The sequence below is a fragment of the Polyodon spathula genome, chromosome 17, assembly GCF_017654505.1.
Source record: "Polyodon spathula isolate WHYD16114869_AA chromosome 17, ASM1765450v1, whole genome shotgun sequence".
Lineage (NCBI taxonomy): Eukaryota > Metazoa > Chordata > Actinopteri > Acipenseriformes > Polyodontidae > Polyodon > Polyodon spathula.
In genome coordinates, this window is record NC_054550.1 from 35,495,791 (window position 1) to 35,547,695 (window position 51,905).

The following is a 51,905-nucleotide window of genomic DNA, read 5'->3' on the forward strand; positions in this document are numbered from 1 at the left end:
CCTGCACCAATAATGAATCCAATCCTCATCCAGCACCAATAATGAATCCAATCCTCATCCAGCACCAATAATGAATCCAATCCTCATCCAGCACCAATAATGAATCCAATCCTCATCCAGCACCAATAATGAATCCAATCCTCATCCAGCACCAATAATGAATCCAATCCTCATCCAGCACCAATAATGAATCCAATCCTCATCCAGCACCAATAATGAATCCAATCCTCATCCAGCACCAATAATGAATCCAATCCTCATCCAGCACCAATAATGAATCCAATCCTCATCCTGCACCAATAATGAATCCAATCCTCATCCAGCACCAATAATGAATCCAATTGCATTCATAAAGCATTCATTTTGCAGTCTTGGTATTCATTTATTGTTTGGGTGTTATGACTGTAACTATTAAAGTAGACCACCTTTATATTATTGTTATATCATTTTTAATTTTCTGACTTGACGAGGAAGAAAGTCTGTTCGATTTTGACACAATCAGGATTCCAGGAATATGCGGGAATGCCTGGATCGGATATCAGGACAGACACAGACCATCCAGGCCAATCCACGAATTCAAATTAAAAACACACACATGTATAAAGAAATAAAAACATTTATTTATATAGCATTATGTTTTTTTTTTTCCTCTCTCTAAAACGAGTACAGTACCATTCAGCTGTGAGAAATTCAGTGAGAAGGCTCTATTAGCACCGGCACTAGTTACTGAGAAATACAGAAACATGCTCTTCATATCTTTACAAATCAATAGCCTGAAAAGTAAGATGATTTTAGTCTTCTGCACACAAAAGCACTGGAATTACAGCCAACACCTCGGACACTGTGAATTTAGGCATTCGTAAACATTTAAAATATATGGAACAAAAATATTTATATACTGTGTGTGTGTGTGTGTGTGTGTGTGTGTGTGTGTGTGTGTGTGTGTATATATATATATATATATATATATATTTTATTTCCTGTATTCGTTTGTCTTAAATGAAAATAAAAATAAAAGGTAAGCACGTTATTACAGCAACTCTCAATACATCGCAAAAAACTAGATTGTTATATTTTAAAGCCAAGATTATAGATAGATAGATAGATAGATAATTCAATGTAACAGCAGCACGATTGAGCTAATACTGTGCAAATACACAACTGGAGCATTCAAAAACACAAAACAACAAAATGTGAAATATATCAGGGGTTCTGGAAGAGGGTCGCTGGGGATGAGGGGGCTGAACAAACGCATTATAGCTCCAACAGGTCTACTATAGAATAGACAAGGGGGGCTGCTTCAATGATCGAAAATACCGCTAGCCATCCTCTAACTATATAAAAATCCCAACAGGTGGAGATTAATTGTTCATCTTATTAAAAAAAAAATTATAATAAAAAAAATCACTAAATACTGTACGAGAAACCCAGTGGAATGAGTTCTGTGATAGAAGAGGTCTGGGTTTGGCTGTGCATGTGGAGTCCAGTGGAATGAGTTCTGTGATAGAAGAGGTCTGGGTTTGGCTGTGCAAGTGGAGCCCAGTGGAATGAGTTCTGTGATAGAAGAGGTCTGGGTTTGGCTGTGCATGTGGAGTCCAGTGGAATGAGTTCTGTGATAGAAGAGGTCTGGGTTTGGCTGTGCGAGTGGAGCTCAGTGGAATGAGTTCTGTGATAGAAGAGGTCTGGGTTTGGCTGTGCGAGTGGAGCTCAGTGGAATGAGTTCTGTGATAGAAGAGGTCTGGGTTTGGCTGTGCACGTGGAGTCCAGTGGAATGAGTTCTGTGATAGAAGAGGTCTGGGTTTGGCTGTGTGTGTGGAGCCCAGTGGAATCAGTTCTGTGATAGAAGAGGTCTGGGTTTGGCTGTGCGCGTGGAGCCCAGTAGTATCAGTTCTGTGATAGAAGAGGTCTGGGTTTGGCTGTGTGTGTGGAGCCCAGTGGAATCAGTTCTGTGATAGAAGAGGTCTGGGTTTGGCTGTGCGCGTGGAGCCCAGTGGAATCAGTTCTGTGATAGAAGAGGTCTGGGTTTGGCTGTGTGTGTGGAACCCAGTGGAATCAGCTCTGTGATAGAAAAGGTCTGGGTTTAGTTGTGCTCGTGCTATCAGTATCTAGCACATCGTTTAAAAAGTGCCTATTCTGACAGATATGTAAGACATACAGCTGTTAGACAACTGTGCAGTTAGATCTAAAAAAAAAAAAAAAAAAAAAAAACATTCTTTAAGAAACACCTGAGCTAAAGCTTTGTGAACAGGGTCCACTGTATCATAATATATTGCAGTGCTGGAACAAGTAATATTGGAGCAAACACTGCTCGAGATGTATTCGGTGGAACAAATCACCAAGCTTGCATTTGCTAAACAAGACAGAATTCAAATATGGCTGTAGCAACCATATAATGAATGCAAAGGAAGCCAGTGCATACATGACATCTGCAATAAATAACACACATTCTGCTGTTCAGAACAGCGCTTCTCTGCTTTCTTTCATAGAGAATTTCATGGGGTACCGTTTGTTTTTGTTGGTCTTTTTTTTTTTTTTTTTTTTTACTGTGATTTGGTACTTCTGTTTTTTGACCAAATTCAAAAATTGTATCTGTCAATATTATGAAATAATATTGGAATGTCCCAGCACTTAATATATTGAGATGCATGTCAATAATACACAGAGGATCCCTTTAAAATATTGAGATGCATGTCAATAACACACAGAGGATCCCTTTAATATATTGAGATGCATGTCAATAATACACAGAGGATCGCTTTAAAATATTGAGATGCATGTCAATAACACACAGAGGATTCCTTTAATATATTGAGATGCATGTCAATAACACACAGAGGATTCCTTTAATATATTGAGATGCATGTCAATAACACACAGAGGATCCCTTTAATATATTGAGATGCATGTCAATAACACACAGAGGATCCCTTTAATATATTGAGATGCATGTCAATAACACACAGAGGATCCCTTTAATATATTGAGATGCATGTCAATAATACACAGAGGATTCCTTTAATATATTGAGATGCATGTCAATAACACACAAAGGATCCATTTAAGAGGAGTCCCACTTTTAGAAAGTTTGAGAACCACTGAAATAGATTTTTTTTTTAGTTTTTGTCACAGTCAAGACTAATATAAAACACTAAACCCCAGTCACTTTTTTTTTTTTTTAAAGACATCCCAGTGAATCACAAAGATCTTGGCAACATGTTAACAAAAAGAAAAACTCACATACATGTTCAATTTCGAACAGGAACTGTATTTTGTGCATTATAGGAGCATACATTCTGCAGCGACTTTTCAGAAGTTCGTGTTCATTTTATATTCGTAACTGATCCACACAGCTTCAATGTGTGCCGGCTCTGTGGTGTGCAAAAATAGCAACTTTTTTTTATTTTTTGGGGGGGGGGGGACCTGCTTTAAAAAGGCATTCAACCTGATCTGGTGCTCATAATATATATTTGTGTTCTTCACACTGCGCAGGAAGTCTTTCATTGAATAATCTCAGTCTAGTTCTCTTCTTTTGATTCGGATCTAGCGCTTATGTAGAGTTGATTCCAAGATGATTGCTTCCCTCTTGTGCTATTTGGAAATTCTCCCCATTAAAAAAGTGCAGGCACTGTGATCATCACTGTAAAATAATGCCATTTGTTCTCAAGCAAACATCTTGATGTAGATTGTTGTTTTTGTATTTTTTTTAGGTTTTGTGTTTTTTTTTTAAATAGTTTTTTCATTGTAGTTTTTTAAATCCATGTGTGTGTCTGTGTGTGTGTGTGTGTCAGTGTGTGTTTCGATTGTGGATTCAGGTAGTAATCTCCAGCAGTTCTAGTACGTTCTTGCTGGTTTGTGGAGACTTGTTGGCGGCGAGGCTCAGCAGGTTGCTGTCGCCCATGTGTGCGGAGAGAGCTTGGCAGAGCTTGGCGGTGGAGCCCCGCATGCTGCTCCCCTTCCCTGGCAGAGTGCTGCCGCTGCTCACATTGCTCACGAGGTGCCACAGGAGGGGCAGCACCCGCTGTTCCACCAGCTGAGGCTTTCGTGGATACAGCTCCGTCACGAGATCTGAAACACACAGAATTTGTAGCAATCAGAGCAGAGGTGGTGTAACCTAATCAAATATGGGCAATAATCATCCATGCATTGAGAACACTTCGATAATCAAAAATCAGAAGCAAAAAAAAAAAAAAAAAAAAAAAAAAATGCAGTTATCTTTTTCATTAAAACCTTCAAATGAAACTAAAGGTGCTGGTAATATAATATATACGTCAGGGTTCAAATAGGTGGCTTATACAGGTGCTCCCCTTAAATATCGCCCCCCCTCTGTACAATCTATAAAGCTGCTTTGTCAGTCAACCTGGTTGTCAGTTCAGTTTGTTTACATTCACAAGTAGCAGTTTCAACAGAAGGAAAGCAAACGTTACGTCCCTTTTGAATCGAGCTAACAAAATAAACCCCAATATCACTGCAGCAGCAGAAGGCAAAAACAAACATGTTTTTTTTTTAAGCTCAGAAAGGCACACGGGGATCCCCTTGCCCCCTTTTTTTTATACCAATAACATTTTAAAGAAACACACCTAGGATAGCTCATATTTCAAAATAGGAAAATGGTGTGAGCCACTTCATTGCAGTACCACTAATAGCCACCTAGAGGTGCTCTCTTCTCATTTACTTTCTCTGTTCACACTCAGGAATGCAGACAACCCTTCATGACACCTGGGCTTACGGTACAGGGTGAGAAAAGGCACTGCCCTGGGTTATTCCTGGGTTGCCATGGCAGTTTCCACCAGTGCAGCGGCTTGGTGTTTATTTACCTGCCACCTTTTCAGTCATGTCCTGTTTGGCCCTCCCAGTCAGGTACTGAGCCTTGGTGCAGAAAGGCTGGAGCAGCATGCTGTTATCTACAAGACAAGAGGCACACAATTATTTCATCGCGGCTCATTTTCAATCAAAGGTGTTGGACTGGCTGATGACGTGCCTCTCTGTCAGCAGAGCAGGGGCAGCACTGATAAAGGGTAGCTTTGAGCTTGCACACCATCTCAAGGGGCTACAGTTCAGGCTCCGTGGCTTTCCCATCTTTGGCATGCAAATCTCATTGCTGCTGAACTGTGTGGCGGCTGCAGAAGGCCACCAAACCACACTGAAACTGGGACCCAAGGTGGTGAAAGGCAAGGCCATTACCCTACTGTACCAACCTGGCCTCTGGAGTGACTCCGGGGCAACTGCACTATTACGGTGGGCTAGCAAACTTGAAGAGGCGAGAACAGCTTGAATGCTCACCTAGCTGCTCAGACAGACAGTGCAGGGCGTTGATGGCCGCAGTGTAGATCGCGCTGTTCTTGGAGTTTAGGTTGGTGTCCACAATGGCAGGGACCAGGATGTAGACTACCTGGGACAGGTGGTTCCCCAGCAAGAGGATGATCTTCTGCAGGGACTCCAGGGCCATCAGGCTCACTTTGCTGTTGGAGTCGTGCAGGCGGGTCTTAAAGGCATCGAAAATCTGCAAGAGCACAGCAGGAATGCATCAGCTTGAGAGGCAGGGGGAGGGGGCTAGCCTGAAAGGGATGCTTTTCACTTTCAGCGTTTCCCTAGTATTCAATTTCTTGCCTGTTTAATATCCTAATATGTGCAGGCATGAAAATAAGACTCCTATTGCACAGCAGCTTCACCCAGACCAGGTTTTATTACGAACTTGCTCAGGTTGCACAGTGTGTAGGTAACAAGCTCAGGTGTGTCTTATTAAATCTCATCGTAAAATAAGGAACGGATCAAAACAGTTCTGCAACGGGAGTCAAATTTCCATCCTTGATGTGTGTTGTCCATTGTTCTCTATTGAACAGCCCTGCCCACTTCATAAATTCAGCTTTCAGAAGTGATTGGGAAAAAAGTACATTCTCGCACGCCCTTTTCATCGATCTTTAAAAGTCTCATTCATGTTAAAAACAATAAAGAAGACAGCACTGCACTTACCGGAAACATGTTAGAAACAACAAGGTCCTGGTTTGTTTCACATTCCGACACCAGCTGGTGGATCCCTTTGACACGCTCCCTGAAGTCCTTGGAGTTGAGCGTGCCGGTGAGCTGCTTGATGAACTCGTGGTTATCCACAAGGTTCCGCACAGCTGGCTTCCAGGTCGACTCGCCGGGCTCTCTGTTCAAATGACGGGGAAGAGCAACGTTTCATACAAATGACAAGTACAGCAGCCTCTTCAAGACACAGAGACAAGGCCAACGTGTACCGCGTGGAGAGTCAGCACACTAAACACATTCCTCTAAACGGGACAACTAAGAGATGCTTCACATTTTATCCATCGTCCAGTGATACAAGCAAAGCTCATTTCAACATCGAACAATCACGGTCCTGCAGGGCCATTCCGCTCCAGATCAGGCACAATGAGATAATCAACTATGCCAGGGTCTGGACAGAGGTTTAATTGGTTCAGTTAAACAACTTAGACCAGGGCTGGAATCAAGAGCAGGAGTGCAAGGGTCAGCCCTGCACAGCTTCTGGTCGAAGTGACTGTCACTGAGTGCATTCCGTTCTGGTCTTTACCTCTGAATACAGAGACGCACTGACCTGGCGATGGAGCTGTGGGGCTCCCGGGTGTTGGAAGACGCCCGGATCGTGCCGCTGCCAGGGAGTGATCGTCTCCCCCTTGCCGATGGGGCGTCCTGGGGGATTTCTCCCAGGCCCTGCAAGAGGAAAAGAAGAAAAAAAAAAAAAAAAAGCACAAAGCGTCAGACTTCATCCATTGCAGTGTCTGATTTAAGCTGACTGTTTGAGGATAGAATCCCAAGTCCACTCTCTATATTGTGTATGTAAACCAGTTTGGAACTGGAATCAGGCTGGGGGATTTTAATCAGATTCAAGTGGATAATCGGAAGCTTTGATGTTTGGCATGTACGCAGATTCAAAAGGAAAATCACAAAAAGTATAAAAGGTTTTTAAAGAGTTTTATCACTTTCATTCTTAGAAATGTATCATTATTAGCAATGCATCATTATTAGCAATGTATCATTAATAGCAATGTATCTTTTTATAAGCAAAAGGATACATTGCAAATAATGCATTTATATAAATACATAAACGATTGCTATTTTTAAAATTTCCATTTATATATCATAAAATAAACAATCTAAAATAATAGAAATGTGCATACATGTTTATTTCTTTGATAATTGTTTTCTTTCTCTTTCAAAGCCAGCCTGAATAAGAAATTCTAAAGTACCTTCAGCCGTAGAGTATGCACAGTATCCTTGATGTACGGTAGGTCTTTTGGCAATAAATATTTTTCAAGCACTTTGTCGAAGTCTTGATGTGACATCATGAGGTAAATCATCTGACGGCCGTAGTATCTGAAATGATCAGGATCAGGTCAAAGAGGGCTGGACACACGAGTCACAAACAATAAACTCATCAGGCTGGATCACTTCCGGTTTTCACAAGCGTAAACACTGCACTACTCCGATATCAGGACGGGGTTACCAGGTGAGATTTCACAAGTTCAAGCAGACAAAAGTCTGGGGCAATGTTTCCAGTGCCAGCTGAGCAGTACCTGGTTTCCGGAGAGCTATCCTGGGTGAACTTTGCCACGGCTGGTAAGAGTCGATCAGTAACGTCTCTGATTCCGGAGAGCAGACGGCCTGGCCCCATCCTCTCCACCAGCCCAGAGAGATGCAGCGCGGTGCATTTCCTCACCACGGAGTTCAGGTGACTAAGGGAAAGAGAATCGTGTGAGTCAGCAGAACAGCACGGAGCCTGCACCTTACCAAGCAAGCCATGCAGCAGGAGGAGAGCGATGTTAACATGCCTCAGCTATGCTAGTAACACGCATCCCTGAGAATTGCTCTAAATACAAAACCATAGTTATAGACAAAAGTTTTACATTGCTGTGAATTTCACCTGGAACCACCCCCCCCCCCCCCCCGGCCCCCGCCCCCCAGGCTGCCTCTCACCTGGAGCCCCCGCCTCCAGGCTGCCTCTCACCTGGAGCCCCCAGCGATGAGTGCGCACAGCGCTCTGGCCGGAGTCACATTGCTGACCATGGCGCCCAGGGCTTTGTCCACGTCCTCCCTGATGAAGGTGTTGGATTCTCCTGCTTTGTGCAGCAGCACTCTGACGGTGCCGTCCAGCTCTTGCTCCATGGTCTTCAGGTGGGTGAACATGTCCCCCAGACACAACACCGCCACACGGGACACGCCCGAACGCAGGTTCTTCACCTGGAGACGGAGGAGGAGGAGGAGGAGGCAGGTGAACAGGCCATTCTTTCATGGCCTGTAAAAGCTTACCACAGGATAAGAGTTTTTCAAAACAGCAGGTAAACACGCTGGGTCTCAGTGTTTTGCTCTACACTTCCCTGATCCAATCGTACACTGACAAGACTCACCTCACGAATCATAGCGAGCGCTATGTCGTGAAGCCTCGTTGCCAGCACATCCGGATGGTAGATGGATAAACTTCTTACAAAGCCAATGCCTTCTATCTTCTTTTCCCTATGAGAAAACCAAAAAAAAAATTACATATATATATATATATATATATATATATATATATAATATATATATAATATATATATATATAATAAACTAAAAAAGTTAAAAGGTGAACCATTGCTGAGTCAGTTATAGATGAACATTAAAGCGAAGATGCCAACACTGAACAGGTTCCATACAATGCATTTTCCATTTCTGACCAAATAAGATAATCTATAAACTGATAAAAACATTCAATGGTGCTCAATTTAGAAATACTAAATGAAAGACAATAAATTGAATTGACAAAGGATTTGACTAGAATTCTCCATGTTTTCCAGTCAAAAATGGTTCTGATTGAGTGAAATGTGTTTGAAAGGTCTGATCTGTGATAATGATAATGATGCACAGGGTTAGCTGATGTGTTTGAAAGGTCTGATCTGTGCTCATGTTAACTATGCACAGGGTTAGCTGATGTGTTTGAAAGGTCTGATCTGTGCTCATGTTAACTATGCACAGGGTTAGCTGATGTGTTTGAAAGGTCTGATCTGTGCTCATGTTAATGATGCACAGGGTTAGCTGATGTGTTTGAAAGGTCTGATCTGTGCTCATGTTAACTATGCACAGGGTTAGCTGATGTGTTTGAAAGGTCTGATCTGTGCTCATGTTAACTATGCACAGGGTTAGCTGATGTGTTTGAAAGGTCTGATCTGTGCTCATGTTAACGATGCACAGGGTTAGCTGATGTGTTTGAAAGGTCTGATCTGTGCTCATGTTAATGATGCACAGGGTTAGCTGATGTGTTTGAAAGGTCTGATCTGTGCTCATGTTAACGATGCACAGTTAGCTGATGTGTTTGAAAGGTCTGATCTGTGATAATGATAATGATGCACAGTTAGCTGTGTTTACCAGTCGTCGTCAGCCATGAGCCGGAGGGCCTCAGGGAGCGCTTGCTCGGGTTTGGAGAAGGGCCGCACGTCTGAGGGCTCCACGGTCTCACTGGTGCGGGGGACGGAGCTGGCCCCCTGCTTGCGCTGGGGCTGGGGGCCAGCAGACACCTCGTCTGGGGGACACATCATAGGGCATAGGGTAAAGCACAGGGTTACAAACACTCAGAGACCCACAGTCATAAGGTATACAGGGGCATGCGCTTCATGTTATAAAAATGAACAAGATTTCTGATATTTTTAATAGTAGACTTTCTTCAATTACCACTGATTTGTTTAGGTTGTGCCTCCCGCCCCGTCCTGCATGCCTTTCAGGGATGCTGGCTTAAAAGCAGAGTGATAAACAGTTCCTACCTGAGCTGGGGGAGCGCGCCTTCCTCAAGCTAGGAGTCAATTTCAAGGGAGGGGGGCTGAGGGGGGTGATTTCTGCTGACACAGACTCAGCCTTGGATTTCAGAAGCACACCTCCGTTCACACTCAGATCTGCAGTGGGGAAAAACAACACAAGCATTTAACCCTCTGCTTACCACCATATAGGAATTCTCTGGGTTTTTTCACACATACCACAATGATTAAGCATTAGTAATTAACACTGCAGGGGGTAGTAATGCTATTATATTATAAACCATTTAGTTTTGTATATGGAGACAGGTTTCTGTTTAAAGTGGGTTTCAAGAGTCTACAGACCTGCAGGTTAATGATGGCTCAACTCGGAAGCAGTTTATAATGACCAGCGGTGCAATGATGTCAATACACCATCATTTCCATTGCTAAAAAACCCCAGTGTGTACCGTCCGGGCTGCTGTCGATTTCGATTGCTCTCAGGCGCTCCCTCAGGCTCTCCTCGAGTCTCTCCTTCCTCTCCTGTTCCCTCAGGAGCTGCTCCCTCTCTGCCCTGTTCTTCCTCCGTCTCATCTTATCACGGGCTGACTTGGAGATGGCCACTGTCACCTGCGCACCAAAACAAAGCCCGGGCATGCTTGACATCCAAGAAGAAGATTCACCCAGAACAAAAAATCCCAGGTTTAAAGAAAGTCAAGTGAACATCACTCCATCAGAGCATGAAACACGCTTACAAGAGACTGTGCACAGTCCTTTCCAAACAGGCTAGGATAGGAAGAGGATAGGAAAGCCATCCCTTCTTCATATAAACAATCGAGTGATAATCATGAATGCTGTGCTCATTTATCAGGAGATGACTGAAGAACGGCTAGCGTGGTATTATTACACAATCACTACTCCGGATCACTATGTTAAAAACACAAAAACAACTCCAGCAATAAGCAGCCGGCCTCTAGAGGAAGAAACTGAAAGTTACAGGTTTATTTTATGGTCGGCTGCCAACAACAAGTGCAAAGAAAATAAAAAGCAATGGCGCCGTCTCCCTCTTAGCTGTGCTCTGCAGCACTCACTTCTCTCTCAGCCTGGTCGCTGCTCTCAAAGGTGCCGTGGCTATTCTGATGGACAGATTTCCCATAGATGGCAGGGGGGGTCTCCGTGCCGTGCTTCCCAGCACTGTCCCCGTTCTCTGCAGAGCACAGCATGGCCTGGCTGTAGGTCAAAGAAGCCGTCGGGCTTCCAAACACACCTTTAAAACAAAACCGAGTAAAAAATATATATGAACAGCAGAGAAACAGCTCTTTATGCGCTAGAAACTGGGGACCGTTTCACCAGTTCAGCACATTGCAATCCCCTACAGCACCTGTCCTCGTCACAGCCGCTGAGGAAGGGGGCGACACCTTGGTTACAATAAATCATTTCATTTCAGACGATCAGCAGCCCGAGATCCAAATACACACACACAAAAAAATCATTAAAAGTCTATCAAAACAGATTTCCAAAAGGAAGGACTTACGAGTCATTCAAACCTAGGAGCAGATACGTCAGAATGCAGGTTAGATAACTTGATGTTGCTTTTACAACTGTACTTATTCAGCTGTGTTCCACGTTCAAATTCCTTTTCAAAATTAAACACTTTCACTTTTTGGTCTTGTTTATTGTCCAACTAAAAGTATCAACATTGTTTCTTCTTTTTTTTAATCTTCCACAGCACTTCAGAGATCGACAAAATAAAAGTATTGCAAAATCAAAAGTATTGAAAAAAAACTGCTCTGTGTACCTCATCTTCACTTAACAAAGCCTCTTCATTGTACCTCCTGCAAATATCCAGTATGACCATTTGGAAACGTACATTACAAAAGACCGCAAAGTTTTAATTTTAAAGTAACAATAAAGCAAATTAAGAAAATTCTCAAACAAGCCATAGGAAAGCCCAATCCCTCTCTCCCTGAGTTTTCTGTGTGTTTCTGGGAGTGTCGCCACAGCATTCACTGCGTCCGGCATGCTTCCTTGTCTACTGATACATGCAGTTTACATGGCAACAGAGAAGCATGGGAGCCAGGCAGCGCGAGGGCTGAAGCCAGAACAATAAGAGAGAGCACTGAACCTGTAATGGGTTGCTATGTTCAAACAGCAACAGCATAAGAAGCCATAAAACAATATACTGCACACGTAGCATGCAGGCAACGTGTAAGCAATGAGGAAATGAGTTACCTATTGAACAAGGACAGCAGAAGAGTCTGTGGAACTACGGCCTCTCTGTCCAATACCTGTTGCTTTTGTATGTTTGTTTTAGTGATTTTAAAATGAAAATGGAACAAGACCACCCTCGTCTGACATAGAAAAACCGCTGCGTTTAAGAAAGAAATGGCCAGAACTTTTTGTACAACTGCAATCACTGCAACCCAACAGACTGAAGATTACCCATTGCTGATGTTAGGGCTGTTCTTGTTTTTTCTACTTTCCGAGATGGAACACTGACCTTTGCCAACTATGACAACAGAATCTTCATGCATTCCGCTGGCAGAGGTCACTTCATGGTTATTCTGTTGCTGCGTGTTCCCCAAGGATGCTGGGGAACCTGTAACAAAAAACACTGACTCAGTCCTGTCCACCCTGAACCATCCAGGAACTGCAAGACCGAAACCCATGACAAGCTATCATGAAGTCTTGCAATACAGCAAATCTCCATCACGGTCTACAAGTGAGACACTAAACTGACCAGCTAGCCACTCTCAGGTCCAACCATGTCTAATATTTATTTTTATAGTACAGTCTTGGTACAGTATAAAACAATCTTTCTGTACAGTTATGTGGTGTTAAAATAAAGAACCAATCAAATTGATCAATAAAACTCAATACGAAAGAAAACGCTACAGCCAATTTCATAACTCCCAAACACTGTAGATCAGTCCTTATGGACAGAGATCACTGTACGGTACTCGCCTTTAGTGGGCTTTGCGCCTCTGTGTATTTTAGCAGTGGTCAGAGACGGTTCTCCCAGCCTCCCCTCCTCAAGCTCCATGGCTCCATTCGCGTATCCCATTCTCTTCCCGACGACACTCACATCCGATGTTGCTCTGTCGCGGAAGGACACTCCTACAAAACATGCCTCTGCTCATCAGAGCCACTGGGACCAAGCATGCATTTAAGAGGAGGCATCACACAGTGGAAGCCCTGGCTCTAAAAGACGTGGTTCCCCAAGGGGCTCGAGAAGCCCTTTAAAAGATCCCTTTAAAGGACTGCTCACTCACTGTACACTAACAATAAGACTGCATTGAGGGGAACTGCTGATCCCCGGAAAATAACCCAACTGTGTTTGAATGATAAATAGGAATAGCAAGAGCCCATTCAGATGGGGCTGAGGCGGTCAATGTGAAACAGTAGTCTTGAGATACCTTGGTTAGGGCTGTACTCCACAGGGCGAGTGCTCTTCATGATGTCTGGTGTGGCTGCCAGGCGTGGTCTTGCGGCAAACGGATTGAAGCTCTCAGACCTGCAGGAAAAGAAATGTCAATACAGTAGAAAACACACCCTGGATTTGTAATCCACACAGAAAATGAATGAACAGACTTTTTAAAAGCATTTTTGAAGAGAAACTGAATTTAGCCTTAAAATGTAAGAACCCTGTGTTATAACCCACAGGCGCCCAACAGTCAAACAGTGCATGTGACCATCAATACATCTAGTTTAAGCACCAGCGTTCTCTAGGTTAGCCAAACGTTTCCTACAACTATATCTTATTATTATTATTGGTTGTAGTAATAGTTGGTATTAAACTAAAGTCATGTGTGGGCATGTTTGTGTGTGCATGTGTGTGAAATTTATATATATATATATATATATATATATATATATATATATATATATATATATATATATATATATATATATATATATATATATACACACATATGTATGTATGTGTGTATATGTGTGCGTGTAGTGCTCAGCGCTGGTGTGACTCACATGGTCCTGTGGTTCCGCAGTGTGTTGGTGTTGGTGGGGGGTGTGGGGGCGAGCGGGGAGCTCAGGGGCTCCGGAGGGCTGTAGATGCCACTCTCACTGATGGGGCTGGTGAAAGTCGACGAGGCGAGGGAGGAGAAGTCCAGGGTCAGCTCCAGCTTCAGCGCAGAGTCCGGGCTCTTGGCCACCGGGGGGCTGCCGCTCAGCTTCGCTCGTTTCTTCGCTGCGCTGTACCGCAATGAGCGGAGGGAGCTCATCATCTGGAGGAGAGGAAAGGGAGGAGAGAGAGAGAGAGAGAGAGCGAGAGAGAGAGAGAGAGAGAGAGAGAGAGAGAGAGAATGAGACCAATGGCCATTTTCAGAAGCAGCATTTAAACACTCGCTTAAGTGTGCTCTCTCAGCAGGGGGTGCAGGGGAACACTAACACACACTTGTTTACTGAAGAATAAGAAAGTACGCTGGAGAGCTAATGCCCATGCAAGTGTGCATTCTTCATGTAAAAAAATATTACCTGTTAAAAGGCTCACTTAAAAGTGAGACCCTTTAAACTCTGTATAAATGCAGGACAGCACACAGTGAGCACAGTGGCTGGAACTTTGCTTAGCCCTCGTCTATCCTCACACTTGCTTGCTAGTACAGTAAAGACTTGATCTGATATTAATGACCTATGCCAAGTATTTAAAGGAATGTCCCAAGTGCAAAAACATGAAACGACTTTTCAGCGATTTCTTTTAGTGTGTGTCTTGCAAGTTACGCACATACACAAACACACACACAGATACAGTACATACCTCTTCATAATCAGGCTGCCTAATCTTGATTATTCTGGCTATGGGTCTATCCTAACACAAAAAAGATCAAAAAGGCTTGTTGGGCTTGCCAGTAGTTTGGTATTTATGACTTAAGCATCCTAACAAAACCTCAATCCTTTAAAATCAGCTCAGACTTGCACACACTCACACTGACCTCTTCGTGGTCAGGTTCATCATCCTTCACGTCCAGCTCAGACAGGTCCAGCGCGAGGCTCATCTCTCCTCCAGACTCCTGGGTCCCCCCCGCCTTCTTGGGATCCCTCCCTCCTCCGTCAGCGAGGCTGGGTAAGCAGGGCCCCCTTGGGATGGGGGGCACCGGCTTGGTCCCATTAATGCCGCGACGGGAGGAAGGTGTTCGAACCAGAGCAGGTTTCAGGGGGACTGGAGAGTGCTTCTCCTGGGTCAGGTCTACTGTGGGGCACAGAACAAGGTGTTGGTTGGACAAGGATGATTAATAATGATGAGTCTACAGTAGTACAGTATACAAAGACTTCAGACAGCGCCTCCATCAGCAAGTTCCTTTTGACTCTGCAAGTCCGTAGGAGTAGCACTGTGTTACTTGGCTTCATGTAAAGATACTGCGAGTTTTGTGGCAGGGGTAATAAACGTCAGGACGCTGCCAGTGTTTGATGATTAAATTGGGGAGCTCTGTGGTGAGTGGATTGTTGGTGAAGCCGTTATCACCTTGTAAGATTCAGCTGGCCAAAGCTGAAGGGATTTTTAATGTTTTGTACATAACTCGGCTTATCCACTTAGGGAATGAGAAAAATAAACAGTTAAAAGCTCTAACCCTAACCCCACACACCTTGTGACTCCTTGTAGTCCCGGGCTCCTCCGTCAGCGAGGCCAGACAGGCTGGGCCCCCGTGGAATGGGGGGCACTGTCTTGCGCTTACTGAAGCCGCGACGGGAGGCTTGGGTTCTAACTAGAGTGGGAATCAGGGAGACTTGAGAGCGTGTCTTCTGGACCATTTCTACTGTGGGGCACAGCACAATGCATCGATTGGACCATGTCAAGCAGCCAAACGCTTAGACTTACTTAAGTTTCTTATAAGTTTTGCCTTAACACTTCAATAGAGTAATAGCGCACAAAACAAAGACAACAATGACGATGACAACGACAACATCAATGACAACAAAGCATCCTCGTCCTTTGATGAAAGACCCTGGCCACAACTGGCTGCTACTCTGAACTGAACAGCACTACCCACCTACACTACCCATAATTAACTGGCACAACCAACCAAAAGCCCCAGGACACAATCTCTAAACTCAAGGAAAGTTCGGTTTAGTGGTCAAATCATTACACAAGAGCTAGGAGACCTCTAGTAAATATCCCAGCTAATCCACAAAGTCATTTCATACCCCTGTGCCACCCAGCTGTGAACCTGAAGATGCAGGATCCTCGCTAAAGTTATATTTCTATAAAGAAAGAGATAAGGAAAGAAAAAGCTCTCTCCCACACACCTGGTGACTCCTTGTGATCACGGGGTCCTCCGTCAGCGAGGCCAGACAGGCTGGGCTCCCGTGGAATGGGGGGCACTGTCTTGCGCTTACTGAAGCCGCGACGGGAGGCTTGGGTTCTAACTAGAGTGGGAATCAGGGAGACTTGAGAGCGTGTCTTCTGGACCATTTCTACTGTGGGGCACAGCACAATGCATCGATTGGACCATGTCAAGCAGCCAAACGCTTAGACTTACTTAAGTTTCTTATAAGTTTTGCCTTAACACTTCAATAGAGTAATAGCGCACAAAACAAAGACAACAATGACGATGACAACGACAACATCAATGACAACAAAGCATCCTCGTCCTTTGATGAAAGACCCTGGCCACAACTGGCTGCTACTCTGAACTGAACAGCACTACCCACCTACACTACCCATAATTAACTGGCACAACCAACCAAAAGCCCCAGGACACAATCTCTAAACTCAAGGAAAGTTCGGTTTAGTGGTCAAATCATTACACAAGAGCTAGGAGACCTCTAGTAAATATCCCAGCTAATCCACAAAGTCATTTCATACCCCTGTGCCACCCAGCTGTGAACCTGAAGATGCAGGATCCTCGCTAAAGTTATATTTCTATAAAGAAAGAGATAAGGAAAGAAAAAGCTCTCTCCCACACACCTGGTGACTCCTTGTGATCACGGGGTCCTCCGTCAGCGAGGCCAGACAGGCTGGGCTCCCGTGGAATGGGGGGCACTGTCTTGCGCTTACTGAAGCCGCGACGGGAGGCTTGGGTTCTAACTAGAGTGGGAATCAGGGAGACTTGAGAGCGTGTCTTCTGGACCATTTCTACTGTGGGGCACAGCACAATGCATCGATTGGACCATGTCAAGCAGCCAAACGCTTAGACTTACTTAAGTTTCTTATAAGTTTTGCCTTAACACTTCAATAGAGTAATAGCACACAAAACAAAGACAACAATGACGATGACAACGACAACATCAGTGACAACAAAGCATCCTCGTCCTTTGATGAAAGACCTTGGCCACAACTGGCTGCTACTCTGAACTGAACAGCACTACCCACCTACACTACCCATAACTAACTGGCACAACCAACCAAAAGCCCTAGGACACAATCTCTAAACTCAAGGAAAGTTGGGTTTAGTGGTAAAATCATTACACAAGAGCTAGGAGACCTCTAGTAAATATCCCCGTTAATCCACAAAGTCATTTCATACCCCTGTGCCACCCAGCTGTGAACCTGAAGATGCAGGATCCTCGCTAAAGTTATATTTCTATAAAGAAAGAGATAAGGAAAGAAAAAGCTCTCTCCCACACACCTGGTGACTCCTTGTGATCACGGGCTCCTCCGTCAGCGAGGCCAGACAGGCTGGGCTCCCGTGGAATGGGGGGCACTGTCTTGCGCTTACTGAAGCCGCGACGGGAGGCTTGGGTTCTAACTAGAGTGGGAATCAGGGAGACTTGAGAGCGTGTCTTCTGGACCATTTCTACTGTGGGGCACAGCACAATGCATCGATTGGACCATGTCAAGCAGCCAAACGCTTAGACTTACTTAAGTTTCTTATAAGTTTTGCCTTAACACTTCAATAGAGTAATAGCACACAAAACAAAGACAACAATGACGATGACAACGACAACATCAGTGACAACAAAGCATCCTCGTCCTTTGATGAAAGACCCTGGCCACAACTGGCTGCTACTCTGAACTGAACAGCACTACCCACCTACACTACCCATAATTAACTGGCACAACCAACCAAAAGCCCTAGGACACAATCTCTAAACTCAAGGAAAGTTGGGTTTAGTGGTAAAATCATTACACAAGAGCTAGGAGACCTCTAGTAAATATCCCCGTTAATCCACAAAGTCATTTCATACCCCTGTGCCACCCAGCTGTGAACCTGAAGATGCAGGATCCTCGCTAAAGTTACATTTCTATAAAGAAAGAAAGATAAGGAAAGAAAAAGCTCTCTCCCACACACCTTGTGACTCCTTGTGATCACGGGCTCCTCCGTCAGCGAGGCCAGACAGGCTGGGCTCCCGTGGAATGGGGGGCACTGTCTTGCGCTTACTGAAGCCGCGACGGGAGGCTTGGGTTCTAACTAGAGTGGGAATCAGGGAGACTTGAGAGCGTGTCTTCTGGGCCATTTCTACTGTGGGGCACAGCACAATGCATCGACTGGTGAGGAATGAGTCTAACTTTGATAGATAATCTGTGGGTGCGTTAAGAAACTAAGTCTCTCTATGAGCAGCTAAGTGAAAGAACCAACTGAAGCAGATTTCACCTGTGATTTGAGAGAGTGGAAAAATTCTCTCTCCGAGCCCTCCCAGTAACTTAACGCACACCATTAACTTCAGAATCACTCGATCTTACATTATACAGTGAAGTTTATGCAGCTCGTGCCTTTTTACAACACAAGCCCATTGGAAGAACATTGTGTTCCATGGAACTGGTCACCAGTTGACAATGCTGCAAGTTAAAGGTACTCCTGTATTGGTTTCTTCTCATAATGAGCAAACCGCACAAAGGAACTAAATACATTAAACAAACTAGCAGCTAGTGAATTCATACTTTTTAACTTACTTAAGTCTCTTTTAGGTTTTTAATAGAACAGCAGCACACAAAACAACAATGACAAAAGCATCCTTGCCCTTTGATGAAACCCTGGCCACTATAGCCCACAGTCTCTTTTCAACTATTGTTAGTAGCCTAAGTCTGCTACTCTGAACTGTACAGCACGGTCCATTGACACTGCCCTGTACAGCACGGTCCATTGACACTGCCCTGTACAGCACGGTCCATTGACACTGCCCTGTACAGCACGGTCCATTGACACTGCCCTGTACAGAACGGTCCATTGACACTGCCCTGTACAGCACGGTCCATTGACACTGCCCTGTACAGCACGGTCCATTGACACTGTCCTGTACAGCACTGCCCAGTGACACTGTCCTGTACAGCACTGCCCAGTGACACTGTCCTGTACAGCACTGCCCAGTGACACTGTCCTGTACAGCACGGTCCATTGACACTGTCCTGTACAGCACTGCCCAGTGACACTGTCCTGTACAGCACTGCCCAGTGACACTGTCCTGTACAGCACTGCCCACTGACACTGCCCCTTTGACACTGCCCCTTTGACACTGCCCTGTACAGCACTACCCATTGACACTGGCATAACCAGGACTTCAATTCTATGTATAACACAGCTTTTCCACTTAGGGGGCAAGTCACTTCCTATCCCTGTGCCACCCAGATGAGAACTTGAAGAAGCAGGATCCTCGCTGAAACTCTATTTCTATAGACAAACAAACACAACGCACCTCCAGACTGCTGCTTGTGATCCCTGGCTGCTGCGTCAGAGTGGCTAGACGGCCGGGGCCCCCGTGGAATGGGAGGCACCGGCTTGCTCTTACTGAAGCCACAACGGTAGGCGGGGGGTCTAACTATAGTTGGGGCGGAGACCTGAGAGGAGTTCTTCTGGGTCATTTCTACTGTGGGGGTACAGCATAATGCATTTTGATTGGACAGGGATGATATAACTTTATTTAAATAATCTAACTTAAACCTGTAACACTGCAACTTCAGAAATCACTTGATCGTAGGAGTAACGTTGTGGCTTCATTGCAAAGGCATTGAGAGTGCCTGTTTCTTCTTGAGATGAGCAGATCTCGTGAAGACACATGTTTAGGCTTCATGCTTTTTGTTTGCTTACAAGGATTTTAATTGAGCAGATAACAAACAACAACAACAGCAACAAAGTATCCTTGCCCTTTTGATGGCTACCACAGGCTGCTGCCCTGAACTGTATAGCACTACCACTCATTTACACTCTGCAAAACAAACTGCTACAACTAACCAATATCCCCAGGACATAATTAACTCTAAATTGGGTTAATGGTCACGTCATTACAACAGAGCTAGGGGACGCGAATAACCAGGAGCCTCACTAAAATTATATATGTTATGTCTAAGAAAGACTTATTAAGCACTCACGGCTTTAGCTGTTTGCACTTGACGGCCTCATATAGTCAAGACCGACTGTATTATCCGTGACCGAGGGTGTTCCTGCCTTATTATTATGCTTCCTGATATTCAGACATTACATGCAGCAGCACGCTCGCCAGGCTTTGAATGCATCACTGTGAATGGCCTTTTGGTTAACGAAGGAAACATTTAATGGTTTGGATTGAAATGCATTTTGAATGGAGACTGAAGGGAGTGCCGCTTAGCATTACAAAATGGAATTGGGTGGAATGGAGCCTTTTATAAAATTGCAAATCACATGCATCTAAAATCACATGCATCTAAAATCACATGCATCTACCAACGCACCTAGCAGCTCGTAATTTCTCACACACCAATGCCGACTGGTCTGTTGTGCCGTTGCCAAGTCAGCGAGCTTATAATATAACCTGCTTGCACATTCAGAGGGCAATTGCAAAACAATGGAACATTTTATCCAAATGCAATATGAAAAGGTCTATCAGTCTAAGGAGTGTATGATAAAATATTGGTCAAGACTGGTGCAAAATTAAGACAGTTGTTGTGTTCAGAGTGCGGCAGACAGACAGGTGGACGCGATCTGCACATAACAGTCTCCTTTTTTCTTCTTTCTTAGTGGACACTAAGAAAGACAGAAATTGTGGAGTTAAGAATATTTAATTACATGAAGTGCCTTTGGGAGTGTGTATTTTCTACCAGCACTGAGAGCTGGGAATGGTAATAAAACATTGGTAATGCATTGGAAAGTCCAGAGTGTCAATAGTTTGGACTGTTGCTCAATCCACAAAAAAACATTTTCAAAGAAAGGAGGCAACAACGAACGAAATGAACGAAACGTCCATGAACGGGAAAAAAAAGAATGAAAAACAGAAGCTAGAAAGACACTTGCCTTGAGTGTTGTCAGTCCTGGAGCTGGGCAGCCTCTTGCGAGGGCTGGAGTTGGAGGTGCCATCAAGCGGCTTGCTGGGCCAGGTGTTGGAGAATCCTACGCCGTCCTCCGTGCCCTTCCTGGGAGGGGTGGTGTGGAGCTGCCCGCTCCCGAGGGAGGACAGTGGGTACGATGGCAGGATAAAGACACCCTGTGAGGCGATGCTGCTGCTGCTGCCACCGCCAGCACTGTTGGGGCCGGACAGGGTGTGCTCAGTGCTGGGGTGGCTGTAGAGGCCCCTCTGGGGCTTGGCGGAGAGGTTCAGACTGGCGTGGAGGGGTGCTGTGAAACAGGAATCCTTTGGTTTAAAACTACATAACTGACCAGTTTTTATTGATATAATTTCAAATGAAATCTAACTAATGAAAGAGCTATTGTTAAAACGTCATCCTGATTCTGATCCTAGGCTGATCTAGGATCTTCATTTAGTTCCTCCCTATATCAGGGATGGGAATAAGCCTCCTATTGCAGAACAGTTTCACACACTGCAGGTTCTACTACAAGCGTGGTTAGCCACAGTGTATAGGTAACAAGCACGTGTGTGTCTTATTAAACTAGTAAAACCAGGAATGGATCAAACTGCTATGCAATGGGAGTCTTATTTCCATCCCTGTTATATGGCAGGGTTTATTGTCTAGTAGACTGTGCTCCCCCTTTACAATGCGACCCTGTCACTAAAGCAGAATTGAAACATCTGCATTAAGAAAGATTGATAGCCACCTCAATCTCAAATCTTTCTTAATGAAAGATTTTCATTATTAAACCACAGTCACAGTTTGTCTCCACAACCATTCAGATTTATGCAGGGTCCAGTGCAGATCAATAAATCAAGTTTGCACGTCAAAAAGGCAATGCGCTAGCAAATATTGAGCAGTTTGAAAGAAAGAACAGTCAAACCACAAGAAATGACACTTTGTAGAAATCAGTGCAGATCCTCCGAGAGGAGCTGTAACAATGCCTCCCTCATGCTCGCTGCACGCTTCGCTCAGAGCAGTTCAACACTTCACCTTTCTCCAACTGGCTGCTGGTCCCCAAAAACTGCAGATCTGAATCCACACTGCCGCTGCTCCTGGAATACCCGAGGAGCCCCTGCTTTCTTGAGATGCGGGGCTGGTGCCACTCTGCTGCACCTAGAACAACACATGTAACAGCAGCCTGTAAAGCTACACAGAACACAGTCAACATTTCAGCCTATTGTGTAAATCTTCAAGTTTCTTGGTCACAGGACAAAGGAACAACACCCCCCACCCCCCGTCTTCATTTTCATTGTGACTGCTTGTTCCACAGTGTAAAATAAAATGCCATAATGAAATGGACTAAGAGAATTACAATACGTACTTGTCACATGGCACAAAAATAGAGACTATGAGCACATGGTACTTTCTCCTGCAGTCTTTGCATGACAGGACCCCCTAACACAACAAAGCCACAAACACTGGTGCTGGTCTATATCAGTAGAATAAACTTCTAGATCAGAATCATGAACATTAGGATTTGGAAACAGCAAACCAACATTCCGCCTTTACAATTTACGTAAACAATTTTTGAAGGGCTGATTAAACTGTGCTGGAATTCTCTTAAAAAGCCACAAGCAAACAATGCAGCTCACCGTCCGTACTGCCAGGACTGACTGGGAAGGCTTCACGCTAAGCTTCACCTTGATTTTATGGTGGGGCACTATAAAAAATACATTTATGCCTTTCAGAATTATATTTTACAAAGTGTTTATTTTTGGACACATCTGCAGTTAATACCACAAAGTGAAAACCAACAAAAACGGAACCGCTATTGACAGCAAGCATCAAATCGTGCTACAGGGAACCGCTATTGACAGCAAGCATCAAAAGGTTCTTTCTGCGAATGGTGTCTTGCCAGCTATCATGAATACACTCGAAGAGCAGTCACTGGGAATAATTCCTGTCTGTCCTGTGTCCGTGTCAATCCAGGCACACGACTCCACTGTAATTAAGCATGCCGCGGTTTCCACACACCCTGTGTTGTCTGGGTGACCACAACAGAGTGCCACTAGCTTTTCAGATCAGTGTCTCTTACTGCAGGCCACACACATCATTTGCATAACAGCAAGGTTATGAGTTATGATTTAAGAGTAAATATAGCATATAGGGTAGAACATTTATTTGCACATGGTCTCATAAAAATGTCCACAGCACCTATAGAAGTTCTTATAATAAAAGGAAAAACACACAAGGGTTTAAAACACTGCAGCTTTAACTCAAACCCCAGCTGACTCTGTTGTCAGTACATTATGCACCTGCTGTAAGAACCTGAAGCAGCGGGGCATGATCACGAGCCCGTCACAGGAAATTACAAACGCCACCGTGAGCCGGAGTCATCGCTGAACAGACTCGCACACCTTCTTCTAGAAGGTGCTCTGAAAAGAACCGATTATGCTAATGCAGTCAGGCTACACACACATACACTATAACAACTTATTGGAATGTCTCTACAATCAAACCTGCATTTCCCTCCCAACTCTCATCAGAAAGAGAGTTATCACTGATGTTTTTCTGGGGTGGGGTTGGGTGGGGGGCTTTGTATTTGACAGCTGCTCAGCTCAGCTCTGTCCCAAATCAATCCGTTAGCCTTGTCTGACTGTATTCCTGCCTGTCTCTGTATATCCGTTAGCCTTGTCTGACTGTATTCCTGCCTGTCCCTCTATATCCGTTAGCCTTGTCTGACTGTATTCCTGCCTGTCCCTCTATATCCGTTAGCCTTGCTTATCTGTATTCCTGCCTGTCCCTGTATATCCGTTAGCCTTGCTTGTCTGTATTCCTGCCTGTCCCTCTATATCCGTTAGCCTTGTCTGTCTGTATTCCTGCCTGTTCCTCTATATCCATTAGCCTTGTCTGTCTGTATTCCTGCCTGTCCCTCTATATCCATTAGCCTTGCTTGTCTGTATTCCTGCCTGCCCATCTTGCTTGCCTGTGAATGCTCATTAACACGTCTCTGCAAAGCTAGTGACTCCCAGGAAGAAACTGCAATGTGGGTGTGCTCTGCCAAAGAATTAAACTAAAATGAGTAATTCTTGGGAAACGTCTATAGCTTCGAGATCCTACTGTCAAGAAAGAGAGCAATAACGAAAGAGTGCCTGGGCGGGTGTGTGCAGCGCTAAAAATAAACATACAATATGTGTGTGTGTGTGCGTACAGCTCTACCTGTCTGAGTGCAGACTGCAAGTAGACAGTGTCAAATATAGCCCTACTGTACTGTAGATTAAATTATGCGCTATTTGTTTGCTCTAGCTACTGTTAAACAAGCACCACGCACTTACATTGCTTACACTGATCAAATTAGTTTGAGAAACGGCATGAGACCCACTTAGATCGACTGCAACCTTCAAAAGGGTGAGACGACAATAAAAAAAATTACAAAAATAAATACATACAATAGCAGAGCTCTGCACACTTGGGTGTGAATGGATATGCTGCTTGCGGTACAGTAATTGGAAGCGTGGGGATACTTCGACTCGCAGCCCAGAGGACTGCAGCACACTACCAGAGCTACAAATACAGCCTTATGACCGCGGTTCTAATGTGTTGCTTGTGCAAACAAGCTGCCATACTCTTACTTCTTGTAAGCGGGAGTATGGCACAGTGCAAGTATGCCATGGCCCGAGGACCCTCCTCAACGCTGGGCATCAGACTTCATTTCAAGCTGATAACACTCTGTCTTGACACGCTCTGCAGCGAAGCCTGTTTCTATAGAAACGCTGTTTCACTTCAATTGCTTTTCTATTTCTGTTCGGTTGAAATATTGAAGGCTGCACAGGGGGGGGATCAAGAAGAAAAAGCACCAGGGATATGAAGCTAGTGACAAACCCAGCAACTCACAAAATCCTTTTAAGCTCTCGTGACATAAGAGTTCAGGTTGGCTATGGATTCAGTTTGATCAGCCTCTACCCACCAGGATAAACCACAGCCGGGTTCTTTAGAGCATTTTACAGCACTAAGAAATCACCTGTCCGCAGTTATCCTGGGATTAACAGTAAATGGAATCCAGGTGGACCACCTGGTGCTGTAAAATGGTCTAATAATAACGAGCTGTGGTTTAGCCTGGCAGCGTACAGGTTAATGAAATCAACCCCAAGTCCAGTTCCTATTAGTGGACAGGTTTCATCATCAAAGACTCAGCTGGTTCTAATGGCTGGTTCGCACGTGCCTGCCCTGTAAACAGCTTTCAGGCTTGAAGTGAAACGGGATCCAAACAGCATGATATAATACGGACCTAGAACCAAAACACATGGTTTAAACAACCAAGCCACACTGCTGCTGCAGGGTCATGGGGATCCTGGGACAGCCGAGCGCTACCGGATGAGCACTGCTGTCCTTTCCTTTGTTCTCTTTAATAACGTGCCACGTCCTCCAGGTTCAGTGAAAAGTAAATAAACGTCAGTGCATCATTGATACCTGGTTATTTTGATCAAGCAGGTTAATCTAATCAAAGCTTGCTAATTGCGTCCTCATACGAATTTACCCTAATCTCTTCTCAGCGTTACTAACATTAGCTGACTCCATCTAGCACGGAAGCAGCTAAACGTGCCAGGGACCTGTCAAAGAGTGTGTCTCCAGGCAACACTCAGCAATGACCTCACAATGTCCTGAGAACAGAGCCCAACATACCCACTGAACTGTGATTACAGTTTGTAAATTATTAATGCCCGACATGGATAGGGGGCTATTTGTTTTCTTCACTGTGAGGCACCGGTCGGTCGGTCGGTCGGTCACTGGCTCAGTTTGCGGGGCTGTATCATAACTATTGCTAACCCTCGTTCACCGGAAACACAACACATGCTCTGCATCGGTCTCCAAGCACTTCTTTTTTAAGGGATCTGGCCTCGGCGAGTGTCAGGAGCATTCGTGTCTATTCAGCCATGAAAGCTACGAAATGCATCAGGGCATCTCGTGACACCACCAGCAGACCTCCTCCCACTGGACTGCTTTGCAACGCCGTGTCAGGGCCAGCAGAATTAGCTCTGAATAGGGGACTGGTGGCAGTGAATCATTTATGGGACACTTTAAGCTGAGGGAACACAAAGCCACTTTGTAGCTTGGAACTTGGTTTCAGGAAACTAGGTTTCACTCCACTGCATGGCACACCAGAGGGGACGAGGTTTGATACAGCCCAAACTAGGTCTCCTGGAACCAGGTTTCAAGCCACTCTTCCTGAAAAAGTGGCTTTGTGTTACCTCAGCTTTAGAGCTATTTAATTGCTCCCTTTACTTAAGATGCTGTTCAAATTAAGAAAGCAGACAACAAGCCACAGCGGAAAATGATGAACCGAGTGTGGTGTGCAGTAAGAATCAGAGGAGGACTTACCAGTGCCTGTCAAAGAGCTTGAATTCTCCAGATTCATGGCCTGCACGTTGCCCTGCTTGGCAGGTTTCACGGCTGACTTTCTGGTGATGAACAGCTCATCGTTTGCTGGTGGTGTTGCTGAACGCCTCAGCTTAGGAGATTGTGGAACTTGTGAAACCTGTCCAAGGACAATAATAATAATAAAAAAGGATTACTAAATACTGTAGATACTGCAAGTAAACTGGCACTGCCACTGAACACACAGTGCCCTACCAACCTCCTTGGGATGGTTTGGTGAGAAAAGGACCCCCACCCCCCCGAAACAAACAATGTTATTTTTAATAAAAAATGCGCTTGTTAAATTCATCTTAGAAGTACTGCTATGATTCTAATTGGTCCGTTGGAATAAATTCCTGAACACCAGCCCGATCTCAGAAAAGGACGAGAATGAACTTAGCAATAAGAAACGCAGTGGAAATATATATTCAACAGTTCTGAGTAAATACTTTCGTTAAATGTCCTTATTTTCATTCAATCACACATAAGGCCTGAAGATTGCCGAGTGGTGCTTAAAAGGACTATTTTCTCATCCTGTTGCTTGGAAACCAGTGTTAGCGCTGCTGCAAACAATGAACAATCTACAGGAACAGCTTGATAGGCTGCAATTATATTCATCCACAATCACTGGCACTGGAGCAGTTTTTAAAGTGGGGGTGCTGAAAGCCATTTAACAAAACTGTAACTCCTATAAATAAATAAATAAATAAATAAATAATGTTATTTTATTTTTATCCTGATTTCAATGATTTGTTGTACTCTTGCGGTCTCCAGTAGCATGTGAAATGTGTCTCTTGTGCTCGTGCGATGTGCTTTACAACACTCAACACACCATGACAGCTTCCCTAGCTCTGTGAAGGGCTGGGGGCACAGGGACACTTACAAGGGCACCAGACCTGGGTTCAATTACAGGGACAATTATAGCACAACAGTTTGCTGAAATTGCAATTCCAATTCCAGTGCTATTTTACTCAATTACAATTCCAGCTACAATTACACTGCAGTAATTACAATTATAATTGCACTAAAACAGTAATAAACAACTACCCACATTAACATGCTTACTCCACTTGTCTAAATAATCAAGCACCAATCACAGGTAGAAATGGGGGCACCAAAAGTGGTTGAAAATACAAGAATAATGATGGAATGGCAAATAAATGCATAATTGAACTGGAATCAATGATATGGTTCAATTACAATAACAATGACACTGTACTTGCAATTATTGGTAATTAGGATTTGCACAATTACGACTGGAACTGCCCCAGGTCTGAAATCACCCATGTAGCTGTCTGTCCTCAGAGCTGGGTGGGGGGGAATATTTAGAAAACTGCTCTTTTAAAAAAAACACTTGAAACAGCAGAAATATCAAACAGCTAGCTGTGAGGGGGTGGAGGGGTGAGAAAGCTTCTGTACTTTCTGAATTTTGAAGCTCATTACGATTACCAAGTCTGAAAAGACTCCTAGAACCGGAATCTCTGAGGTTTCAAAAATAAGGATGCGGGGAATGTGTGCGCCTGCAATTTCTGTCCTGTTCTGAAACTGATTTTTGAGACCCCTTCTCCCAGTTTACTAAACAGGAATAGTTGCACATTTCTAGCTGTCACTTCTGAAACGACCTCACTCCAGGAATTCAGCGTTTAGGAGTCTTTTCAGAAGCACCGCTACCATGGCCGAAACGGGCATTAGAGATTAAATCCTGTCAAATAGTGGTCTTCAACCTGAAGAGTTAGAAAGCACACAGTTGCAAAAGGCAACTGGGCTTTTGAAGACAGACCGGCAGCTACAAAAGCCAGCCTATTACACAGACTGTGCCTGTTAGACATCCTTACTGCTGTTGTGTTACAATGTGCAAAATCTTTTTTTTATTATTATTATTCATTCATTCATTAACCTGTTACTACAAAGATCAGAGCTGAAGCAGAGAACAATGCTTAATTTCACTAAGAAAAAGCTAAATAACTGAATACAACTTCCCTTTACACAAACAAGAAAGTGAAGTCACTGCACCATGTTGCAGGAGTGGAAAGAAATTGGATCATCACAATGCTGTGACATCGGTGCTCAGTGTGACACGTTTGTGACAGCGCGAACACCTGATTGGTTGAGCTGTTGGGCTAACAGTACAAGAGCTGTTAGGTTATAATATTCATTTTAAATTATTTAATATTACAGAACTTCACTGACTTTACTTCCACCATAGGTGCTGTATATTCCAGCACATGCTTTGGCTGTCAGCTGGACACAGTCCTTCAGTCATTCTGTCAATTCAGTTTAATACAGGAATATGCAGAACACTAAAACAAAGTTAAATAAAACATACCTGTTCCTTAGTAATAGCATCAGTATCATTGGGTGCTTTGGCTGGTTGGAAGGGTGTCTTGGTTGGGGTGTTGGTGTTTTCCCAAGGCAGTTTATTCTTCCCTTTGCTGGCGCTCAGCACCCTTCTGTGCGTCGTGGTCTCCTCGCCCTGTGGGCTGGTAGACCTGTGGCTCTGGTGGGGCTCCCTCTCGGTATCCACCCGGTTGCTGGTCGCGCTGGAGGTCCTTCCGCCCCCGAGCAGCCACTCCGTATCGGCTCCCTGAGGCACCTGCTGAGATGCTCTGCCATGAGCGGAGGATGCAATGGGGACAGCATACTCCACCAAGCCGTGCGCGGTCAGCTTCGGGAGAGTCCGTCTAGCCAGGCGGGCTTGAACTGCAGCCATCAGGCCATCCACGTCTTCATGCAGCTCGACCTGGTCAACGGCCTTGACCAGGGGTTGCATTTTGCCGGATCCCATGGAAGAAGCCAAAACTGCGAAGACTTCCAGAGCGGCGTGCCGGACCTTCCTCTTGCCGTCAGCCAGGGCTGGAGCCACGGCGAAGCAGAGTTTCGGCAGGTCAAAGTCCTCGCTAGGGTGGGTCAGGAGGGAGGCGATGATGATATTGATGACCTCCTCTCGGACTTTGGAGTTCCTGTGCTTGACGTTCTCCAGCAGCAGGTCCAGCAGCTTTTGGGGGCCGGCGTTCTTCATCAGCCCCATGTAGACCTTCATGTACTCCTGCTTGGTGACTGCCTTGTTGTCTCCCAGGACCTTGACCGCGGTGGTCACCATCGCCCGGAGGAAGCGCTCCACGTGGCGCCCCAGCTTGACCACCAGCAAGTTGAGGATCTCCAAAGTGCTGTGCGTGACTTTGAAGTTGCTGTCATCGAGCAGGCTGCACAGGAACCCGATCAGCCCGAGCACATTGGCAGAAGGCACAGAAGACAAATCGGTGTGGGAGACGACGCTCTTCAGCTCTTCCACGGCGTGGGTCCTGGCCTTGTAGTCCTTGAGGTCCAGCAGCCGGCTGTGCAGGTCCAGGGGTACAATGCCATACTTCATGCCACTGTGCTCCTTCAAAGGTGACAAAATCAAAGGGGCATCATTTAGAGAGGGGCTGCCTCTGGAGCCTGTCACTGTGGGTCTTGGGCTGGGATACCTACCTCTTTCTTTTGCCGATCTGGGGCTATTATTATTATTAGACTCTGGGTCAAGGGAGAACTGCTCGAAGTTATCATCTATAAAACGGTTATAACCTCGCCTCATGCCCGGGGGCAGGCGTTTCAGGTAAGCATTAAATTCCTCTTGCCCGACAACAACGTGTTGCCGTATGTAATCCAAAGTGGAGAATGCCACTACAGGGTCGTTAGGGCCGCTGCTGCCACTAACGTTGGTAAATTTCTTGGTTAAAGCCTCGATTATGTCGTACAAGTCGACACGGTTAAAGTCTTTGTTAAGCAGAATTGGTAAAATCACGGTTGTGGCGGTCCTGACACTGGCCTCTGGGCTTTCCAAGCCGTGCTCGACCAGCGTTGATAACATCTTTTCCGGGCTGTGGCTGTACTTCAGACACTTGTGCAAAGTTTGAACCAGCTCCTTGCGCACTGCCGGGCTCTCGTCTTTCAGATCGCTCAGCAGCCCAGGCAGCACTGCCTGCCTGAAGCGGTCCAGCTCCGGGTCCGGTATCTGGACTATGTCACAGACCAGCTGCACGCATTGGACTTTGACGTCTCGTCTGGCATCTTTTTCCAGCACCTCTACCACCGCAGTCAGCAATTCATTTCTCTTTTTAAACAGAAGCTTCCCGGGGTTAGAGTGGATGTGACCACGGGTTGCCTTGATGGCTTCTACCCGTCTGCCCGCAGTCTGCTCTCCTGAAGAAAGTTGCTGAAGTATCACATCCTCTTCCATGCTAGTTAGCCTGGGGGGGCGGTTGCTGTGGAGCCCGTGTCGCTCTTGCGGAGAAGACGGGGGCAAGCTGGCAGGCGCGGGCGGAGTTGGTGGTACTGCAGCTGGGCTTACGCTCCTTGCCCTGCACGCTCCCAACAAGATATCGCAGCCGCAGTCCCTTTTTCTTGGGCTGCCCCGCTGCTTTTCAGCATTCTCCGTGCACTTGAGATTGGCGCTTTTCCGGGTCTTGCCCCGGAAAGCCACCGGGACAGACTTTACTGCAACTAGTGGCCCCCCCGCTGCTGCCATGAATGGGGCTCGAGCAGCAGTGAGGAACACAGCCTTCTCCAGGGGTGCATACTTTCTTCTCTGACGTCACTCCTAAAACATTTCACCCCCCCTCCCTTTTTAAAATCTCCAAAAAAAGTATCCCTCTCGACTCGTGTCCAACTTCAAAAGCAATTCACTGTGCTATTTTTTATTTTGTATTCCCCACACACACCCTCCCTCCACTTGCCCGCTGAAGCGAATGCGCTGGTGTCTCGGTTGCTACCTCACATCACTAAGGAATAAAGCGCACTCCGAAATGGCCGTGGCGACGTCGCTACACACGTCACGTGAACAAACGGACCGCTTCCATGGTGACGCTGAGGTCACAAAGCCCCATCAACACCGCTCTGTGACGCAGAGCCTCCTGGGAGATGTCGTTTATTTGTTTTTTACACGTACAGGAATAGTACAGTGTTCAGTTTTGTTGTTGTTTACTGTGTTTTTTATAATAGTTTGTGGTGATTTTATTTAATTGTGCACATTTCGTTATACAGAGTTTAGTATACTGAACAAAGAATATCACCCATAACGGAATTATTTCATTTACAACAACTATTAAAAAAAAAAAAAACACACATATGCATTGCAGTGTTTAATATGTTATTGCATTAAATTACCACAGACTTTAACTAAATTAAACTTCCTAGTAAATCAATCTATATAGACCATACATTCAACACCCTACTGCAACACCTACTGTAGAGTACATCACCATGCACATATATAAACTAAATTAAAAAAAAAAAGAAAATATCTTACAACAACATTGGCAGCGGGATCAGTAATACTTTTAATGTTTTTTTTTTTTTTAAATTACAGTAATAATATTTAGGCTTTACGGGTTTAATTTAAATATAAATTATTAATAATAACAGAATAATAATAATAATAATGTTTGGAGGTGTTGTAGCAGTTTTATTGCACTTGTTTCATAGCAGCACCGCTGCATCTTGTGCTCACATCCAGGCACTTTGCTCATAGAGAAAGGCAGGGAGACCTCCAGCGGCTTGTCCTTTCATTACATACCCGGGCACGTGCTGGTTCCTCGATGACGTCTTTGTCAGAGGGCTTGTGGGAGTTGTAGTGTTTTGGGTTTTTTTTTTTTTCAAGAGGCTGTTGGCTTGGCAACAACAGCAGGTAGAAGGAGCGAAGAAGACGAAGAGGACTCCGCTCGCTTTGAATACTGTATTACAGAGTGCTTGGTGTTGTCGTGGTGTGATGCTGGCGCGGCAAGCTCCCGCGGACCTGCCTGTGTACGAAACGTTTTGAAAATAACATCCAACGCCATTTATTTCCCCCACAAGCCGGAAGCCAGGCAGGCCCAGGCTGCGTTTGTTTCCTTGTGTTGCTGTTGGTTCCGTCTCCCCACAGTCTGCAGTAACGACAGGACGGATCGGCACATCGGCAGCAGAATTACAGGTACGCTTGCAGTTCATCTTTCTGGGGGTTTTGTGTATTTAAAAGCGTATGTCGTTCCTCCTGGTGCACGCTGACGTTCATGTGCACTTTTTTGTTGCAGTCTGCAAAGCAAAGGCAGAAGGTTTAAAAAAAACAAAACACCAAAAATAATAATAATAATAATAATAATAATAATAATAATGCATTTATCTAACCCGAGAGGCCCAAAGAGTCCAATGTAAAGTGAACTGATGCAGTGAGGCTTGTAATTTTGAGAATAGAGAAAAGCAAATCTTTACTGAATACAGTACTGTCGATTCACTTAATAGATAGGTATCTGAATGCACTGCTGGATGGTAAACCTCGGTTTGTTATGGAGAGCTTTATTTAATTAACGACGTGCCGCACTCACAATGAAACGTATTGACTGTTCTGTACATTTATAATGGGATGTTTCAGCAGCGTGAGCTCTTGTATTTTACTGCTGCACTGGTTTGATGATTTAGTCAAGAAAGCGAATGCGAATACTTTGTTATGACCGCGGTCTCTTAAATACAGCAGGTAGACCCGATGCTTGTAACCTGACGCTTTTGCAATGCACACGGTGAAAATAATACACGCTAATGCGTGGGCTTGCGATGTGCTTTTGCTTCTATTATTAGCGTGTCAGAGTGTGAATCTGACTCGTGTGATTTGGCAGTGTGTGAAATGTCTTCTAAAGAGTTTTAGCAGTTCAGTGATTATTAAAAACGCTGCGTCGCTGGCTCGTGTCGAATCAAACCGTTTGGCTGTTTTGTAACCTTTGTGCGATTTGCAAGTCCAGCCCAAATTTTCTTAAAACTATCGATGCTGCGTATTTGAATGTCTGTTAACCTTGGCACGCAACACACACGTCAATTGCATTATCTGTTCCGATTCATTCAATCTGTATTAAAGCTGGACAGTCCAATAGAGAATTCACCAACATTTAAGATTCTCTGAAAGAGCAACTTGATTGGGGTATATGCAGTACCAGAGTTTTCTTACCAATGCTTGCTGTTCATCCATTATTACATCGTGGTGACTTTCATGTACTCCCCCTCAGAGATAATGCCAATAGCAAAATATGTTTAGCAAACACATATAATATTGTAATGGGATTAATGAATCAGGAGACACGTGTACACAAAGTTTAAATGATTAAAAAAACATTTATTTTGGGCAAAAGCCCTTCTTCGGCTGTGTGGAAAGTAAACACAGTGCAGTAAACCTGTTGATTTTCAGATATTCTGAGGATGATGTCCAAAGTTCCAAGTCTGAAGATAAGCTCGCCTTCTCTGCTTCCCAGTGGAATTTGTACCAAAACATTGATTCCACAGACAGGGATGTCTTCAGCAGTATAATCATTGCTGTTGCACTGTCGGGCTTTATATATATATGTGTGTGTGTGTGTGTGTGTATATATTTATATATGTATATATAATTATGTATATGTCTTAGTGTGTTTGGAATCGCTTTCTTTTTTAAAGTAATGCTGCTAAATAAATGGAGTGGGTGGTGGTGTTCTTAATTGGCCTCTGTCCAATCTGTGGGGAGTACCGTACCTACGCTTACATTATACATTTTTTTAATTGGCTCTGTGACTTTCTTAATGCGCCCCGGAGGATACCTGCGATTGGATGTTTACCTGAGGATTTATAGCATTCAAAACTGAATCTAAATAAATGAAGCGGTCTTCATAGGGTAACTGCGTTGAAGAAATTGATTTATCTGGAGAAGGGAAAGGGCGATCCTGCTTGATGCTTGGTAAGAAGCCTGCACAGCTCTGACTATGTGCAGTATTTTTAAGCAGCATTTTATTTCCTCTTCAGATCGTTAGACACATGACGACGAGGCTCGCGTGAATGAGACACGGATTCAGTTTTTAGTGCTTTCTTGTTCCCTTGTTGTAAATGCACAGCTTTTGCTGATTGCGTAGCCCATGCATCAGATATTTAGCATGCATCTCACACCAAAACCTGCTCAAAAAGTAGTTAAAAAAGATGTGTTGTGTACATGCAACAGTGCCATGTTCTTTGCCCTGCTAATGCTTTACCCCCCTGTCTCCCAGATGGAACAGCCTGCCCAGTCCTACATGCTTGCCAGCCTGACGCGACCGCACTCCGAACAGCTCCTGCAGGGCCTGCAGCTCCTCCGGCAGCACGGCGAGCTCTGCGACATCGTGCTGCGCGTCGGCGATGCCAAGATCCACGCGCACAAGGTGGTGCTCGCCAGCATCAGCCCCTACTTCAAAGCCATGTTCACGGGCAACCTCTCGGAGAAGGAGAACTCGGAGGTGGAGTTCCAGTGCATCGACGAGGCAGCCCTGCAGGTAGAGGCCCGCACCTCGGCCAGACGCGTTTGTGTCACGCAAAAACTGTTTCATGCTTTTTTGTCAATAAATATCACAAACTTTGACTTTATCTTATTGTCAGAACTTCAAAACGCCCAGAATTCTGAAATTAAAAAATTATAAGAAACTATTTCAAATATTTTGGCTAGTGTGTTCTCCAGTGCAGTACAAACTTGTCGACTTATAGACAAAACTTTTGTTTACTTCACTGTATTTTGTCCTGCTGAGGGGGGTGGGGGCTAGGGTTGTCCCCGGCGATAAGGATACAGTTGGGGCTTCTGATTTTCAGTTTTAACAGGTAAAACACCGCCGATACAAAAATAAAGAGAAATTGGTGAGTAGCCAATAAACACCAGAAAAACACTGGAAATGGTGACTCGATTCACGTCGACTTCACCCCTCTCCCATTTAAAAAAACAAACAACCTTTCCCAGTGCTGCTGGGCAATGTCCCTCCTCCCTGACTTCTATCTATCATTGATTTGTTCTGAGCACTCTAAACCTTGCAGGATTTAAAGCTGTAGTACAGTTAGATAGGGAGAATTTCAAACTGAATTGCAAATTGTGGCAAAATGTAAAAAAAAAATGCCTAGAAAGGTACAGAAAACAATAACTTCATACAGTATATAAAAAGCAAACGCTCCAAAAAAAAAATTTTTACATCGCTAAACATACAAAATCGCTAAAAAGAAGCACTGAAAAATGATATGAATGAAAACTGAAAAACACAAATCTTCTAGGTAGTCAAAGCTTCCCTCTGTGTCCGTATGACACACTTTAGAGGAAATTCTCTAGCACCAGTTGTGGGGTATGAAACATTTAATTTGATAATTTAGAAACAGAAAAAAAATGTGCCTCCTCTTTACAGGCCATCGTGGAGTATGCCTACACAGGGACTGTCTTCATCTCCCAAGAGACTGTGGAGTCTCTGCTACCAGCCGCCAACCTGCTGCAGATCAAGCTGGTCCTCAAGGAGTGCTGTGCCTTCCTGGAGAGCCAGCTGGACGCCAGCAACTGCATCGGCATCTCGCGCTTCGCCGAGACCTACGGCTGCAACGACCTGTACCTGGCTGCCTCCAAGTTCATCTGCCAGCACTTCGAGGAGGTGTGCCGGACCGAGGAGTTCTTCGAGCTGACCCGGGCCGAGCTGGACGAGATCCTGTCCAACGATTGCCTCAACGTGGTGTCGGAGGAGACCGTCTTCTACGCCCTGGAGTCCTGGCTCAAGTACGACGTGCAGGAGCGGCAGCAGTACCTGGCCCAGCTGCTGCACTGCGTCAGGCTGCCCCTGCTCAGCGTCAAGTTCCTCACGCGGCTCTACGAGGCTAACCACCTGATCCGGGACGACCACACCTGCAAGCACCTGCTCAACGAGGCGCTCAAGTACCATTTCATGCCTGAGCACAGGCTCTCCTACCAGACCGTCCTCTCCACCCGCCCCCGCTGCGCCCCCAAAGTGCTGTGCGCCGTCGGGGGCAAGGCTGGACTGTTCGCAACACTGGAGAGGTAAAATAAAGCAGGGTTTTTATTCCCCCTCACATATTGAAAGTGTTCACTCCAGTCTTTTAATTATGTAGATTTTTACAATTTTGTCCTAATGCAGCAATGCAGATTGCTCAGTTTTAACCATTTCCCCTAGAATGCATTTAAGGTTGCAGGGATGGTTTTAAGACTCCTATTTCATAGCAGTTTCACCCATTCCAAGCTTTCACCCATTATGTGCTTTATTAGCCCCAGTCTATAGGTGACAAGCTCAGGTGTGTCTTCTTAAATTCATAACAGAATCAGGAATGGATAAAATTGCTATGCAGTGGGAGTCTTATTGCCATCTCTGGGTACATGGGTACATGTTGTCCATACATTTTCCAGTTTCAATTATATTTAGATACAAAAAAAAAAACAGTAAGGGTCCAGTGAGAATGTTGTTACTTATTATTTGGTTGTGGTTATTGTACCTCTAGGCTCTGTATCTTACTGCCAATGCACCCAGCAACCCCAAACCTTTCCCCACTCCCCCTTTCTGATCCCCTCCCTTACCCTTTCCATTCTAGCTCATTCCCCTCTTTTTCTCCTCCCCCCCCCTGTAGCATGGAGATGTATTTCCCCCAAACTGACTCGTGGATCGGGCTGGCGCCGCTCAGCGTCCCCCGCTACGAGTTTGGGATCGCGGTCCTGGACCAGAAGGTGTTCGTGCTGGGGGGGATCGCCACGCACATGCGGCAGGGCATCAGCTACCGACGGCACGAGAGCACGGTGGAGAGCTGGGACCCCGAGACCAACACATGGACGCTAGTGGAGCGCATGACGGAGAGCCGCAGCACTCTGGGGGTGGTGGTGCTGGCCGGGGAGCTGTACGCCATGGGCGGCTACGACGGGCAGTACTACCTGCAGTCCGTGGAGAAGTACATCCCCAAGGTGAAGGAGTGGCACCCCGTGGCGCTCATGATGAAGTCCCGGAGCTGCTTCTCAGCGGCGGTGCTCGACGGGATGATCTATGCCATCGGAGGGTACGGCCCTGCGCACATGAACAGGTGAGCCTGGCTGATTCCGGGGCAGGACTGTCGCAAACGAGAGTTTACCACCGTGCTGCATTAACACCTGCTTCTTATTGTTCTCATACAGTGTTACATTTAAAGAGTAAGTCCCTTCAAATTGCAAGTTGTTTTTTTTTCTGTCCTCTTTCCCATGATGTTTGCAATCTCTGGGCCATATTTTCAAAGCGTTTTACTCAGTGTTTCATTTCAGGTACAGCGCAGTTCTGGATGTACGTGACGAGAGGCAATTGATTGTTTCTGTTCTGAAAGAGCACCTTGCTTTAGAGCCATTTTGAAAGCTGTTTGTTCTGTGTAGGTGTAGGTCTGTGTCCCTTGGCTCTTCACAGGCAGAGCAGCTGTTGTCGTTACCGTCTGTCTCTAAAGGCACCCCAGCTCAATGTGGAGTGGTTTATTCTGCAGGGACTCGCTAGGCTCAGCATCATCCTTGTTAACAAGCCTTCTGTTAAGAATGGTGAGCCTCATGGAGGTCAAAATAAACAAAGGGAAGGGAAGGAAGTAAAAGGACCACGTTGTGTGGGAACGGAATCCTGATACTCTTAGAGATTGAAGAGCAAGCAGCGTCAAATCTGAATTTCTGCTTTTTTATAACCCTTTTTTTGTCGGTGGAGGTTCTAATTGCAGTTACTCAAACACTGTGTTGTTATTGTTAATTTTATTGTATTTGAGGTTTTATTTTGTATTTGAAGTTGCTTTCAGCTGAGTTCAGGAGCTCCCTCTTTGTACTGGTTGATTGCAGTAGATGCAACCTGGGCTAGATCAGCTGGGGTCTTTAGAAAAGTAAGAGCCAGCGCCATCTAGTGACTTTGCAAACAAGTTTCCTTTAAGTTAGCTGGCATTAGCCAATACGCTGTTTGCTCATCAGTGCTGGTGATTACTAATGTAAACGCACTTTGGCTGTACTAGCCTACATTGCGTGTGTCTGTGCTGTGCACTAAAACCGAAGCGCTGCTACAGGTTTGTGTAATTAAGCGCTCTCCTCTACCCACTGAGTGGGAATAGAAAACCAGTAAAGTGGCAGCATGGGACTTTTATTTAAGCAAGAAAACAATGTGGGAATAGTAAATAAAAAAAAAAAAAAAAGTAATTCAACTGAATACAAATCTCAAAGAGTTTTATTATGCATGCATTTTCATTGGTTGCTCTAAGTGATAACTTCCTTCTGCGTTTGTTCAGTTTGAGTGTTCTCAGATGCGCATGGAAGTCACTGTACCTGTACCGTTACCCCTGTCGTTGTGTTTGCATGCAGTGTGGAGCGCTACGACCCCAGCAAGGACTCCTGGGAGATGGTGGCACCAATGGCGGATAAAAGAATAAACTTTGGCGTGGGCGTCATGCTGGGCTTTATATTCGTTGTGGGCGGGCACAATGGGGTTTCTCACTTGTCCAGTATCGAGAGGTACGATCCCCATCAGAATCAGTGGACCGTGTGCAGGCCGATGAACGAACCCAGAACAGGTAAGTGTACAAGAGCTAGTTACACAAGATGCACTACAGAAGTTACAGGGCTAGGCATCTCCATTCTGCAGCATGGTCGTTCAGTAAGCAGGCTCTGTTGAGTACTGTGTTGATGGCTGTGTTAATGGGTGTGTTGACCGTGGTTTAATGTGAGGGTGGCTGAGTTGACGGTTGAGTGATGTGTGTGTGTGTGGCTGTGTTGATTGCTGTGTTGATGGTTTGTGGCTGTGTTGATTGCTGTGTGTGGTTGTGTTGCTGGTTGTGTTGCTGTGTGGATGGCTGATGGCTGTGTTGATGGTTGATTGCTGTGTGGATGGCTGTGTTGATGGTTGATTGCTGTGTTGCTGTGTTGATGGTTGATGGCTGTGTTGATGGCTGATGGCTGTGTTGATGGTTGATTGTTGATAGCTGTGTGGATGCCTGTGTTGACGGTTGATGGCTGTGTTGAAAACCTCATTCATTTTAATTATTAGCTACAATGTTTCGGTTTCCACCTTCTTCAGATTGCATGGTAGAAGTAGCCTGGTAAACTGATGTTGTTTAAGTTTGAAAATGAGAAAGTTGCAGATTGACTTGCTGGTGAATGTTCTACTACTGACACAAAATGACAATTGAGTGATTGTTCTGCACACGTTCTGAGTGATGTGATTCAGTTTTGGTCTCTTTGATCTCAGCCTCCACTTCACAATTGTTTATATACGGAGCATCAAAAGAAACTTATTGCTATTGTAACACATTTATTTTCGAAACAAAATAAGGTATGTAAATGAGGGACATTGACAAGATGTTTTTGGTTTCTTTTTAAACACTCGATCATTCATCCTTGACCAGGACACGCTTGAGTGACTATGACTGATCACTAAATTAGTGAGACAGTTGATTGGACACTGCATATGGAGTGATTTCAGCTGTTGAATTGCAAGCTTGAATAAAAGCAATACAGAAAATCGCAGAAAAAAACAACAATATGCCACATCTGTCAAGAGAGCAGCGCCTTTGTGCAGTCGGCATGTTGGAGGCTGGACTAGGGGAGTGTACTGTGCCTCGCCGTCTTGGGTGCTCACAGCCAGCAATTTAAAACCTGGCGAGACGGTATAACCAAACACATTCTGTCAATGACACAACACCTGCCCAAGATTGACAGATCATTTTGCAGCATCTTCGCAATGTCAGTTGTTCATCAGCACAATAAAAAGGCATTGCATCATCTCTAAAACAGAGTTTGTCATTTTTCGATTGCATCTAGTGAATTTTATCCAAATATAAGTGATACGTTTCTCTTGATGCTCAGATGTAAGTGATTCGTTTCCCTTGGTGCTCAGATGTAAGTGATAACTTTTCTTTTGATGCACGGTATGTTTTCTACATCCCAAAACCAACACACACATTTTTCTTTCCCTGTTGCAGGGGTGGGTGCTGCCATCATCGATAACTACCTCTATGTGGTGGGAGGACATTCAGGGTCATCGTACCTGAATACTGTTCAGAGGTACGACCCAATCACAGACAACTGGTTGGACTCCAATGGCATGATGTACTGCCGCTGTAACTATGGCCTGACTGCTCTGTGACAGTTCACGTGACTGGTGTGTTAGTCGGGGTTAAAGGGTGAATGTGAATGGGGTTTGTTGTGACACAAAAACCCTGCATGGCAAAAAACAAACAAGGAAAGCGAAGAAAACTTTTGAAGTGCCCATTTGTTGCTGAGACCCGGGAGCTGCTTTGTGGATTAAGGACCTGATCGGATCAGAAGAGGAAAAGCGCGTGGCTGCTGCTGTCGGGTCCACGCAGGCCCGCTCGTTTGCAGAGTTAGCGAGCAGGTGTATTAGGGGAGCGCGATTCCTACTTCTGCTTTTGAATTCCTCTTTCGCTGGCATTGTCTCTCCTACTGGTGAGTTCAAAGAGGAGAGGAGGAGGAGGAGGAGGAGGAGGAGGAGGAGCCAGGGTTCCACCCTCAACAGGGTTTCATTTTAATCTTCTGATTACTGAATCTATACAGCTGTGTGTGTATGTGTGTGTGTGTATGTATATGTTGTCAACATATATAATAATAATATATATATATATATATGTACACCATGTGTTTATGATATATCTATATATATTATCTATATATATATATATAATATCTATATATATATATAAACACACATTTCATTTAAAAATCTGCACACCCCCTGCCTACTCGTTTTACAGAGAGGAAAAAAGAAAGCTCGAGAGAAGGAGGGTCTGGGATGGAGTGTGCGGGCATGTGTGTGTGGGTTTGGGTTTGGCTAGAGTCAGGAGTGTGGCTGTTCTTCTCTGGGTTTGGCTGGAATCAGGAGTGTGGCTGCTGTTCTCTGGGTTTGGCTGGAGTCAGGAGTGTGGCTGTTCTTCTCTGGGTTTGGCTGGAGTCAGGAGTGTGGCTGTTCTTCTCTGGGTTTGGCTGGAGTCAGGAGTGTGGCTGTTCTTCTCTGGGTTTGGCTGGAGTCAGGAGTGTGGCTGTTCTTCTCTGGGTTTGGCTGGAATCAGGAGTGTGGCTGGAGCCAGGAGTGTGGCTGTTCTTCTCTGGGTTTGGCTGGAGTCAGGAGTGTGGCTGTTCTTCTCTTGTGTCACGCTGATGGGGTTTGATTGCATCAGTCGCTGTATGTGACAAAACAAAACAGTGCTTCACACAAAAAAAAAAACTTTTTACAAATTGTTAACTTAAAAAGGGCTGCCTTTTTTTTCTTTTTGTAAATAATCAAAGAGAGAAACTTATCGTGCGCTGCCTGTAAGTGTTTTATGTGTTCGGTTTCTAGATAGGGTCTGGGGGGGGTTGGTGGGAGGTGGGGGAGTGTGTACTCTGCGAATGTTAGTGTAAATTGAATATGCGCAATACAGTTCAGAGAGCTAAGGATCACTTTTTGGCTTCTTTTCTATAAAGATATTGTACATGAATAACTGTCGGAGGCCAGTGACGTTTCTCAAGTGTAACCAACTTCCGTGCAAGTAGCTCGTTCAGTTCAGGTTTAAACTTTGAACTGTGCACTATTTTCCCCAGATACTATAACTCTGTACATATAGGTAATATAATACCATAAAGCCACTGTATCTGGAGATATCACAGGATTCAGGATAAAGCTGTAACTGATGTCTTTACGACAGGATGGTCTGTCTCGGTGCATGACTTATTTCACGTGTTTATCAATGTTTAGAATTGTTTGTTTTTTTTCTCATTTGAGCCTGTGAATACTTTACCTTGTGTTTTGCTCGTTTCTTTTTTGAGAGTGGATTTGTTCTCGGTATCTCCTTGTGGTTATCGTGCTGACGCCATGCAATAAAGCGGTATGCCTTAGTGGGCCTGTCCCCTTCAGTTCTCCAGTGCTGCCAGATTAGACCCAGCAGGGAGACCTGAACACAGCTGCAGCCCAGGTGTTTGTGTTCTCTAGTTGCCTAGCAGCTCGAGTTTTTCCAGATATGTTGTGCACTTCATGACCTGAGCGCACATACACACACAGATCACAAGCTCAGGCGTGTCTGAACTAAGGAAAGCCTGGGAAGTATCCAGCTGCTATGCAGTGGGAGTCTTATTTCCATACCAGTTTTTTATTCTCAATTTCTTCTTTTTATTCTCAAAGCGTTCTGATCACTTTCCCTGTTGTTATTTCAAAACCTGTATGAAATCCAAATGATTTCAGTCCGAATAACAAATACCACAGTGCTGCTGCATTAAACTGTGTGTTCAGCACAATCGAAGCTGTGGCTCACAGGTGAACAGGTGTAGTTCTGAGCGGTCATTGGTTGGGACATCCCAGTGAATGTTCACAAAGCAGATTAAGATGAACTCGGAAAGATTTCCCAAGCATGGACTTGTCCGATGGAACCAGGACCACTAGGGTGTGTTTGTAACACGCCTGCTCATAATCATGTGTGCCACATGGAGCAGTAGCCAATGCGTGTTTTTTGTTTATTTATTTTTTAACAAATTTTTTGAATGCCAGTGCAGCACTTCGCTATAAATTTAATTCTGGCCTCAGCAGATGCATGTGCCATTGTTGGTAATTGAGTCACTCCCCGCTGGCACATCTGTAGACAGGACTGGATCTCACAAAATGAACAGAAAAGTATCGAAGCACCCTAAAAAGAATAAAAAGAACTAGACTGGTGGGAACGTGTAATAAAGCACGTCAAATAAGCAATTCTTCAACTGCAATAGGTGGAAAAAGAGGCTGTTTTCCAAATCTTGTTGGCTGGCTTGGGGTGAGGGGTGAGGGGTGAGGGGGGGTGCTCCAGTTTGCACCAGCAGGTGGCGCTATGAGAGTAGTGGTGTATGAAGACCAGGTATGACGTTGAAGTTTAAGGGCTGTGCTCTGAGTCTTGCTCATTCAACACGGTCATGCCAGCTCAAGTACATGCCCTGTGCTTACCAGTAAGGTAATGCTTTATGAAAGGAAATCAAACAGCTGGGTGCACAGAGCACAGTTAGCATTAATATTAACGATGGTATCATTAGCTAGTTCGAGATCAGTATGAATCAGGGCTTGTGAACCCATTCATCTTTACAACTGAGGTTCGATAAAGATGCTACAACTGATTGCCATTTCAAAAAAACAAAAAACAAATGCAATAAGCATTTCCTCTAGACTCCCCCAACGTTTTATCTTAAATCTGTGGAAAAAGAAACAGTTAAAAAGATGCTGTTTACCAATGTGTTGCTTTTGAGTAGCATTATCAGCCAGTTATCGTTTCGGTGGAAGCCAGCGCCTGTTTGCGTGCAGGTTTATATGTGTGGGAAGCCAGGCTGCTCAATATACGCGCTCTGTTTTCACTTCTTTGTCATTTGTGAACCTTTGGCCTTTGCAAGAAGCCAAAAATGCTGAGACCAATTAGAAGATTGAATCTATTTAATGTGGCATTGTAAGTTGCATGGTACCCCCCAAATCTGATCATTCATAAGAAAATCATCCAATACAATATTATTAATCTCAGGAGCTTAAAGAAAAAGGCATACCAAGTGACCCCAGTGGTGGAACACGTAGTTTAATGTTTCCTTCAGGCGTTATCTTTTTTTTTTTTTTGAAGCTGCCGATTTCTTGGTTGGCTGTTGGCTGCACGCACAAGCAGAACGCAGAATCTGCAGAGACACTGTGTCATTCTTCGTAAGGATGCTTGGCTGGGTCCCTCCTGTTGTAGTTCTCTACTTCACTTTTCCCCCAAACCTCTAATGACCTACCTTTTTATGTTAATGAAAAAAAAAACAATCCCAACTTTTTGTTCTACCACGCAATTTCAAAACTCTCCCCAAACCACTGGAACTGTCTGTGCAGAGGTGTCTATAACAAGGTCAAACAAGGCCATCTAGTTGCATCTTTTTTTTTTCTAACGTTTTGTTCTTTTTCTTTTTTCTCACATGCTCATTCTTTATATTTAACTTGGCTCAGACCAAAACCTACCCTAAGAGACCATGCTTTCAGTAAACCTTGATGTCAAACGTCCAGTATACATGTATATTGCTGTTTAAAATCCTGCAATAATCTTTGGTACAGGTTTTTTCTATTCTCCATTATTTTCGATGTAAGTGAAATGTATGCATAGAGCTGTTGCTGTGTGTGACTGTTCAGATTGCTTTGTAAATATCTGTATCGGCACGTGTCCGTAACAAAGCAGTTCTGTTCTTCCATATCAAGTTCAACAGAAAAGAAATGCACTGTTATAATCCATTCTTACGCTCATCGCAAATGGGAATGGTCTTTCCCCAGTTTTAGTTTTCCATTTTTATTTTAAAACAAACTCCACATGATTAAGGAAAAGCCAAAGGAGAATAAATCGATCTATATTACTTTTGCTATTACAGACTAACCATTGCAAGTAGTAAGTACGGTAGTTGTGTTCTGCCTTAGCAATAAGTGTGGGGCTGCCTAGCGTTAGTGGGCTCTGACATGTCCAGTAGGGTTTAAGGGGTAGTATATGCCTGTCTGAGAGAGGGCGTGGCTGGTGCTGTAGATTGTATAAGTCTCACTGGAGAGGCGGTGGTAGTTTAACTATGTTCCTTTTTGATTTCCCAGAATTTAAGCATTGAGTTCTGTCGTTGTCTTTCAGAAGTTCTGTTGTTTGACTTAATTAAAAATGTGCTAGCATTGCATCAGCCAAACTTCACCTGCAATTTGATTGCCAATAAATATACAGACACAAAAATATGTGATGTGCTACTTATTTAAATATATAATAGACTTTGGTATGATTATACTTTCACAGAGAGACATTCAGTTTATTATCATTAAAAGAACTGAGTCCTAGTAAATGTAAATGTGAAGTCAGCACTCATATCTGTAGAAACCTTTCTGTGAATCGTTGCCTGTGTTGGAAAGTTACTGGATTATTAGGAACACTGATATTTAAAGCTAGCTTTTTTAGTGGTAACAATTGTCTGCAAAATGCCGCAGCAAGTCACAGAGGTTGTGATGATCTGTAGTAAATAATCTCAGATGGGTTCTTTTTTGAGAAATGCGTTTTCATTTCTTTATTAACTTCATCCGTGTTTGCCATCCTGTTTTCACCAAAGTGCTCATTTGTAAAGAATAGACATAGAAGACAAATAACTACTGAGGACTGTTTTTAAGTGCAATCTGCAAGCAGCTGTGCACTGAAAATACCGATCCATACTGATGTCCTGTTAACTAATAGCGTTTTCACACACGAGGCCCTTCACTGCTGGAGTGCTAACCCAGTGTTCAGGAGAGCGTAAACCCATGTAGATGATTGTGGAGGAGTAAGGAACAGGCCTTTGCAATATTGTTTCACAGGACCTTTTTGCTCTGTACTCACTGCACAAACAATTTGGGGATTTAAAAAAAAAAAAAAAAAAAAACAGTTTTTCTCCCTTTTGAATTCGGTGTCAGAGCTGTTTAATCCAGCAGTGGGGTGAAGTTTCTTCCCAATATTCTTCTAGTGTGAAGGAGAACACTGTCGTGCCCCACTCAGTGTGAAAATGTTATCAAATATCATCCAGTTCCTATCCACGACTTAGTCACTTTACCAGAGTCACACTTCTGCTGTTGTGCTTGAATCACAGCTACAGTATGTGACTTTTTATTATATTTGACTTGATTCCTCCGGGAGGAGATCTCTGTTAACACTCCTAGTTTCTAGTCAACACGTCTTTCACACCTAACACACCACCTCCCTAATGTATTTATTGGTTTTATTTATTGTTTTTTATGAATATTATTATTATTATTATTGTTTACATCAGGAGTTTGGTTTTTTAACTAGAGGTTCATCGCCACCTGAGTTACAAAGCAAAATGCTTGCCTTAAATTCATCTCGGAATGTGTAAAAAATAAATAAATAAACAAATACATGTAAAGAACTGGATGATAATTCTTTCAAGTTTGCCTCCTGCACTTTCCTCTGAAGAACTGAAGCTAATTTTTAAAGTCAAACTCTTAAAAACCTTTTGTCAAAAGCAGGGTGCCATTGTTTGTACCCTCCATACTGTCGAACGTGTCGTTTGAGATTGTGAAGGTCAGTGTGTTTAACTGTGCTTTTCTGTGTATATAACGCGATGTTGTGTTGTGAAGTAGAACTGATTCCTGCGGGACTCTCTGGTTTACATTACAACCGGCATCAGAAATGACTGTTGCATACGTTGCCATCATCTGTCGAGAGTTTAGATTTACTTGCTTCTTGTGATTACAAAAAAAAAAGAAGAAAAATGCAAAATGAATCCGTTTGTTACAGAATTGCATTGAATGTGTGACCTTTTCCTAAATAAACACACAAAATATTGTACTGGTGTGGTTGATTTTTATTTGATTTATTTTGTATCTATTTGAACGTTACTGTGCTCATCATGGGTCTTGTGTTGCCCTCATAAGTTTCAGTTAGTGAAAGCATGGTAAAGCATAAGCTTGCATTGTAAAGAATAGCGAGGTACGCATAAAGCATGTTAATAAACATGGCAGAGCGGCGTGAACTCTGGTAAACGATTGGTATAACAATGGAAAAAGCATGGGAAAACTCAAAGTACCGTGCAGAAATACTGCGGTCAAGTTTTAGAAGGGTGGCTTCAAGTTGCGTGCCTAAGCTCAGTTGAACTGGGCAGGTTTGCAAATTCAGAGTACGACTGGCTGTGCCCCCAGCCGTCGTTACCTTCACGCTGCACGCTGTTGAACAGCTGAGGGAGCTGCCAGTGTCTTATGCAAGTGTTGGTCGATTTATTTCATATTTCTTTTACATACACAATGGGATCTAGCCCAGTGTACAAGCACCAGGGTGAGGATCCCAGGATATCTTCAGGCTGATTAATACTCGTGTGTACCATTGATGTGCACACTAGGTATTCCTTTCCAATGAGCAAGCAACTATGTCTGTGTTGTTTTTATGAAGCACACAGCTGCTACACACTGTTAGTGGTGGCTCTCTCCTGGTGCCATGAGCAGTGTGTGTGCTGTAGTTACACTGGTGCTGTAGCTCAGTGAAAAAAAAAACATTACACAGAACCTTCCCAGGAAATGTGTGTAGGAATCCCAATTCACTCTTTTAACCCTTTCATGTATGGAACATTGAAATTGAACAATGAATATTTGTAATTGCTTTATATGGGAGAAAAAAGTTTATCTGATTTATTTTAATTTAAGGGTGGTGTATTAAAATCCGACAGATCGTTAAAAAATTGAAAGATAACATGTTCTTGAGATTAGATTTAAATCCCATTGCTTATCTATTTCAAACTTAATAGTAATAAATGCAGCAAAAACAATGAAGTCATAACACATAAATACAAAGACTGCTCAGGCAGAAACCCCTTCAAATGAAAATATAGATAGAATGGTATTTTACTGCAACCTCCGTACCGACTACATACCTGCTAGAGACAACTGCTGTGTCTGGGCTGGGTCTTAAACATGCTTCCAAATCTAGCTTGCTATGTAATCTAACTTCTTTAAAAGAACACCCCTCTCTGGCTGGAACTAAGCAGAAAACACAGGCTGCTTTTACTGTACAGTAGATACTGAAAGCCCACATCCAAAACGAGAGCAGGAAAGCCCTGGATTAACTTCCTCAGCCCACAACAAAAACTTTGTCTCCGTTGTGCCAGGCTCATGGAGTTTCGTTAAGGACACCTCCTCTCCTTGTGCCAGTTTGACGCTGGATTGTTTTATTGCATGGCTTTGGATGGTCGAGTCACTAACAAGCAGCAGTTGGCAGGCATATATTCGAGCATTATCACCGTTCCTGTGAGTGTAAAATAGATCTGAGGGCTGCACAGCGTTTTCTCTGTGAGGAAGTGAATGCAGTTGTTTTTAAACATTACACCATAAAGCCACAAATTATTGCATACAATCACATGTAACTCAAACAAGTATTTTATTAGACAGTATTTGTGTACAAAAATACTTTACAAAATAAATATATATAAATAACTGCATAGTTTACTTTCAAGTGTCAAACAGGGTTTTTTTTTTTTTTTTTGTTATTTTTTACTTTCTCCTATTTTTCACTGCTGAAATATAAATCGCCAGGCCTGTCACACGGCCTCTGTTAGTGTGAAGTCTGCATGGGAGAGATGAGAGACAAACATAACGGAACCAAGAAAAGAGCTCAGTGGCGTTTATCCTGAACTCCCTCCCCTCCCAGCAGCGCATGGATACATTAGCAAATACCAATGAAAAACAAGATCCCACGATGCCTACAATCGTTTACTTTTTATTTGATTTGTTCCTATCCAGCTATATTTAACAGATTACTAACTTGCCTAGACGTGGTCTGGTATAGGGTTGTAAATTTCATTTAAAAATCCAAGCTGGTTTTAGTGCGCACGTTGAGGTTTGTGTGAACACAGCTCAGAGCACACGCTGTTTTCTTCAGGAGACGGCTCAGAGCAGGTCAGCACCCCCTCTGTATAACCCATTGTTACGAGACTGTGCTATTGAAACTGCCAGCACAATGGGGTTAGTGCACAAACAGGAGCCGTGACCACAGCTTCTTATAACTGCTTCTGCCGTGTAAAGGACCGCACTGGAGAAGGATGCCAGCCGATCCAAAAGGACTAGAGTGAGGCAGACGGGTTTATCTGAGCAACTCGTCTGAATGGCTGACGTCACGCCTGCTACCTCCAGACTGGCTCTGTGCTGGCTAAACAAAGCTCCAGAAAAAACAAAAAACATTAAGTATGCTGGTTTATTGCCAAGAACATGAAGAGTATAACAATTAAGGACTTTAGTAAGAGACAACTGATATTGAATTAAGGATCACAAAGGAATGGCTGAAATTGCTATGGGTTGTGTCATGGAACAGTAATTTAAAGATGTACTATTCAGCCAAGCTCCGTTCTGTATTTCAAAATTAAAAGTGCTTTATTCAAAACAGACCACACGATGATGTTAAGGACACGATTTTCTGTAAAGCTTTAAAGTTTGTAATGAGTGTCCAAAACCACCCTGATCTTAACACCTGCGTGTTTCCAGACTAGTGGATAATACAAGAGTGAGTTTCTGTTTTATATCAAGAGGGATCTCCTTCCCAAATCATCCTGAACGCAGAAAGTTAAAGCATAAAGCACCGTTATCACCTGTATTAAGAACTATTATAGTCCGTACATAAATTCTTGGATTCCAAGCATGTGAAAGACAGCCGTTTTATGATTTTGAAGACCGGGAGACTGTCTTTTTCTTTCAGTTTTTGCAAAGCTGTTCCCCTTTTTCCTGCAGCTCCATCGTCGTCCTCCCCCTCCTCCAGGTCAGAGTCACTTCTCCGTCGCTCGGATGTAGACCAGCGAGGAAAGGAGCAGCAGCTCGGGGGGTTTATTCAGCAGGACCAGGTTGTTGCTTCGAAGCCCGTCGTAGTGCATCCAGCAGCCGTCGATCTGGAACGCCGCGGAGTAATGGTGCTCCTCTCTGTTAAACAGTGTGGCGCCCTCCAGTAAATACCTGCAGCAATCCAAGCACAAGCAGCTCTGAAAGAAACGCCTTCATTACTGCAGAAATCCCACTCCGGCTAGCTCAGGGACAGCCCCGAAGGGAAAACATGCCTTCAGTGACCACTGAGAATACGGGACAACAAACAAGATCATAAAACAACCACAATGGGGATTTCCTCTATTATGTACAGTAAAGCATTGCCGATACGACTGTCTGGAACAACCAGGGCCTGAATGCTCAATGCTGTTTACTTCAAATCGTCTTGGATGAAGGCACAAGCCAACTAAATCAATAAGAAGCAGCACAGTTTTGGTCTGATAGAAAGAAATTCGAAATAAGTAAATTTGCATTTATAAAACAAATGATTAACAATTTTAGACTAATCACAAGCCCCTCGATTCAATGTCTGGGTTGTGATTTGCTATTAACTTTATTGGCTGCATTTCTACTGTCTGGAAAAAATCATGTGAATGACAATTTGGATTAAATGTCTTTGAGAAGCTAGCCCCACGTAACCAAAAACATGCACATATTAGCGTAACATTCTCACAAGATCACCACTGTTTTTTGAGAATGTTTTTTTTTTTTAAACAGCAGATGTGTCGTTCCTCTGAAATCAACCCGCTCAAACTACGCTCTTGCTGTTCACCAGCAAGCCGGGGATGCATGAGCTCAGAGGAGGCCACAGTTGGCTCTTCCACTCCTGGTCTTTGTTCCAATCTGTTCTAAACTCTTTCAATTTAACCAATGAAACCTCTGGCCAGACCCCTGTCATTTTACCTGTTGTTCCCGGATTGCAGATGCTCTCAGAGACCGTGAAGAGACACCCCTGGATTAGCGGCTCACCTCTTGCTGTGTGTGTTGTGCATTCCCAAGCTGTGGCCGCGCACTCACCTGTGGTCTGATAAAGCCAGGTAATAAGGGATGTAGGCCAGCTCCTCGGACTTCCACAGCTGCATGTTCAAAATGACGAACGGGGGCGGGCCGTGGCAGAACATCCTCTGAGAGAGTTCCCGCTGTCCATCACACCTGCAGGGTGAGAGGACAGCGAATGCATGAGGACCTCACGCGTGAAGCATGAAAGGGATAAACATGAATATTCAACTCATCTTTCACCTGACTGTAGCTTGAACACAACCAGTAGAATTCGTTTCATAATACAGTAAAACTAAACTTAAAGAAATCTCTCGGGAGTAAAGATCACATCAAGCTAGAGAAAGTACTTCTGTACAATAGATTGTTTGTTTATTTCAGGACATCACTTGTGCATTGGTTTCCTTTGCAGGGTATCTTTGACATAGGTGCAGAAAGACCAGCCAATGTAAACTGTCCAGCGTTCACAGCATACAGCAGATACTGCACAGTACTGGGTCATTTCCTCCATTTAAGGGTGCCACTGCACCCAGGCCCAGAATCAGGGGGGTCCAGCACCGACTCAATGATTGCTTAATGATTAGACGTAAAAAATATAATCTAGTCTAATCTACTGTGATTAGAAAAAGAAACCATAGCAATGTAGTACTGGTGGATTGTCAATCAAAACTCAAATTTGCAGATCACAGCTGACAGACTGTTTATCTGTGTCCACTTCGCAGTCTTGCACCAGGGCACAGCAATCCTAGCGCTGGCACAGGAAAGCACACATGATTGAGTCCCGGGGGAGGATCTGTGTAACTCAAGCTGGCTAGAGACACACAGACAAGCACATCCAAACATGCTCATTTTAGTTGCGGCAGTCACTTTCAGAAAGTGGACGGGCACGAAGCAGCCAGTCTGCATGTAGTCTGCATCTTCTTAAAGAAACGTCCAGCTTATACAGTAACTCAGAGCCCAAAGAGGTTCCATTTCAATTAGCTACCTTTACTGTGTGAAACCACAACAAATAATATCGGCTAGTTTGCAAAGAGCGAAACAACGGAGTCAAATCTGAGGGCTGATTTGATTTGATCACCCTACCCCATTTCCTTGCAAAGCACTATTTTCGGGCAGAAGAATTCATCCACTGCAGACTGAATCAGGTCACCGTGGGGCATTCCGTGCGGAGGGCTGAAAACAAGAGAATTTACAGAGTCACTATCACACAGTCGTGCTTTCTGTGTTAAGAGCCCTACTGTACCTTATAAAGCTTTACCCTAACAAGAGACATTTTCAATTCCAGTGTAATACAGTCCTAATGAAAAAAAACGAACCACAGTACAACCTGCAGACGCGACACCTCAAATCAGAATGAACACTACAGAGTTCCCAACACAGTAGCACACAGACCCCGCTGGTTCTGTACTTCTGCAACGGGCAACCAGGTAGGAATCACCACTGATATAAGAAAACACAAAAATGTTACCGCTGAGAAGCCTTACACCGTTGTCTCACCATTGCCCTTCTGTGCAGAATTACTGCCCTGCCATG

General features: G+C 44.2%; 3 protein-coding genes across 5 annotated transcripts in view; 1 reads left to right on the forward strand and 2 right to left on the reverse strand.

Moving 5' to 3' along the window:
• Positions 1 to 946: 946 nt before the first annotated feature.
• On the reverse strand, positions 947 to 31,088 carry LOC121329978 (TOG array regulator of axonemal microtubules protein 1-like). Of its 3 annotated transcripts, none has more exons than XM_041276138.1 (22): positions 28,637 to 31,088; positions 26,275 to 26,431; positions 21,946 to 22,068; positions 20,900 to 21,220; positions 14,684 to 14,943; positions 13,728 to 13,984; positions 13,157 to 13,254; positions 12,705 to 12,857; positions 12,241 to 12,339; positions 10,832 to 11,007; positions 10,211 to 10,370; positions 9,774 to 9,902; positions 9,382 to 9,535; positions 8,388 to 8,493; positions 7,988 to 8,220; positions 7,557 to 7,715; positions 7,230 to 7,356; positions 6,578 to 6,693; positions 5,971 to 6,151; positions 5,281 to 5,500; positions 4,815 to 4,901; positions 947 to 4,065 (listed from the first exon to the last, which is right to left on the reverse strand). In XM_041276138.1, exons 1-22 carry the CDS (start codon positions 30,815 to 30,817, stop codon positions 3,809 to 3,811), a joined length of 5,754 nt encoding a protein of 1,917 aa, XP_041132072.1. In that variant the 5' UTR covers positions 30,818 to 31,088; the 3' UTR covers positions 947 to 3,808. The 3 variants fall into 3 exon arrangements, with proteins under 3 accessions (XP_041132072.1, XP_041132071.1, XP_041132073.1); XM_041276137.1 differs by having other exon boundaries at positions 14,684 to 14,946; XM_041276139.1 differs by having other exon boundaries at positions 14,690 to 14,946; positions 28,637 to 31,087.
• Positions 31,089 to 31,682: 594 nt separating this feature from the next.
• On the forward strand, positions 31,683 to 40,573 carry LOC121329576 (kelch-like protein 28). Its single transcript, XM_041275223.1, has 6 exons — positions 31,683 to 32,257; positions 34,326 to 34,586; positions 35,475 to 36,112; positions 36,694 to 37,137; positions 38,408 to 38,616; positions 40,024 to 40,573. The coding sequence occupies exons 2-6, from the start codon at positions 34,326 to 34,328 to the stop codon at positions 40,185 to 40,187; spliced, it is 1,716 nt and encodes a 571-aa protein (XP_041131157.1). The 5' UTR covers positions 31,683 to 32,257; the 3' UTR covers positions 40,188 to 40,573.
• A 7,414-nt stretch (positions 40,574 to 47,987) lies between these two features.
• The window catches only part of LOC121330390 (uncharacterized protein C14orf28 homolog), a 7,359-nt gene continuing 3,441 nt past the window's right edge, over positions 47,988 to 51,905 (reverse strand). Inside the window, exons 3-5 of the mRNA XM_041276872.1 lie at positions 51,456 to 51,545; positions 50,394 to 50,528; positions 47,988 to 49,508 (exon numbers count right to left, since the gene is read on the reverse strand). Of these exons, the coding sequence (XP_041132806.1) occupies positions 49,325 to 49,508; positions 50,394 to 50,528; positions 51,456 to 51,545 (409 nt within the window). The 3' untranslated portion in view covers positions 47,988 to 49,324. The remainder of the gene's footprint in view (positions 49,509 to 50,393; positions 50,529 to 51,455; positions 51,546 to 51,905) is intronic.

Coding starts and splice junctions, on each gene's coding strand:
- LOC121329576 (XM_041275223.1), top strand. CDS start 34,326: ATGGAACAGCCTGCCCAGTCCTACATGCTTGCCAGCCTGACGCGACCG. Junction 34,587..35,474: donor TCGACGAGGCAGCCCTGCAG/GTAGAGGCCCGC, acceptor TCCTCTTTACAG/GCCATCGTGGAGTATGCCTA. Junction 36,113..36,693: donor CTGTTCGCAACACTGGAGAG/GTAAAATAAAGC, acceptor CCCCCCCTGTAG/CATGGAGATGTATTTCCCCC.
- LOC121329978 (XM_041276137.1), bottom strand. CDS start 30,817: ATGGCAGCAGCGGGGGGGCCACTAGTTGCAGTAAAGTCTGTCCCGGTG. Junction 8,494..9,381: donor CTCATGGCTGACGACGACTG/GTAAACACAGCT, acceptor GTTTTCTCATAG/GGAAAAGAAGATAGAAGGCA. Junction 7,716..7,987: donor CTCATCGCTGGGGGCTCCAG/GTGAGAGGCAGC, acceptor TCTTTCCCTTAG/TCACCTGAACTCCGTGGTGA.